This window comes from Talpa europaea, assembly GCF_964194135.1.
Source record: "Talpa europaea genome assembly, chromosome: 9".
In the NCBI taxonomy this organism is placed as follows: Eukaryota; Metazoa; Chordata; class Mammalia; order Eulipotyphla; family Talpidae; genus Talpa; species Talpa europaea.
Genome location: NC_140076.1, coordinates 117,317,212 through 117,387,350, shown reverse-complemented (window position 1 = coordinate 117,387,350; position 70,139 = coordinate 117,317,212). Strand labels below are relative to the sequence as shown.

At 56.3% G+C, this 70,139-nt stretch overlaps 5 protein-coding genes across 5 annotated transcripts; 4 read left to right on the top strand and 1 right to left on the bottom strand.

The window, feature by feature from the left end:
* Positions 1-243: 243 nt before the first annotated feature.
* LOC311176882 (olfactory receptor 14A16-like) lies at positions 244-1,191 on the top strand (the record flags this gene model as incomplete). Its single annotated transcript, XM_084242521.1, has 1 exon — positions 244-1,191. The coding sequence occupies one exon, from the start codon at positions 244-246 to the stop codon at positions 1,189-1,191; it is 948 nt and encodes a 315-aa protein (XP_084098647.1).
* Positions 1,192-8,183: 6,992 nt separating this feature from the next.
* On the top strand, positions 8,184-13,235 carry LOC311176881 (olfactory receptor 14A16-like; the record flags this gene model as incomplete). Its single annotated transcript, XM_084242520.1, has 2 exons — positions 8,184-8,933; positions 13,005-13,235. The coding sequence occupies 2 exons, from the start codon at positions 8,184-8,186 to the stop codon at positions 13,233-13,235; spliced, it is 981 nt and encodes a 326-aa protein (XP_084098646.1).
* Positions 13,236-42,535: 29,300 nt separating this feature from the next.
* On the bottom strand, positions 42,536-43,507 carry LOC311176880 (olfactory receptor 11L1-like; the record flags this gene model as incomplete). Its single annotated transcript, XM_084242519.1, has 1 exon — positions 42,536-43,507. One exon carries the CDS (start codon positions 43,505-43,507, stop codon positions 42,536-42,538), a length of 972 nt encoding a protein of 323 aa, XP_084098645.1.
* Positions 43,508-53,086: 9,579 nt separating this feature from the next.
* On the top strand, positions 53,087-59,559 carry TRIM58 (tripartite motif containing 58). Its single transcript, XM_084241646.1, has 6 exons — positions 53,087-53,663; positions 54,980-55,075; positions 55,281-55,511; positions 56,815-56,837; positions 56,930-57,030; positions 58,228-59,559. The coding sequence occupies exons 1-6, from the start codon at positions 53,235-53,237 to the stop codon at positions 58,815-58,817; spliced, it is 1,470 nt and encodes a 489-aa protein (XP_084097772.1). The 5' UTR covers positions 53,087-53,234; the 3' UTR covers positions 58,818-59,559.
* Positions 59,560-61,408: 1,849 nt separating this feature from the next.
* Positions 61,409-62,551, top strand: LOC311177724 (olfactory receptor 2W3-like; the record flags this gene model as incomplete). Its single annotated transcript, XM_084243984.1, has 1 exon — positions 61,409-62,551. The coding sequence occupies exon 1, from the start codon at positions 61,607-61,609 to the stop codon at positions 62,549-62,551; it is 945 nt and encodes a 314-aa protein (XP_084100110.1). The 5' UTR covers positions 61,409-61,606.
* Between the last annotated feature and the right edge of the window lie 7,588 nt (positions 62,552-70,139).

The window sequence follows — 70,139 nt, the reverse complement described above, 5'->3', positions numbered from 1 at the left end:
TAAAATTTTCAGTTTTCACCAATTTTCAGGACTTATGTGGAGAGTGTAATAAAGACATATTCACATGAGGTGGAAATAAATGGGTTGAATGAAACAGCAGACATAGATGATATTAGATTCCATAGAACTGGAAGGAATAATCATGTAGAAAATACATTCAGTTATTATCTTGTATTAATAACCCATTTTATTTTCAATATTGGAAGAATTAAGATTTTTGTTTCTCTTTCCTTTTTTATACAGATGACGGCTCCAGGGGTGACCAATCTCACGGCCGTGACAGAATTCATCCTCCTGGGGTTCCCCACCCAGGGGCCCATGGGCTTCCTGCACCAGCTGCTCTTCTCCCTGGTCTACCTGGGCGCCCTGCTGGGGAACGGGCTCATCGTCCTCATCACCACCCTGGACCGGCACCTCCACACCCCCATGTACTTCTTCCTGAGGGGTCTGTCATTCTTGGACCTCTGCCTCATCTCAGCCACGGTCCCCAAGTCCATTGTCAACTCTCTGAGGCACAGCAGCTCCATCTTGTTTCTGGGCTGTGTCCTCCAGGTCTTCATGATGATTTTTTCGGCAGGTGCAGAGATGACCCTGCTCACGGCAATGAGCCTTGACCGCTATGCTGCCATCTGCCACCCCCTGCAGTATGACGTCATCATGAGCAGGGACAGGTGTGTGCAGCTGACAGCTGTGTCCTGGCTGGGTGGGGGTCTCTATGCTGTGATGCTCACAGCTGGAACCTTCTCCTTGTCCTACTGTGGGTCCAACGTGGTCCACCAGTTCTTCTGTGACATCCCCCAGCTATTGGCTATTTCCTGCTCAGGAAATCTGATGAATGAACTTGTTCCCATTCTCATTAGTGTGGTTTTGGGTATGTGCTGTTTCATTTTCATTGTCATTTCCTATGTGCACATCTTCTCTGCTGTCAGGAAGATCCCATCCACAGAAGGGAAGGACAAAGTCTACTCCACCTGCCTTCCCCACCTGCTGGTTGTGGTGCTGTTTGTCTCCACTGGATGCTTTGCTTATCTGAAGCCAATCTCAGAGACCCCATCCGTGTCTGACTTGGTCATTTCTATGTTCTACACGGTGGTGCCCCCCACCTTTAATCCCCTCATATACAGTCTGAGGAACCAAGCCTTGAAGACGGCTGTGGGGAGACTGATGAAGGGCCAATACTCCAAGATGTGAGATATCACAATCTACAATTATCAACCTTCATTAATTCAGCTTTTCCCCCTAACTCTTACATGTCATCATTTATAAGCATCAATTTCTTGCATTAGGATTATCCCCTTGTCACAAATTCATATTCTCATAATCCTCACTACACTCCTGTTTCCTAAATTGCTGCATCCTTCCCCCAAGCCCTCCCTGTGTGATGTATATAAACTGAATCCAGCTCATGGTTAAAACTTGTATTTGGTGCAGAAAGAATGTTCTAGAACTCACATTCACCGACATTTACATAACGTGAGCAGTGGTAAAGGGGTCTGTCCTCAGGACCCCATGGCCACGGGACCCAGTCCTGGGGCTCGGGTCCCACAGCCTGTGTGTGTCTCCACCGAGCGCCTTGTCCTCGTTGATGGCAGGGGAGAGGTTGAGTGGGCCCCGTCCCTCACGATTCCTCACGGGGCGTCTTCCTCTAGGAGAAGTTCCTGTTGCTGCTCCAAGGACAAAAGGAAACCCCACCTGACTCTGCCAGAGGTGGAAGGATGGACGCTTCCTTGGTTAGTGGGAATCTGTGAGTGAAACCTGGAATGGGTGGAATGTTAATTTCTGTGATGCCTGTTTGGATGCCAGCGTGACTCACCCCTCGATGTGACCTTTTCAGAAGTAAAGTTGAATGAATTATCTTTGAAGACTGCGTTTCTACTTAAAAGTTTAAAATCTGTAACTTGTCATTGTGCTGATTTTCAGGTTCCCTTACTTTTCCAGATCGTATCTTGATCCTCGACCACCCTCTTCTAGATTACACTTAAATTCACTTTTCTTCCACTTGGGAACTGTGTTTTGTTTTTTTTTTTTTATGATGTAAAATATTATACAAACTCAAGCTCAGTGATATTTGCAATTTTTTAAAATAATTCCACACATCTGCACTGCAGTCACAGAGGTTCTCTTTCTTGTTTCCCTGACAGTGAGAACGTGAGTTGGGGGTGACGTTGCTCCACCCTGGGAGCAGGTCACTCTCCTGACCGATGAGCACATTTTGTCCATGAAACTATTTATGATAATAAAATGTAGTTAATCACCAGACATGACTCATCCATTCAAATTTCAGAATGAAACCTGTGCTAGAAAATCACTCACAGTAACGCTCATTGCAGTGACAGCCCGAGAGCAAAGAGCCATGACCTTGGGGTATGACATCATGCCGTGGTCAGATTCCTCGTGATGTATTTTCTGCTTCTCCTTGAACAAATGCAGTGAGTGTCTGTGAGAAGGGATCTTTACCATGAGTGTTTCATTGCAACGTCACATTAAATTTGTCATTTGTTCTTATCAAAGGAGTAGACTCATTTAGACTTTTTACTGTTTTCACCGTGGGTCAGTCTTCACCCCCCCCCCCACGAGCACCAGTATCCACTCGGAATCTACTAAATGCCCTGCAGTGTCCGGCCCCTCCGTCCACACTCCTATCTCCTCCCCTGTTCTGTCAGGTAAAGAGCAAATTTTTGCACTCAGTCCAACATTTCCTTGTGCTGTTTGCCGCTATAATTTTTTAACTGTTGGCTTTTATATCATAATCCACAGATGGGTGAGACCAGCCAACGTCTTTCACTTTTTGACTTCTCTCACTAGCATACGCTCTCCAACGTCCACTTTGGTCCCTAAGGACACTAGTTCGCCTCTTTAATAGCCGTGAGGTATTCCACAGAGTGTGGACGCACATCGTATATTCTCTCCTCTGTCCCTGGCACTTGGGTGGGGCCACGGCTGGCAACGGTGGACGGCGCTGCTGGGAACACAGGTGTGCGTGGTCTGCACGGTAGAGTCTGCGCATCGGGGACAAATACCCGGATGAGGTTGCTCCATCCTGTGCTTGTCCTGGTGTCAGTGTCTGAAGACGTCTCCACGCCACTCCCAGGACAGGGGAGAGGCCTTTTCTCCCCCTCCCTCACCTTTTTGCTGTGTCCAGTCTCTGGATTGGTCCCTGCTCACAGCTGACAACAGCTTGGATTTCTATTTTCCTTATTATTAGAACAGTTTGGAGGGGGTTAAAAATTTGCATTAGACAAACCCTTAACACACCAGCAGGAACACTCAGGGGCTGCCCTCTGCACACTCACCCCACAGGTGAACTTGGGGACACACGCCAAGGACCAGGGAAGAAGAGCCCGTGGGAACAAGTGCCCCCACACCGGAGAGCTTCTGTGCCTCTGAAGACGCCATCCCCAAAATGGGCCCCTGCGCCGGGAGAAGATTGTGACATCACACGCCTGACAAGGCGAGTGTCCCCCGTCCCGCGGGCCGCGCGGGGACAACGCGGAGGCCGTTTCTCCCGGGACGGGGGAGGCGCGGGGTGTCACCACACACCGGAGATGCCTCCACAGGCGGGACCCAGCCCAAGCTAGTCCCCTCCCGCCACGTGACACCAGCCCCCCCCCCCCCCCGCGGGCCGGCCGCTCTCCTGGGCACGGCTACTGGGGGGGCCGGGCTGAGGCGGCGGCGGGGCCGGGCGGGGCGAGGGCGCCGGGCAGGGGCGCGTCTGGCCATGTCAGGAGTCCGGGCGGGGCCGGGGCCGCGGGCCCAGGGCGGACTGGACAGGAGCCGGGGAGGGACCCGCGCTGACCATCCAGACCACCCTCGGCCGGCGGGAGACGGCGCCGCGCAGGCAGAAGGGCGGAAGACACTGCTGAGGGGAGCAGCGGGCGGCAGGAGAGGTCTGCGCGCCATGCGGGACCCTCCTCCGGTGGCCGGGGAGCAGCCGGGGATCGAACCGGCGCTGCAGAGGCCGCGGGCAGCTTCGCCTCCCAGCGCTCAGCCGCTGCGCCCCCGGGGAGGCCCCGATAAATTAATTTCTTATTATCAATTCTTGATACTGTTATAGTTCACTGGCGGGATATAATGAGAATTTAATATATGTATTAAGAACCTGAGTCAGAGCATTATACATAGTTATGAGACGGTTCATTGCCAACTTGGTATAACATTATTAAAATATTTAAGTATAAACATTGCACGTCTCGAGGTTGCATGAATATAAAAATGTAAGCAAATGAAAATTGTTGTGGACACCAAGGTAATGTACACTGAGAACTGTAAAGACGCCACTGAAAAAACAAATTAAATTAAATAAGCCACTTCAGTGTACTTCAAAAGTTCAAAATCAACTCATTAACATCAGTTGCCTTCTTATGTGCAAAGAGGAATCAGAAGAGAGGATTTGAGAAGGCAACCTTACATGTAATCCCAAAATTACCTAGGAGTCACCCTAAAAAGTAAGTGAAGACACCCAGAAAATTGTAATACATTCTTAGAATAAATAGGAAACACACAAAAAAGGAAGTGATAAGCCCTCCTCATGGACAGGAAGAATCAGGATTACAAAATAGCCATCGGACTCAACGCAATTACAGATTCATGGAATCCAAGTGAAAATTTCAAAGGCATTTTCGCACAAAGGAAGCGAACATTACAGAAAAGCATATGGAACTAAAAAGACCGCAAGCACGGGCCTCCCCAGTGGCGCAGCGGTTGAGCGCTGGGTTGCGAAGCTGCCCACGGCCTCTGCAGCGCCGGTTCGATCCCCGGCTGCTCCCCGGCCACCGGAGGAGGGTCCCCCATGGCGCGCAGACCTCTCCTGCCGCCCGCTGCTCCCCTCAGCAGTGTCCTTCGGTCCTTCTGCCTGCTCTGCTCCCCGCTCTGGCTCTGGTGAATTCTCGCACCCTCCCACACTTCTGACTGTCCCCAGTGCTTGTGTAAATAAATAAATAAATAAATAGACAAATAAATAAATAAATATAAATAAAAAAATAAAAAGACCCCAAACAGCCAAAACTGTCTTGACAAAAAAGTAAGAAAGGAGAAAGCACACCTTCAGACTCCAGTCCATGCAATAAAGCTCTAATAATCAAAACAGCATGGTGCTGGAGAAAAACAGACACACAGACCTGTGGAAAATAATGAGGCCGAGGAACCCACCCTCATCAGGAGGGACAGTGACCCTTCGGCAGAGGGGCCAGAGCAGGCCCTGGAGCAGGAAAGTGGGGAGACGGTGCTGGGAGAAGCAGACAGACACATGCAGCAGAGTGAGCAGGTCCTGCCCCACCCCCTGCAGAAGAGGAAACTCAAGCAGATAAACGCCTGTTTCCCTGGGTGACGGCACCACCGTCATGCAGCAAACCTAAGCAGATGACAACAGGAGCAGAAACCCTAATATTCTACTCCATTCTGTTAAGGTTAAAAGTAAAATTATTCAAACCTAATAACAGTCCTAATGTCAGTGCAGGGACAGGGGCTGGGGTGGAAAAGAACCGCAGGACACACAATTTCAGAGACGAGTAAAGTTTCTCTTCCCGCAGGGCTGGGGACCCCGGTGGTCACTCACTTCTGCTGGACGTCCATTGTCTTTCCACCCACTCTCCCTCCCTGGGCTCCCTCCTGCCTCTCTCCAAGTCCCTTCCCTCCCGCCTCAGGCCTTCCCGCATCCCCCTCACGCCCATCCCCAGGGCCTCTCCTTGAAGGGCACACGGTGGGTGATGGGCGACTGTCCAGCTGTCTAGACAGGGATTCAGGGCACTGTTATGACGGATGGTGCCCACCACGGCGGACGCGACAGGTGGGGAATGGAACCTGGACATGAGCATTTGTCTATTCATGTCCATAGAGGCGTGAGCCAGACACAACATCACATCTGCACACTGAGTGTGATAATTACTCGCTGAGACGCACTGCAGGACACGCCCATTAACACAGTCAAGTAAACACACACTTTCCCTCGGGAGGAAGGTCCCTGAGGGCTGGAATCCGGACAGTGTCCAACACGCAGACACCAGCTCCAGAGCTCAAATAGCCCAGCCCTGAGGCCCTGCTCTGTCCAGGAGGCGGCGCAGGACGGGGTGCAACATCCTGTGAGTGCTCAGAGGCTCCCCACGAGCCCCGACCATGGAGTGAGAGGCCGGGACTCCCTCTGTCCTGCCATGGGGACACCCTCAGGAGAGACAGGACAGGGCAGCGGGAACTTCCCCCCCAGACTGCAGGTATCTGCCCCCAGCCGTGTGCAGGGGAGAATCCACTCACACTTGAGGGTTTTCAGATGTCACGCCTCATGTTAGACTGGAGAACGCGCCGCAGTTAAACGATTCACTTTGTAAATCACGACAACTAATGCTGACGGGGCCCAAGTCGTCATGTCCCGCTGCCCTGTCAGCCTGGGTGAGACTCGGTGAGAGAAAACATCTTCTCTTGTAATTACAATGCTCAAAGATACTGACTTTTAAAACACTGAACATAGATTTTAATACATGGGAGCCGTGACGATTTCTGCCGCACACCCGGGATGAGCATCGGCACACTCGGTGGGTTCTGGGAGCTGAATAAAATCACAGCAGTTAATAGAATTGGATGCTGATGAAGACATTCCAGAGGGAATTAAAAATTACACTTATTATTCGATTCAGAATGTTGTGCCTTTTCTCCTGAACATGATGACAGATGTGAGTCAGGTAGAAATTCAATAACTTGTCAGCAACATGTTGACCAATTCATGCCTCTGACAGGAACGTGAGGCTGGCAGGGAAGTGTGACTATTTATGGACGTGAACTTCGGATTTTAGCCAGCTCCCTCACGCAGGGATTGTTAGTGATTTTTTAAAATAAAATCATGGTATTTAAACAGGGCCTGGAGAACATATACGACAAATGATATTTTATCCATTCTAAATATGTATTTAAAGTCACACATCAGATGTGACATTATTAATAACCAGATACACATACTTAACCTCCACGTACCCTGATTTATTTTCTTCTTTTTATTAAATATTGGAATTATTCTCCCCAATGCATTGCAATTATTATGTATACTATGTTCTCGAAAAAAATCCTGCCCTCCCCAGGGCCTGGCCTCACAGAAAGAGAAGAGGATAAGATTGGCAGGGAGGAGAGTGGGCTGAGCTGCGCTGTGTCCAGGCGTCCCCACTCACGCACGGGCCTGGGGGGAGGAACAAACCCGCACCCGGGGGACCCGGGGCCCTGGGACCGGCAGGGACAGCCACACGCACAGACCGTCCGGCTCAGCTCCGGAGCGGCCTCCTCCCTGCACAGACGTGCCTGAGCCTGAGGGGGACAGAGGGGCCGGGAGGGACCCGGGGTGGACGAGCCCGTCCTGCAGGAGGGACGTGTGGGGGTGACCCGGGAGGAGACTCTGCGGGAAACGTGGTCTCTGGGGCCTCAGATGTGGGGCGTCAGGGGCAGGGAGATGAGGAGACGAGGGGACGGACCAGGAGGCAGCCGTGAGGCCACAGGGGCAGGAATCTGACAGAGGAGGCGTCAGGACACGCCGCACGGGGACGCCAAGCCCAGATCATTCAGCTCCAGGATAGTGTCGGGTCCTGGGGAGCAGGAAAACGGGGACCCGCACACCCCATCTCCCTGCACACCCGTCCCTGTGGGGCCTCCCCAGACCAGGGCTGTGCTGGAGGAGCAGGGACAGGCTCTCCAGGGTGGGGAGGGGCTGGGCAGGGTCCCGTGTCCTCTGGGGCTGTGCCCTGGACAACCTCTGGGAGGTGTGCTGGGCGGAGACGCTGGGGCCTGGGCAGGAGGGGGAGCCGCGGGCCTGTGGGATTGTGGGGGAGCTTTGTCTATTGACTTTTTTGACAGGTATGAGATTCTAATTTTTTCAAGTTTTGCAGGGGACAGTTGAAATTTTCAGTTTTCACCCATTTTTAGGACTTATGTGGAGAGTGTATAATGACATATTCACATGAGGTGGAAATAAATGGGTTGAATGGAAGAGCAGACATAGATGATATTAGTGTCCATACAACTGGAAGGAAAAATCATGTAGAAAATACATTCAGTTATTATCTTGTGTTGATAACCCATTCTATTTTCAATATTGGAAGAATTAAGATTTTGCTGCTCTTTCCTCTTCTGTTAAGATGACGGCTCCAGGGGTGACCAATCTCACGGCCGTGACAGAATTCATCCTCCTGGGGTTCCCCACCCAGGGGGCCATGGGCTTCCTGCACCCGCTGCTCTTCTCCCTGGTCTACCTGTGCGCCCTGCTGGGGAACGGGCTCATCGTCCTCATCACCACCCTGGACCGGCACCTCCACACCCCCATGTACTTCTTCCTGAGGGGTCTGTCCTTCTCGGACCTCTGCCTCATCTCAGTCACGGTCCCCAAGTCCATCGTCAACTCTCTGAGGCACAGCAGCTCCATCTCCTTCCCGGGCTGTGTCGTCCAGCTCTTCATGATGGTTATGTCAGGTACTGCAGAGTTTCACCTGCTCACAGCAATGAGCCTTGACTGCTATGCTGCCATCTGCCACCCCCTGCACTATGAGGTCATCATGAGCAGGGACAGGTGTGTGCAGCTGACAGCTGTGTCCTGGCTGGGTGGGGGTCTCTATGCTGTGATGAACACAGCTGGAACCTTCTCCTTGTCCTACTGTGGGTCCAACGTGGTCCACCAGTTCTTCTGTGACATCCCCCAGTTATTGGCTATTTCATGCTCAGAAAATTTAATGAGTGAACTTGTCCCCATTCTCATCAGTGTGGTCTGGGGTATCTGCTATTTTATTTTCATCGTCATTTCCTACGTCCATATCTTCTCTGCGGTCAGGAAGATCCCATCCACAGAAGGGAAGGCCAAGGCCTACTCCACCTGCCTTCCCCACCTGCTGGTTGTGGTGCTGTTTCTCTCCGCTGGATGCTTTGCTCATCTGAAGCCGACCTCAGAGACCCCGTCCATGTCTGACCTGGTCATTTCTATGTTCTACACGGTGGTGCCCCCCACCTTTAATCCCGTCATCTACAGTCTGAGGAACCAAGCCATGAAGTCGGCTGTGAGGAGACTGATGAAGGGCCAATACTCCAAGATGTGAGATATCACAATCTATAATTATAACCCCTCATTAATTCAGCTTTTCCCCCCTAACTCTTAGATGTCATCATTTACAAGCATCAATTTCTTGCATTAGGATTATCCCCTTGTCACAAATTCATATTCTCATAATCCTCACTATACTCCTGTTTCCTAAATTGCTGCATCCTTCCCCCAAGCCCTCCCTGTGTGATGTTCATAAACTGAATCCAGCTCGTGGTTAAAACTTGTATTTGGTGCAGAGAGAATGTCCTAGAACTTACATTCACCAACATTTACATAACGTGAGCAGTGGTAAAGGGGTCTGTCCTCAGGACCCCATGGCCACGGGACCCAGTCCTGGGGCTCGGGTCCCACAGCCTATGTGTGTCTCCACCGAGGGCCTCGTCCTCGTTGATGGCAGGGGAGAGGTTGAGTGGGCCCCGTCCCTCACGATTCCTCACGGGGCGTCTTCCTCTAGGAGAAGTTCCTGTTGCTGCTCCAAGGACAAAGGGAAACCCCACCTGACTCTGCCAGAGGTGGAAGGATGGACACTTCCTTGGTTAGTGGGAATCTGTGAGTGAAACCTGGAATGGGTGGAATGCTAATTTCTGTGATGCCTGTTTGGATGCCAACGTGACTCACCCCTCGATGTGGTGTTTCCAAAAGTAAAGTTAGATGAATTATCTTTGAAGAGCAACATAACTATTAAAAGTTTATAAATTTTAATTGTTTAATTTGTTTTTAGTTTGCTTAGTTTTCCAGATAGGATCTTCATCCTCTACCGGGTCTTCTTCTCAATTTTTGTGTAGATTACACTTTAGTTCACTTTTCTTCCACTTGGGAACTATATTAATTTTTATTATGGAAAACATTATGCAAACTAAAGCTTGACAATATTTGCCATTTTTTTTAATAATCCTACATCTGCACTGCACGCCGGAGGAGCTCACATTGTTCCCTAACAGTGAGAACGTGAGCTGGGGTGACGTTTCTCCTCTCTGGAGCAGGTCACTGGGTCTCCAAGCTCTCCTGACCGATGGGCACATTTGGTTCATGAAACTATCTGTGATAATAAAATGTAGTAAATCACCAGACATGACTCGTCCATGCAAATTTCAGAATGAAACCTGCGCTAGAAAATCACTCACAGTAATATTCGTTTCAGTGAGAGCACGAGAGCACACGGCCTCCCTGGTGGCACAGCGGGTTGAGCGCCACGCTCTGAAGCTGTGCGCAGCCTCTGCAGTGCGGGTTTGATTCCCGGCCGGCCAGGGAGAAACCCACATGGCGCGGCAGACCTCTCCTGTCTCGCCCGCTGCTCCCCTCAGCAGTGTACTTCGGTCCTTCTGCCTGTTCTGCTCCCCGCTCTGTCTCTGGTGAATTCTCCCACCCTCCTGTGCTTCTGACTGTAGCCCAGCTCTTGTATAAATAAATCAATCTTAAAAAAATAAATATGAGATCACAGTCCCCATCCCCTTGGAATATGACGTCATTACGTGGTCAGATTCCTGTTGATGTATTTTCTGTTTTTTTCCTTGAACCAATCCAGCAAGCAGCCTCTCACGATTTTTATTCAGGCTGAAACCGTCCCTGCTCCTGAGCATCCACCTGACTCACACCTGCAGGGCCTGAACGTGCCGAGCAGTCACAGACGCCGGCTCGTGCTGCATAAAGTCTCCTGCGTTCCTGATGCTTCTTTTTGATTTTATTATTGGACAGAATCTGAGTCTCCTGACTTAATCCTGTCACGTCATTTCCTGCAGCATCTGACCGCTGCACACTGATCCTCTCCATCCCTCCCGCTCGCTGTCCCGCTGTCTCCCCCCAGGGTGTCCAGAGGAGACAGAGCACCTGAGTCTGTTTTCTGAGACTCACAGTGGACACCCGGGGCTGGACACTGCTCAGCCGGGACAGCGGGAAGGACGGACATTCCCTTGTTGGCCGAGACACGACCCAGTCTCTGCGACCACGCAGGTTCCCTGAGACCCCCGGGAGCAGCTCCCCAGCCCCCTGACCCTGCACCTTCTCCTTGAGCCCCTAAAGGACACCCCGCCCGAGCGCTGCCCCCCCTGCCCTGCCGCCCGGGGCCGCCTGCTGAGCAGGAGGGAAGGGGGTGTCCTCTCCCGGGGGGCTCGGCTCTGGGAGGCGTCCGGAGACACTGTCAGTCGGTGTGGACGGTCACTGGTCAGAGGTGACTTGAGAAACCGCTGACCATGCGGTGCCCAGAATCGCGATGCCCGGGGGAGACACGGGCGAGCCTTGGGGGCCGCAGGCTGCCCACCCGCGCTCCGAGCTCAGGGCGACGCCCCCGCCGGCCTCTGGGCGCCGGCCCCGGCTGCCAGCTCCCCGGTGCGCCCGCGGCCCCGACCCCTGACCCCGGGCCCCCCACCCCAAGCTCTGGGGCACCCACGGGTGTCAGGGAAGGGAGGGGCCCCACCCGCAGCCCCACAGCGCGGCCTGCACAGACCCGGGCGGCCTCGTCCCGGCCCCGTCTCCTCAGAGCAGCGGCGGGTCGTTCCTGTCACACGAACCACACAGGAGACAGATGGAGGACGTTTGCTTTGTGGTGGATGAAGAGAGGCCGCGGGGAGTATTTACAGACAGAGGAGATGACGTCAGAGGCAGCACTCGCGGGCCCCTAAACTGCATCTCCTCACACTCGCGACCAGCAGGGAGACGCCCGCCCACGCGCAGACACGCGGACATTCTCTCCACCCAGCGCGCTGGGCCCGGCCGCTCTCCCTGGACGGCTGCGGCGCGGGCCGGGCCCGGGGCCTTAGACGGCGGCTGGGCCGAGCCCGGGGCGAGGTCTGCGTCGCCTGAGCCCTGACCCGAGGCCGCTCGCCAGGGGAGGGCCACGTCCCGGCCCCGCGTCAGGGTCCACGTGCTTGTCCCCGGCGGGGCCGCTGACGCCCGGGCCTCAGAGCGCGCGGCGCGGGGGGAAAAGCGAAGACAGACGCGCCAGGGCCGGGACAGGAGCCGGCAGGAGGGAGGCCCGCAGGGACCATCCTCAGGCCCAAGCTCAGCTGGGAGGCGAGAGGGAGCCGCAGAGGGCGCCGTCCCCGATGGCCGGTGCGCCCCCACGGCGCCCACTCTCAGGGCCGGCCGCCCGGTCAAGGACGCAACAGAGGCGGTGGCGGGGTGTGTCCTCAGGAAACAGACTCAAAACGAGCGGCCTCTGCGGGGAGGCAGGAGAATGACGCGCCCGCGCCCACCGGGAGTGCCAGCGAGGGGACACCGCCCGTCCACACTGAGGGGCGGGGAAGAGAAAGCCACGACGCCTGGGCAGGGGCAGGTGGACTCCCGGACACGGGCAGGAGGACAGTGACCTGCACCTCAGGTCAGCCCCGTGGGCAGCAGCAGGAGGAAGCGGGTCTGGCAGAGACCACGGGCAAAGCTCGGGGCCTCCTGCTGCTGGAGGGCGGCCCCCAAGGTCACGCCACCCACTGACCTCAGTGCTGGCCTTGAGTGACTGGAGTCCCTCAGCCTCCATGAGTCATCAGTGTCCTTCTGCCTAAGGGCACGGCGGCTAGGCTGGGCACTAGCCCTGGGTTGACGGGCCAGGAGGACCCAGCCTGGCATGAGCCACAGGAGAGCAGGCCCAGGGCACTCCCTGTGATCATGGCGGCTCTGAGCCCAGACACAGCAGCTGGACCCACGTCTCTGGGCAGTGAGGTGCCTGCATCCCAGCCCAGATGCCCTGAAGTGCTCAGGGCACATGCAGGCGCCAGCTTGGATGTATAATTCAGCCTCAGAAGAGGACGCACGTGGCGGCCTCAGAAGAGAAGCATGAGCTGATGGCTGCACACCCTCCCCAGAGTCGTCACGGCTTCAGGACCTCCATAGACTTGGAGACCCCCGGAGACCTCCGCAGAGACCCCGCTGCTCACCTGCCTCAGGCCCTGCCTCTGGCATCTCCTGCGAAGAGCGCCTGGGCCTCAGCCCGGTCTCTGCCGGCTGTTTGCAGGTGGCGGGCGCCAGCACCCCAAGAGCTGGAACGCTGGTGTCGCTGGCACCGCCCGCGGGGCTGGTGCTCACCTGCCTGCTCCCTGGGGGCTGGCGCCTGTGTCTGGCCTCCTGGAGACCTCTCGGTGGCCCGGCCACGTCTGGCCCGGCATCTGGCGCTGACAGCCTGGTCTGCGGGCTGTTGCTGTGGGCTCTGCCCGCGCGGGCTGCGACCCGGGACGCGGGGATTTGATCTGGATCCCTGGGTCCCCCGTGCTGACCCCCCCTGTCCTCTGCCCATGCCCGTGGACCCCTGGGTGTTGCCAGCCACAGCACACGGGCCCACGTGGCGGGCGTCCCCTGAGTCCCTGAGGTGCAGGACACCAGGGGCCGAACGGGACCGGCCAGTGGACCGCACCCCTGGCGGGTCCTGCGCGGCGGGAACAGAGGGCCGGGGCCTCGCTTCACTGACAGGCCGGGGGCGAGGCCCGCGCCTCACTGTCCGCAAGAAACTCCGGAGTCTCCGCCAGACTCGGCCGTGGCCCCTGCACTACCCGGCAGGGCGGGTCCCTCACGCGGCTCCGGCTCCGGCTCCGCCTTCCCCCCCCACCCCCCTCCCCCCACCCCCACCCCCACCCCCACCCCCCCACCCCGCGCAGGGACGCCCCGCTCCCCCGCGCCCGCCTCAGCTCTTTGCCGTCTGCGACCCCGACCCGGGGCCGCGAGGACGCGGGGAGACCACAGCGGGCGAGGCCCCGCCCTGCGGGGTCAGAGCCAAGGCACCCCCCGCCCCCCCCCCCCCCGCGAGGACACGCGACGGCGCCGCCCGGGCCGGACCCCACGGCCAGGCCCCCCGCCGACCCCCGACCCCCGACCCCCCCGCCCCCCGCCCCCCGCGTCGCTCCGCCCGGCGCCGGCGTCGGAAGACCAGGCCCGCCGGCTCGTCCCCGGGGTCCTTGGTGGACCCCCGGCCCCGCCTCCACGCCCCGTCCCCGCAGGCCCAGGGTCCCCAGGGTGGCGACTTTCCCGCTCCCTGCGGACGGCCCGTCCTGGCAGGACGCCGGGGCCACCCCGTCCCCGCGGCGTCGGGGGCGATGGGCTGAGGGGGACCAGGTCCTGCCCGCGGGGTCTCCCGGGCCCTGACGCGCTGGCCCGGGGGCTCGTACCGGGGCTGCCGAGAAGCCCGTGGGGACAGGACAGCGGCCGGGGGGCCCCGAGCAGCGCGAGGACGCGCCGGGCCAGGGCGCGGGAGGGACGTGCAGACCCCGCGGCGGGTCCGTCTGTCGGGGTGTCGGCGGGGACCAGGCGAGAGTCCCGGGCTTGGGAGCCCCGAGCGTGTGGCTGTCGCCGTGGGGTGGACCGTCCCTCCCGCCCTGGCCGCGCCGCGCCTGGGCCCGGCGGACCAGCTGCAGGAGAAACACCTCAGCTCCTCGGGCGGGGCAGGGGCGGGACAGTGGCCGGGAGGGCAGGACGGGGGTCACCCCTCAGCGCGGACGAGCAGGGCCGAGGGCCAGACGGTCGTCACACGGCGACACGGGCGGGGACACCCCACCCGCTGCCGTGATGAGGGAGGGGGGCGCCGACCAGGAACAGACTCGGGCCTCAGGTCCACTGGTCCAAAGTGTGCCCGGACCGGCGACTGGCCAGTGTTTTGCAGTGACTGGGGGCTGAGACCCCACAGGCTAGATTTGGGGCGTCCTTCACAGTTCGTGTACCTGAGGGTTCTTGGGGTCCCGCACTTGAAAGGTGCATGGACTGGGGCTTGGAGACGGCAGAGGAGGGGCGGGGCTAGGGTTTCAGGGGTGCCCATGCACAGGACGCCGTGAGACGGGAGGAGACTGCTGTCCCGTCTGTGACCGCCAAAATTTGAAAATTTCACACCAAAATATTTCATGATGAAAATGTAGCTCCAGTTGGATGTCAGACACTTAAGTCATTCTCACAGAGTTCACCCTGCGAGGCCGCTAGTCAGGCCTACCTGGCCTCCAGCCCAGGGGAGACCCATGTGGGCACAAAGTAAATATGGAGGCAGCCAGGAACGGTTAGAAAACGGCAACATCTGCATCTTTGAAAGTCTGGGATGACAACTTCATACTCTCCTTTTAAGTGACAGGCAATTTTAATTTTTCTGCCAATAAATGACTTTCTTCATATTACTTCTTGGTACTGTTATAGCTTACAGGTATAAAGTTTTGGGATACAATAAGAATCCAATATATGTATTGAATAAAGAACCTGAATCAGAGCATCATAAACATTCACTCAGACTATTCATAGTCATTGTATAGCATAATTAAAATATATGAGTTAATAAAACATTAAACACTTCAAGTTTGCTTGAATTTAGACATTTAAAATTGTTGGACAACATGTTATTATACATTGAGAACTTTAGAGTCTCAAAAGAAAACAAATTAAATTAAAATATGAAGAAGAGAAATTGAGAAAGCAATCCTATATGTAATCACAAAATTAAGTATTAAGTACCCAGGAGTAAACCTAAAAGATGGAAAATTGTAAGACCTTCTTAAAATAAATAAGAAACGCCCCCAAAATGGAAAGATAACCCCTCCTCATGGATTCAAGAATCAGCATTACAAAAAATCCATCAGACCCAAAGCAATTTACACGTTCAATGCAATCCAAATGAACATTTCAATGGTAGTCTTCAAAGATATGAAACAAATACTATTTAAATATATATAGAACCACAAAAGAACAGAACGCAAAATAATCCTGACAAAAATGAGGAAGAATGGAGGCAGCACATTCCAGACTCCAGTCCATACACTAAATCTCTGATAGTTAAAGCAGCATGGCACGGGGACAAAAACAGACATGCCGGCCACTGGAACATAACGAGGGCCCAGGAACCCACCCTCATCAGGAGGGACAGTGACCCTACGGCAGAGGAGCCAGAGCAGGCCCTGGAGCAGGAAAGTGGGGAGACGGTGCTGGGAGAAGCAGACAGACACACGCAGCAGAGTGAGCAGGTCCTGCCCCACCCCCTGCAGAAGAGGAAACTCAAGCAGATAAACGCCCGTTTCCATGGGTGACGGCACCATCGTCATGCAGCAAACCTAAGGATATGACACCATGAGCAGAAACCCTAATATTCTACTCCATTCTGTTAAGGTTAAAAGTAAAATTATTCAAACCTAATAACAGTCCTAGTGTAAGTGCAGGGACAGGGGCTGGGGTGGAAAAGAACCGCAGGACACACAATTTCAGAGACGAGTAAAGTTTCTCTTCCCGCAGGGCTGGGGACCCCGGTGGTCACTCACTTCTGCTGGACGTCCATTGTCTTTCCACCCCACTCCCCTCCCTTGGCTCCCTCCTGCCTCTCTCCATGTCCCTTCCCTCCCGCCTCAGGCCTACCCGCATCCCCCTCACGCCCACCCCCAGGGCCTCTCCATGGAGGGCACATGGGGGGGTGACGGGCGACTGTCCAGCTGTCTAGACAGGGACTCAGGGCACTGTTATGACGGATGGTGCCCACCACGGTGGACGCGACAGGTGGGGAATGGAACCTGGACATGAGCATTTGTCTATTCAGGTCCACAGAGGCGTGAGCCAGACACAACATCACATCTGCACACCGAGTGTGATAATTACTCTCTGAGATGCACTGCAGGACGCGCCCATAAACACAGTCAAGTAAACACACACTTTCCCTCGGGAGGAGGGTCCCTGAGGGCTGGAATCCGGACAGTGTCCAACACGCAGACACCAGCTCCAGAGCTCAAATAGCCCAGCCCTGAGGCCCTGCTCTGTCCATGAGGCGGCACAGGACGGGGTGGGACATCCTGTGAGTGCTCAGAGGCTCCCCACGAGCCCCAACTATGGAGTGAGAGGCCGGGACGCCCTCTGTCCCGCCATGGGGACACCCTCAGGACAGAGACTCGACACGGCAGCAGGAACTTCCCCCCCAGACTGCAGGTATCTGCCCCCAGCCGTTTGCAGGGGAGAATCCACTCACACTTGAAAGTTTTCAAATTCAAGCTTAATTCTAGACTTGAGAAAGCACCCTAGTTAAACTATTCATTTTCTAAATCATGACAACTGATGCTGAAGGTGCCCACGGTGCTCAATGTCCCACGGCCGTGTCAGCCTGGGTGAGACTCAATGAGAGAAAACATTCTTTTTTAATTTAGGATGGTCAACGATGTTGACTTAATACATTGATCATATTAAAAGGTTTTCATTGACGGGAGATGTGACGATTAATGTTAATACCTAGGATTTTAGCATCAGCACAATCAGTGTGTTTTGGATACTAAACAAAAACACAACAATTAACGGAATTAGACCGTAATGAAGAAATGCTAAAGGAAATTAAAAAAATAATGCCTATTGTTAAATTCAGAATGTGAAGCATTTCTGTCCTAAACAACATGACAGACAAGCGTCAAGTAGGTACGCGGTAACATCTACAGCAACATGTTGACGGCTTCATGGCTCTGACACAAAAGTAAAGCTGGCAGGGACGTGTGACTATTTATGGACGTGAACTTGGGATTTTTCCCCAACTCCATACTCAGGGATTGTTGGTAATATTGTAAAATAAAGTCACAATATTTAAACAGGGCCTGGAGGAGATAGAAGTCAAATGTTATTTTATCATTTTAAATTTGCATATAAACCACTCAACAGATGTCAACATTATTAACAACTAAGTACCATAATTCATTTCCTTGTTTTTATTAAATTTCAGGAATTATTCGCACCAGTATGTTGCAATTATTTTATATTACCATATTCTCCTAAAAATCCTGCCTCCCCAGGGCCTGCCCCTCCGTCACCCCACAGAGGGGGGAGAGGGTGAGATTGGGGGGAGCAGAGAGGGCAGGGCAGTCCCGTGTCCAGGCGTCCCCACACACGCACGGGCCCGGGGGGAGGAACAAACCCGCACCTGGGGGACCCGGGGCCCTGGGACCCCCAGGGACAGCCACACGCACAGACCATCCGGCTCAGCCCCGGAGCGGCCTCCTCCCTGCACAGACGTGCCTGAGTCTGAGGGGACAGAGGGGCCGGGAGGGACCCGGGGTGGACGAGCCCATCCTGCAGGAGGGACGTGTGGGGGTGACCCGGGAGCAGGAAACGTGGTCTCTGGGGCCTCAGATGTGGGGCATCAGGGCCAGGGAGATGAGGAGACGAGGGGACAGACCAGGAGGCAGCAGGGAGGCCACAGGGGCAGGAATCTGACAGAGGAGGCGTCAGGACACGCCGCACGGGGACGCCGAACCCAGATCATTCAGCTCCAGGACAGTGTCGGATCACGGGGAGCAGGAAAAGGGGGACCCGCACACCCCATCTCCCTGCACACCCGTCCCTGTGGGGCCTCCCCAGACCAGGGCTGTGCTGGAGGTGCAGGGACAGGCTCTCCAGGGTGGGGAGGGGCTGGGCATGGTCCCGTGTCCTCTGGGGCTGTGCCCTGGACAACCTCTGGGAGGTGTGCTGGGCGGAGACGCTGGGGCCTGGGCAGGAGGGGGAGCAGCAAGACTGGGGCTTTCAGCAGGGACAGTCAGTCGGGTTGGTTGAGAGGTTTGAGACTGTAATTCTTAAAGTTCTAAGAATTGAGGGTCAACGGAGCTTCAAGCCTTCCCTAATTTTCGGGACACGTTTGCACAGTGTGATCATGTCCCCTCACAGGAGATGGAAATGAAAGTTTGAACACAGCAGCACACGCACATGAGGATACTACACTCCATGGGACGTAGGAGTAATTACTGGCTAAATAGATTGAATCATTATCCTGTGCTGATAACGTAATCATGTTCAATATTGGAGGATATGACAGTGTTCTCTTCCTCTTTATTTTTTTAACCAGATGACGGCTCCAGGGGTGACCAATCTCACAGCCGTGACAGAATTCGTGCTCCTGGGGTTCCCCACCCAGGGGCCCATGGGCTTCCTGCACCCGCTGCTCTTCGCCCTGGTCTACCTGTGCGCCCTGCTGGGGAACGGGCTCATCGTCCTCATCACCACCCTGGACCGGCACCTCCACACCCCCATGTACTTCTTCCTGAGGAGTCTGTCCCTCACGGACCTCTGCCTCCTCTCAGCCACGGTCCCCAAGTCCATTGCCAACTCTCTGAGGCACAGCAGCTCCATCTCCTTCCCGGGATGTGTCCTCCAGGTCTTCATGATGGTTGTGTCAGCAGGTACACAACTTCATCTCTCACGGTGATGAGCCTTGACCGCTATGCTGCCATCTGCCACCCCCTGCACTGTGACGTCATCATGAGCAGGGACAGGTGTGTGCAGCTGACAGCTGTGTCCTGGCTGGGTGGGGGTCTCTATGCTGTGATGAACACAGCTGGAACCTTCTCCTTGTCCTACTGCGGGTCCAACGTGGTCCACCAGTTCTTCTGTGACATCCCCCAGTTACTGGCTATTTCCTGCTCAGGAAATTTAATCCATGAACTTGTCCCCATTCTCATTTGTGTGGTCTGGAGTATCTGCTGTTTTATTTTCATCGTCATTTCCTATGTGCACATCTTCTCTGTTGTCAGGAAGATCCCATCCACAGAAGGGAAGGCCAAGGCCTACTCCACCTGCCTTCCCCACCTGCTGGTTGTGGTGCTGTTTCTCTCCACTGGATGCTTTGCATATCTGAAGCTGGCCTCAGGGACCCCGTCCACCTCTGACCTGGTCATTTCTATGTTCTACACGGTGGTGCCCCCCACCTTTAATCCTGTCATATGCAGTCTGAGGAATCAGGCCATGAAGTCAGCTATGTGGAGACTAATGTAGGGGAGACGCACCTAAATGTAATAGGGAAGATGACGTCATGACTCCATTATGAGACACATTTTAATTTATTGAATCATACTCCTCTTCATATTTTTCTTATTACGTATAATTCCATTGCACAATTTAAAAATATATGCTCATTTTTTAATTATATTTACGGTGACTTCATATGGTCTGCTGCTCGTAGACTCTATTGGCATTGATTGTTCCTCTTTGTTACACTTAGGTGCCTTTTTATATTCTCTGTACAATGGAGGTCACTGAACCTGCAGACACTCTTTGCTGGTCTCCATTTGTGTGCTCCCGGCCGAGAGGGGCAATGGTGGGTTTCATCTCAAGTGTCAGCAGAATTTCTCTCACTGGGACAGCATCTCCAGTTTCTAAGGCGGCTTCGCCTTTAATGTTTTCTTGGTCACAGGTGGGATCAGGGGCCACGGGCAGGACAGAGGCCCCTTTATTTAGTGAGGGAGGCCTTCACAGCATAAATTAGGCCTGTGGATCCGAAGTTAGAATCTGAGTAGTCAGGACCTTGGTTGATAAGGACCCACATGTGACATGTGGAGACCCTCCCGGAAACACTGGTGTGGTGCCGCCCGCATTTGCCATAATCACACTCACCGACGGTGGACACCAGAAACAATAAAGTTAGGTTCATGTGCAGTATAATTACAAAAAAAATTTCCAAAATGCACTGGATAGGAATTTTTGAGATACAATAAGAGAACTTAACAAGTTATGATGGTCAAAACAAAATGATAGCTGGTAGCCTGCCTCGTATCTACTATTTCCATAAATGTGTTAGGGATGCCATCCATGACCTCACACCACACTTTACAGGAGTGTTGTCCCCATTTATTTCATCCCCTAGAGTGGGCGGGATGGCAGGACAATGCCCTGACCGGGCAGGTCATCAAGAGGAATCGTACCTAGAACTCTGCATTTTTCACAAGCACGTTGAAATGAAACAACTCATCAGATTTACATACAATGAAATGATACTATCATTTACTATACTTGTAAAGACATAGGGAATTGAAGGAGATTTCAATTTGGGAAGTGAAATGCCCCATGATTGTCACTTGCTGTCTGGCCTCAGCGCCTCTCTGCTGACTGCATCCACCTTTGTTTTCCCGTCTGTGACGGCCAATATTTGAAAATTTCACACCAAAATGTATCATGATAAAAATGTGGTTCCAACTGGATATCAGATATTTACGTCGTTATCAAATAGTTCACCTTGCGAGGAGGCTATTCAGGCTGACCTTGCTCAGGTCAGAGCCATGCAGGCACAAAGGAAATATGGAGGCTGCCTGGAAAGGTTAGAAAATGTCAACATCTGCTCATGCTCAGCGAAATAAGCCAAAAAGAAAAAGAAAAATACCGGATGGTCTCACTCATAGCAGGAATCTAGAAAACGTAAATAAGGGACCAGGAAAATGAATAACTATAAGAAAGTGAAAATCAAAATCAACAAAAAACTATGAACCAGAGACACTTTTAGGGGGGCGGGGGCGGGAGGGGAGGGATTGGGGTCAGAATGGGGGGCTGCAATTGTATGGGGAATATAACAATAAAATTTATAAAAAAAAAATAAAAAAAAAAAAAGTCAACATCTGGACATTAGAAATCTGGGATGACAACTTGATGCTGTTCTTTTGAGTGATTGGTATTTTTAATTTTTCTGCCGATAAATTAATTTCTTAATATCAATTCTTGATACTGTTATAGTTCACTGGTGGGATATAATGAGAATTTAATATACGTATTAAGAACCTGAATCAGAGCATTATACACATTTATGAGACTATTCACTGCCAACTTTGTATAATAATATTAAAATATTTAAGTAATAAACATTAAGTCTCTCAAGGTTGTATGAATTTAAAAATGTAAGCACAATAAAAATTGTTGTGGACACCAAGGTAATATACATTGTGAACTCTAAAGACTCCACTGAAAAACAAATTAAATTAAATAAACCCCTTGAAAAATACAAAATCGAACATGGCGGCGAGGAAACGCTGCGAGTAAGACCTCCCATAAAAAATAAAGTTTGGGCCTCCCCAGTGGTACAGTGGTTGAGCGCTGGGTTGCGAAGCTGCCCATGGCCTCTGTGGTGCCAGTTCGATCCCCGGCCGGCAAGGGTCCCACATGGCGCGCAGACCTCTCCTGCCGCCCGCTGCTCCCCTCAGCAGTGTCCTTCGGTCCTTCTGCCTGTTCTGCTCCCCGCTCTGGCTCTGGTGAATTCTCTCACCCTCCCGCCCTTCTGACTGTACCCCGTGCTTGTATAAATATATAAATAAATCTTTTTAAAAAATAAAATAATATAAAGTTAATAGGGAGGAAAAGCGGCAGGTCCCTGTGAGAACTGGGACACAAAGATAAACGGGTGACTCTGGCAAACTGCCCGAAGAAGAAAGTAGCCATAAAAGAGGACTAGAAGGGAGGAAAGCTGCTACCCTCCCCCACACACAAAGTCACCACTCTCCCACCAACAGAAAGGAGGGAAAAAATTAAAAAAAAACTAAAACAACCAACAAGAACAAACTACGCATCAAGCAGGACTGTGAGTGGAAAGGAACTATTTCAGCCACCACACCCGGTGACCTGGAGCTGTGGAGAAGAACGGTGCAAGACAAGAATCGCTGCTGAGGTGAGCAAACAGCTCCAGGTGCCATTAGAGAAAACAAAGACTCCAAGGAGACCTACAAACAGCCCAAGGCCAGCTGGGAAGCTTGTGCGAAAAAGCGGGCGTGCTTGAAAAGCACACACAGATCACGGCTGCCTGGGACCTAGGCTTGCGGGGAGACGCACAGGAGCCCTCATTGAGGTGATTGTCCCTCACTAAGTAATCAGAAACCAGGTGCCTGGACACGGGAGCAGGGTGCAAAAAGCGCTATTTTGTGGGCATTGAACTGGGCTACAGCCCACGTCCTGGACCTGAGGGCTTCGGAACGGAGACCCAGGGCATGAAATTCAGGGCATGGGTTCGCCACGACGGTGTGGCACAGGGCAGACACAGCACCCCCATGCCACTGAGGCTCTCCATGCCACTCCCACTCCGTTCCCCAGGACCCATGGGTAAAAAAACTGTTACCAAAGGACACCAGGAAAGAGCTCTGGCACCCCCTAGTGACCAGAAAAAAATCACCAACACCCTATAGTTGGAAACCAGGGACCCCAAAAACACCCTCAGGCCCTGAGAGAGGGTAGGCCACGCAAACAGGGGTAAGGGGGGAAATAAGGCGTGGAGCAAGATCCTATCCTGGAACTGAGAACTAGGCACAGGATCTGGGGAAATGGAAGAACGGACCAGTACTACTGAAGATACAGAAATAAAAAGAGCCCAAAGAGAAAAGGAGAGGGAAGTGCAAATGAAGCAGTATGAGGAGACTCTTAGACAATTATCAGGCTCCATGAAGAGAGGAAATGTAAGAGTTAAAGGTATTCCAGAAGGTGAGGAGAGAGACAAAGAAACTGAGAAGTTATTCAAGGAGATAATTGAAGAAAACTTCCCAAGCATGAAAAAGGAGACGAATATAGACATGCAAGAAGTGAGAAGAACTCTCAGTTACCACGATGAAAAGAAAACTGCAGCAAGACACCTAATAGGAAAGCTTGCAAGAGTCCAAGACAAGGAAAAAATAATGAAATGGCAAGGGGGAAGAAAAAGATAACTTATAAGGGAAAACCGATCAGGTTAACTTCAGACTTCTCCGAAGAAACATTACGGGCAAGAAGAGAATGGAGTAACATCTTCAGCAAATTTCAAGACAGCAAATGTCAACCAAGAGTACTTCACCCTACAAAGCTCTCCTTCCTCTACGAAGAAAAAATATGGGCCTTCCCAGACAAACAGAAACTCCAGAAATTCATCACAACTAAACCCCCACTCCAAAAAATTCTACAATTAGTCCTAAAGCCAAAACCAACAGAGGAATAGAGCAAGGAATAAAATCACAAAAAAAGACAAACAAAATGGCAAACACAGATGCCAACATATCAATATTAACTCTAAATGTAAATGGATTAAACTCATCAATAAAAAGACAGAGTAGCAGGCTGGATTGAAAAACAAAATCCAACCTGCTGTCTCCAGGAAACACATTTAACCACAACAGATAAACACAGACTGAAAGTAGAAGGTTGGAAAACAATCCTACAAGCAAATGGACCAAAAAAGAAGGCAGGAACAGCCATACTTATATCTGATGAAATAGACTTCAAATTAAAAAAAGTAAAAAGAGACATAGATGGACACTACATTATGATCAAGGGAACAATACATCAGGAAGATATAACACTCATCAACATATACTCACCAAATGAAGGGGCACCAAAATATATTAGACAATTATTATCAGCTCTGAAAGCAGATATTAAAGAAAATACATATATAGTGGGAGACTTCAACACCCCACTCTCACCAATGGACAGATCAACGAGACAAAAATAAATAAAGACACTAGAGCCATAAATAAAGACATAGAACTCATGGACTTAACAGACATCTATAGGACACTGCACCCAAAAAAATGTGAGTACACATTTTTCTCAAGTGTGCATGGATCATTCTCCAGAATCAATCACATACTGGGCCACAAGATAAACATCAACAGATACATGAAAATTAAAATCATTCCAACTATCTTCTCCAATCATAAAGGCATCAAGCTAGAAATAAATCATGAAAAGACAACAAGGAAACCTCCCACTTCATGGAGAATGAAATCCACACTACTGGAAGACCACTGGACTAATGAGGAGATTAAAGAAGAAATTAAAAAATACTTTGAGTTGAATGACAAGGAGGACACCACTTTCCAGAATGTATGGGATGCATCAAAAGCAGTAATTAACAGGAAAATATATAGCAATACAGGCTCAAATCCACAAACAAGAAAGAACTCAAAGAAACAACCTAATCTCACATCTCAAAGAGGTAGAAAAAGAACAACCAAAAAAAAATCATAAAGCCAGTAGAAGAAAGGAAATAATAAAAACCAAAGCAGAAATAAATGAATTAGAAATTAAAAAAATAATCCAAAAGATCAATGAAACCAAAAGTTGGTTCTTTGAAAAAATAAACAAAATAGACAAACCTCTACCAAGGCTCACAAAGAAAAAACAGGAGAAAATACATATAAATAGGATTACAAGTGAAAGAGGAGAAATCACAACAGATTCAGTAGAAATCAAAAGAATAATCAGAGATTACTATGAACACTTATATGCAAATAAATTCGACAACCTAGAAGAGATGGACAATTCCTAGAACGATATAATCATCCAAAGCTGGACAAAGAAGAAATAGAACAACTAAACAGACCAATTACAAGCAGTGAAATTGAGGCAGTAATCAAAGCACTCCCCAAAAACAAAAGCCCAGGCCCAGACGGCTTCACAAATGAATTCTACCAAACGTTAGCAGTGAATTAGTGTCTATCCTACACAAACTCTTTCAAAATGTTGAAAAAGAAGGAATGCTACCAAATACATTCTACAAAGCCAACATTACACTAATACCAAAACCCAACAAAGACAGCACAAAAAAAGAAAATTACAGGCCAATCTCCTTAATGAACACTGATGCAAAAATCCTCAACAAAATCCTTGCCAACAGAATCCAACAATTCATCCATAAGATAATTCACCATGACCAAGTAGGATTTATTCCAGGGATACAAGGATGGTTCAACATCCAAAAATCAATCAGTGTAATCCAACACATCAACAAAAACAAATATAAAAACCATATGATAATATCCATAGATGCTGAGAATGTTTTCAACAAAGTACAACACCCATTTATGATAAAAAGCCCTTGAAATTCTCGGGATACAAGGAACATACCTCAACATCATAAAGGCCATATATGACAAGCCCACAGCCAATATCATTCTCAATGGTGAAAAGCTGAAAGCATTCCCATTAAGATCTGGAACAAGACAAGGATGTCCACTCTCACCTTTGCTTTTCAATATAATACTGGAAGTCCTAGCCAGAGCAATAAGACAAGAGAAAGACATACAAGGAATCCAAATAGGAAAAGAAGAAGTCAAACTATCACTATTTGCAGATGATATCATTATATATATAGAAAGCCCCAAAAACTCCACAGAAAATCTAATTCAAATAATCAATCAGTTCAGTAAAGTGGCAGAATACAAAATCAATGCACAAAAATCAGTAGCCTTCCTATACACAAACAATAAATCTGAAGTAGAAGAAATCAAGAAAACCATTCTTTTTGTTATTGAAACAAAAAAAAATAAAACACTTGGGAATAAACCTAACAAAAGAAGTAAAGGACCTATACAAAGAAAACTATAAAACACTGTTAAAAGAAATAGAAGAAGACAGAAAGAAATGGAAAGACATCCCCTGCTCATGGATTGGAATAATTAACATTATCAAAATGGCCATCCTACCAAAAGCAATCTACAGATTCAATGCTATTCCAATTAAAATTTCAATGTCATTCTTCAAAGAAATAGAAAAAAAATATTGATGAAATTCATATGGAGCCACCAAAAACCCCGAATAGCCAAAACCCTCCTGAAAAAAAAAAAAAAAAGAATGGAGGCATCACTCTCCCAGATTTCAAACTGTACTACAAAGCCATAATAATCAAAACTGCATGGTACTGGAACCAGAACAGACACACGGACCAATGGAATTGAATAGAAAATCCAGAAAAAAAAAACACAGATTTATGGTCAACTAATCTTTGACAAAGGAGCAAAGACTATGCACTGGAACAAAGAAAGTTTGTTCAATAAATGGTGCTGGGAAAACTGGGTCGCTACATGCAAAAGAATGAAGCTTGACCACTACCTCACACCATACACAAAAGTCAACTCAAAATGGATTAAAGAACTAGACATAAGACCTGAAACCATAAAATACATAGAAGGAAATATAGGCGAAACACTACGTGATTTGCACATCAAAGACATCTTTACAGACACATCACCCAAAGCAGTGACAGTGAAGGCAAAGATCAACAGCTGGGACTACATCAAATTAAAGAGCTTCTGCACAGCAAAAGAGACAATAACAAAAACAAAGAGAAACCCCACCAACTGGGAGAACATTTTTGCACCCAACACTAATGATAAAGGACTGATCATAAAAATCTGCAAAGAGCTGATGAGACTCAACAACAACAAAGAAAATAATCCAGTCAAAAAATGGTCGGAAGAGCTAAAAAGAAACTTCTCTGAAGAGGAAATGCAAATGGCCAACAGGCATATGAAAAAATGTTCAACATCACTTATCATCAGGGAAATGCAAATCAAAACTACCATGAGATACCATCTCACACCAGTGAGAATGGCACATATTAAAAAAACTAGCAACAACAAATGTTGGCGAGGGTGTGGAGAAAAAGGAACCCTCCTGCACTGGTGGTGGGAGTGTAAACTGGTCCAACCACTACGGAGAGCTGTGTGGAGATTTCTGGACCTACTAAACATAGAGCTTCCATAGGATCCAGCAATTCCACTCCTAGGTATTGACCCAAAGGACACAGAAACATCCATTCCAAAGAACACCTGCACCCCTATGTTTATAGCAGCACTGTTTACAATAGCTAAGCTCTGGAAACAACCCAAATGCCCAAAAATAGATGACTGGATCAAGAAGATGTGGTCCATATACACCATGGAATATTACTCAGCAATCAAAAAAGATAAACACATGCAATTTGCAGCAACATGTATGGCGCTGGAAGGGATCATGCTCAGCGAAATAAGCCAGAAAGAAAAAGAAAAATACCGGATGGTCGCAGTCATAGCAGGAATCTAGAAAGCTTAAATAAGGGACCAGGAAAATGAATAACTATAAGAAAGAAAATATCAAAATCAACAATCAACTATGAACCAGAGATACTCAATGGGGGGTGGAGGGCGGGGAAAGGAGGGAATGGGGTCAAAATAAGGGGGTTGTAATTGTATCAGGAATATAAAAATAAAATTTAAATTAAAAAAATAATAACTATAAGAAAGAAAAAATCAAAATCAACAGAGAACTATGAACCAGAGAAAAACTGTGGGGAGTCGGGGGCGGGGAAAGGAGGGATTGGGGCCGAAATAAGGGGTTTGCAATTGTATGGGGAATATAAAAATAAAATTAAAAAAAAAGAAAAGTACAAAATCAACACATGAACATCAATTGCCTTCCTATATGCAAAAAATGAGTCAGAAGACAAGAATTGAGAAGGCAATCCTATGTTTAATCACAAAATTACCTAGGAGTAACCCTAAAATAGGAAGTTAAGATACACAGAAAATTGTAAGACATTCTTAGAACAAACAGGAAACACACAAAAAAGGGAAAGATATGCCCTCCTCATGGACAGGAAGAATCAGGATTACAAAATAGCCATCAGACTCAAGCAATTTACAGATTCATGGAATCCAAATGAAAATTTCAATGGCATTTTCAAACATATGAAGCAAACATTACAGAAAAGCGTATGGAACTACAAAAGACCACAAACAGCCAAAACAGTCTTGACGAAAATGAGGAAGAAAGGAGGAAGCAGACCTTCAGACTTCAAACTGTATAATAAAGCTCTGATAGTTAAAGCAGCATGGCACTGGGACAAACAGACAGGCCGGCCACTGGAACATAACGAGGCCCAGGAACCCACCCTCATCAGGATGCACAGTGACTCTACAGCAGAGGGGACAGAGCAGGCCCTGGAGCAGGAAAGTGGGGAGACGGTGCTGGGAGAAGCAGACAGACACACGCAGCAGAGTGAGCAGGTCCTGCCCCACCCCCTGCAGAAGAGGAAACTCAAGCAGATAAACGCCTGTTTCCATGGGTGACGGCACCACCGTCATGCAGCAAACCTAAGCACATGACACCATGAGCAGAAACCCTAAAACACTATTTCCTAAGGATTAGAAGCAAATGATCATAAACAAAAGGACAATTCTAATGTCAGTGCAGGGACAGGGGCTCGGGTGGAAAAGAACCGCAGGATCCACAATTTCAGAGACGAGTAAAGTTTCTCTTCCCGCAGGGCTGGGGACCCCCGTGGTCACTCACTTCTGCTGGACGTCCACTGTCTTTCCGCCCCACTCCTCTCCCTTGGCTCCCTCCTGCCTCTCTCCATGTCCCTTCCCTCCCACCTCAGGCCTTCCCGCATCCCCCTCACACCCATCCCCAGGGTCTCTCTGTGAAGGGCACACGGGGGTGACGGGCGACTGTCCAGCTGTCTAGACAGGGACGCAGGGCACTGTTATGACGGATGGTGACCACCACGGCGGACGCGACAGGTGGGGAATGGAACCTGGACATGAGCATTTGTCTATTCACGTCCACAGAGGCGTGAGCCAGACACAACATCACATCTGTACACCGAGTGTGATAATTACTCGCTGAGACGCACTGCAGGACGCTCCAATTAACACAGTCAAGTAAACACACACTTTCCCTCGGGAGGAAGGTCCCTGAGGGCTGGAATCTGGACCGTGTCCAACCCGCGGACACCAGCTCCAGAGCTCAAATAGCCCAGCCCTGAGGCCCTGCTCTGTCCATGAGGCGGCGCAGGACGGGGTGCAACATCCTGTGAGTGCTCAGAGGCTCCCCACGAGCCCCGACCATGGAGTGAGAGGCCGGGACGCCCTCTGTCTTCCCATGGGGACAACCTCAGGAGAGAGACTCTACAAAGCAGCGGGAACTTCCCCCCAGACTGCAGGTATTCTGTTCTTAGGAAGTTTTCAGAATGAAAATCATTCAGACTTGACAGTGTTTAGATTTCAACTCATTTTAGATGTGAGAAAGCACAGTCATTAAAATGCTCATTTTATAAATCATGAAAACGAACAAATTCTGAAGGTGCACAAGTTTCTCAGCGCCCCGCTGCCTTATCATGCTGGATGTGTCTCAACCAGGGAAATATTCTCTCCTTGAGTTTAAAGTGTTCAAAAGATTGGCTTGTCGTACATTTATCTGTTAGAAAGTTTTGATGTACGTGACAACTAATGCTCCATAACTGCCATTGGAGCATCCAGCACCCTGAGTTGTTGTGGGCACTGAATAAACTACAACAACTCATGGAAATCCACTGTGATGAACAAATTCTGGGGGAAACTTAACAGAATACTTGTTATTAAAAATCAGAATGTTGTGCCTTTTGCCTACTTATTACGACAGACCTAAGAGTCAAATATAAATTCTGCAAATGTTACAGCAACATGGTTGATTATTTCATGGCTCTGGCACTAAAGAGAAGTTGGGTGTGGACTCAGGTCTCTTTGCGGATATGGACTTGGGTATTTCTCCCCAACTCCACCACCCAGGGGTCGTGACTGATACTGCACAGGAAGAGAAAATATCAGAGTTTCTGTCATCAATAAATGTATGTTTCATATCACTCGTAAGATGGCGACATCTTGGATCACCTCATATCCTGATTTATTTCCTTGTTTTTATTAAATTATTAGGAGGATTTCTAGCAACGTGTTGCAGTTGTTTTACATTACTATGTGACCTTAAAAGTCCTGCCTCCCCAGGGCCTGCCCCTCCGCCACCCCATGGAGGGGGGAGAGGGTGAGATTGGCGGGAGGGGAAGAGAGCGGGCAGGACTGCCCCGTGTCCAGGCGTCCCCACTCACGCACGGGCCCGGGGGGAGGAACAAACCTGCACCCAGGGGACCCGGGGCCCTAGGACCGGCAGGGACAGCCACACGCACAGACCGTCCGGCTCGGCCCCGGAGCAGCCTCCTCCCTGCACAGACGGGCCTGAGTCTGAGGGGACAGAGGGGCCGGGAGGGGCCCGGGGTGGACGAGCCCATCCTGCAGGAGGGACGTGTGGGGGTGACCCGGGAGGAGACTCTGTGGGAAACGTGGTCTCTGGGGCCTCAGATGTGGGGCGTCAGGGGCAGGGAGATGAGGAGACGAGGGGACGGACCAGGAGGCAGCAGGGAGGCAACAGGGGCAGGAATCTGACAGAGGAGGCGTCAGGACACGCCGCACGGGGACGCCGAGCCCAGATCATTCAGCTCCAGGACAGTGTCGGGTCCTGGGGAGCAGGAAAGCAGGGACCCTCACACCCCACCTCCCTGCACACCCGTCCCTGTGGGGCCTCCCCAGACCAGGGCTGTGCTGGAGGAGCAGGGACAGGCTCTCCAGGGTGGGGAGGGGCTGGGCAGGGTCCCGTGTCCTCTGGGCTGTGCCCTGGACAACCTCTGGGAGGTGTGCTGGGCGGAGACGCTGGGGCCTGGGCAGGAGGGGGAGCCGCGGGCCTGGGAATGACTGGGCACGGGTGGTCTGTCATTCAGTTCACTGAGAGACCTGATATTCAGGTTTTATCAAGGTCATTTATATTTTCATTTCTTCATGAATTTATGGACATGTGTTTGGACAATGCATCAATACCACATTCACATGAGATAAAATATGAATAGATTGTGTGATTGCATATGTTGATAACCCATTTTGTGTCCAATATTGGATGATATAACAATGTTTCCTTCCTCTTTATTTTTTAAATGCAGATGATGGCCCCAGGGGTGACCAATCTCACGGCTGTGACAGAATTCGTGCTCCTGGGGTTCCCCACCCAGGGGACCATGGGCTTCCTGCACCCGCTGCTCTTCTCCCTGGCCTACCTGTGCGCCCTGCTGGGGAACGGGCTCATCGTCCTCATCACCACCCTGGACCGGCACCTCCACACCCCCATGTACTTCTTCCTGAGGAGTCTGTCCTTCTCGGACCTCTGCCTCCTCTCAGTCACGGTCCCCAAGTCCATCGCCAACTCTCTGAGGCACAGCAGCTCCATCTCCTTCCCGGGATGTGTCCTCCAGGTCTTTATGCTGGATTTGTCAGCAGGGGCAGAGATGAGCCTTCTCACGGTGATGAGCCTTGACCGCTATGCTGCCATCTGCCACCCCCTGCACTATGAGGTCCTCATGAGCAGGGACAGGTGTGTGGAGCTGACAGCTGTGTCCTGGCTGGCTGGGGGTATATTGGCTGTGATGAACACAGCTGGAACCTTCTCCTTGTCCTACTGTGGGTCCAACGTGGTCCACCAGTTCTTCTGTGACATCCCCCAACTATTGGCTATTTCCTGCTCTGGAAATTTAATGAACGAACTTGTCCCTATTCTCATTAGTGCGGTGATGGATTCCTCTTTTTTCATTTTCATCATCATTTCCTACGTCCACATCTTCTCTGCTGTCAGGAAGATCCCATCCACAGAAGGGAAGGCCAAAGTCTACTCCACCTGCCTTCCCCACCTGCTGGTTGTGGTGGTGTTTGTCTCCACTGGGCTCTTTGCTTATCTGAAGCCGACCTCAGGGACCCCGTCCATGTCTGACCTGGTCATTTCTGTGTTCTACACGGTGGTGCCCCCCACCTTTAATCCCGTCATCTACAGTCTGAGGAACCAAGCCATGAAGTCGGCTGTGGGGAGACTGATCAAGGGGAGACTCACCTAAATGTAATAGAGAAGATGAATTCATGACTCCATTACGTGACACTTATTTAAAAATTTCACATAATACTGGCCTTTATGTTTTTCTAAGTTCATATAATTCCATTGTAAAATTTAAAAATATATGCTCTTTGTTAAAATACATTTACGATGACTTCATATACTGTGCTGCTCATATAGTCTTACTAGCATTGATTGTTCCTCTTTTTAGTTTAGTTGCACTTTGATATTCTCTGTACAATGGAGGTCACTGAGCTTCAGCCACTGCCTGCTGTTCTCCATTCTGTGCTCCAGGCCGGGAGAGACGATGGTTGGGTTTCATCTCAGGGGTCAGCAGAAGTTATCTCACTCGGGCTGCATTTCCAGTCTCTAAGGCGGTTTCTCCTCTCATGTCACTGACCCTTGTGGTCAGGGGTGGGATCAGGGATGACAGGTAGGACAGAGGCCCCTGTACTTAGAGGCCTTCACAGCATAAATAAGGCCTTTGGTCCAAGTTGGGATCTGAGTAGTCACGACCTTCTGTGGACAAAGACCCACACACATGACGGGGTAGAGACCCCCCTGGAAGCTCTGGTGTGGGCACCGCTGGCATTTACCATAAACTCACTCCGTGCGTGGTGGACACCAGAAATAAGACAGTGGCTGTGAAAGCTGTTACTTTCATGTGCAGTAAAATTACTAAAAATTTACTAAGATCCAGTGGGTAGGGTTTCTCACGGAATAATAAAGGAACTTAGGAAGCTATAATGGTAAAAAAATAATTGGCCTTGACCTGGCCTTCTGTGGATGACACACAAGTAATTGCTAGTGGACTACACAATGTTCTACTATTTCCAGAGAGAGTTGAGGCAGGGCACCCACAACGGCACGCCACACTTTCCCCGTGTGATTATCCCCATATATTTAATTACCTAGAATTTCTGGGAATTTGAGGACAATGTCCTTTTGGCCACATTATTATGGGATCTCAGAGTGTTTGTGATTCCATGGGGAGTAGTTCAAACGAGAAAACTCATCAGATTCATGTATCATAAATACAACTATCATTTAGTGTAGATGTAAAGACAAAGAATTTGAAGGAGATTTAAATTGGGGAAGTGAAGTGGCCCCATGATTGTCACTTGCTGTCTGGGCTCAGCTCCTCTCCGCTGACTGCATCTACCTTTGCTGTCCTGTCTGTGACGTCCAATGTTTGAAAATTTCACACCAGAATATTTCATGGTAAAATGTAGCTCCCATTGGATATCAGGCATTTAACTCATTGTCAGACATTCACGCCCTGAGGGGGCTAATGAGGCTGACCCTGCCTTCAGCCCAGGCGAGGCCCATGTGGGCACAATGTCAGTTTGGAGGCAGCCAGGAATGGTTACAACTGGCAACATCTCCATCTTTGAACATGTGGATTAACAACGTGCTGCTGTTCTTTTAAATCATTGGCACTGTAGTTTTTTCTGATGATAAATAGCTTTCTTGATATTAATTCTTGTTACTTTCATAGTTTACTGTCAAAAGTTATGGGATGGGCCTCCCCGGTGGCGCAGCGGTTGAGCACTGGGTTGCCGTGCTGCCCGCAGCCTCTGCTGCGCCGGTTCGATCCCCAGCTGCTCCCCGCCCCCGCCCCAAGAGGGTCCCACATGGCGCGCAGACCTCTCCTGCCGCCCGCGGCTCCCCTCAGCAGTGTCCTTCGGTCCTTCTGCCTGCTCTGCTCCCCGCGCTGGCTCTGGTGAATCCTCTCACCCTCCCGCGCTTCTGACTATACCCAGTGCTTGTATAAATAAATAAATCTTAAAAAACAAAAAAGTTATGGGCTATCAAGATAGACGGTAATGGGATATAATGAGAATTCAATGCACGTATTGAATGAAGAAGCTGAATGAGACTATTATGAACGTATCCTGAGACTATTCATTGCCTCCTTTTGTCAGTTTTGTGTAACATAATTAAAATTTTAAAATAATAAAACATTAACTGTCTCTCGGTTGTATGGATTTAAACATTTAAGCACAATTAAAACTGTCATAGACAACATAATATACACTAAGAAAACAAGAGATTCCACTGGAAAAATAAAACAATAAGCCACTGCAGTGTGGTTGGAAGTTTAAAAAATCAACATACAAAAATTAATTCCCTTGTAATACACAAAAACTGAACCAAAAGAGAAGTTAAGAAAACAATCCCATTTATAATCACAACACTAAGTACCATGGAGTAGACATAACTAAGGAGGTGAAGATAGAAGAAAAGAGTGAGGCACTGTCAAAAGAAATAGAAAGTACAGAGAAAGGGAAATAAATTCCCCGCCCTTGGCTTGGAAGAATCAACATGACCAAATGCCCATCTGACCCAAAGCAGTTTACAGATTCAATGCAATCCCAATAAGGACGTCAGGGGCATTCTCCACGGACATAAAAAACATTACTGAAATGTAAAAGACCCCGAACTCCCAAAACAACCCTGACAAAAAGAGGAAGAATGGAGGCAGCTCACTCCAGACGCCAGTCCATACGATAAAGCTCTGATAGTTAAAGCAGCATGGCACGGGGACAAAAACAGACAGGCCGGCCACGGGAATATAACAAGGGCCAGGAACCCACCCTCATCAGGAGGGACAGTGACCCTACGGCAGAGGCGCCAGAGCAGGCCCTGGAGCAGGAAAGTGGGGAGACGGTGCTGGGAGAAGCAGACAGACACACGCAGCAGAGGGAGCAGGTCCCGCCCCACCCCCTGCAGAAGAGGAAACTCAAGCAGATAAACGCCTGTTTCCCTGGGTGACGTCACCATCGTCATGCAGCAAACCTAAGCACATGACACCAGGAGCAGAAACCCTAATATTCTACTCCGTTCTGTTAAGGTTAAAAGTAAAATTATTCAAACCTAATAACAGTCCTAATGTCAGTGCAGGGACAGGGGCTGGGGTGGAAAAGAACCGCAGGACACACAATTTCAGAGACGAGTAAAGTTTCTCTTCCCGCAGGGCTGGGGACCCCCGTGGTCACTCACTTCTGCTGGACATCCATTGTCTTTCCGCCCCACTCCTCTCCCTGGGCTCCCTCCTGCCTCTCTCCGTGTCCCTCCCTCCCGCCTCAGGCCTTCCTGCATCCCCCTCACGCCCATCCCCAGGGCCTCTCCCTGAAGGGCACACGGCGGGGGGGGGGGGTGACTGGCGACTGTCCAGCTGTCTAGACAGGGACTCAGGGCACTGTTATGACGGATGGTGACCACCACGGCGGACGCGACAGGTGGGGAATGGAACCTGGACATGAGGATTTGCCTGTTCACGTCCATAGAGGCGTGAGCCAGACACAACATCACATCTGCACACCGAGTGTGATAATTACTCTCTGAGACGTACTGCAGGACGCGCCCATTAACACAGTCAAGTAAACACACACTTTCCCTCAGGAGGAAGGTCCCTGAGGGCTGGAATCTGGACCGTGTCCAACCCGTGGACGCCAGCTCCAGAGCTCAAATAGCCCAGCCCTGAGGCCCTGCTCGGTCCATGAGGCGGCACAGGACGGTGTGGAACATCCTGTGAGTGCTCAGAGGCTCCCCACGAGCCCCGACCATGGAGTGAGAGGCCGGGACGCCCTCTGTCCCGCCATGGGGACAACCTCAGGACAGAGACTCCACATGGCAGCGGGAACTTCCCCCCAGACTGCAGGTATTCTGTTCTTAGACAGTTTTCAGAATGGCAATCATTCAGAATTGACTGTTTTTAGATTTCAAGCTTCATTTTAGATTTGAGAAAACACAGTAATTAAATTATTCATTTTATAAATCACGAAAACCAATAAATTCTGAAGGTGCACAAGTTTCTCAGTGCCCCACTGCCTTATCATGCTGGATGAGTCTCAGCGAGAGGAAATATTCACTCCCGGAATTTAAAGTGTTCAAAGGATTGAACAGAACATTGTGGTGCATCGTGTATGTGACGATTCATGCTTCATAACTGGGATTTGAGCAGTCAGCACCCTGAGTTGTTCTGGGCACTGTATAAAAGCACAACAATTCACGGAATTACATTGTGATGAAGAATGTCTCTTCACAGACATGAACTTGGGTTTTTTTTCCCAACTCCACCACTCACGGGTCGTTAGTGATATTGCACAGGAAGAGAATATGCCAGAGCTTCTGTCATCATCACCGATATCAGTCTAAAGATGTCTGCATCTTGGACCACGTCATTACATGACTTATTTTCCTGTTTTTATTACATTATTAGGAAGATTCCACCCATGTGTTGTAATTATGTTACTATGTGACCTTAAAAATCCTGCCTCCCCAGGGCCTGTCCCTCCACCACCCCAGAGAGTGCGGAGAGGGTGAGATTGGGGAGGAGGGGAGCTGGCAGGGCTGCCCCGTGTCCAGGCGTCTCCTCCCACGCACGGGTCTGGGGGGAAGAACAAACACGCACCCGGGGGACCCGGGGCCCTGGGACCGGCAGGGACAGCCACACGCACAGACCGTCCGGCTCGGCCCCGGAGCGGCCTCCTCCCTGCACAGACGGGCATGAGTCTGAGGGGGACAGAGGGGCCGGGAGGGACCTGGGGTGGACGAGCCCATCCTGCAGGAGGGACGTGTGGGGGTGACCCAGGAGGAGACTCTGTGGGAAACGGGGTCTCTGGGTCCTCAGATGTGGGGCGTCAGGGGCAGGGAGATGAGGAGACGAGGGGACGGACCAGGAGGCAGCAGGGAGGCCACAGGGGCAGGAATCTGACAGAGGAGGCGTCAGGACACGCCGCACGGGGACGCCGAGCCCAGATCATTCAGTTCCAGGACAGTGTCGGGTCCCGGGGAGCAGGAAAACGGGACCCGCACACCCCACCTCCCTGCACACCCGTCCCTGTGGGGCCTCCCCAGACCAGGGCTGTGCTGGAGGAGCAGGGACAGGCTCTCCAGGGTGGGGAGGGGCTGGGCGTGGTCACGTGTCCTCTGGGGCTGTGCCCTGGACAACCTCTGGGAGGTGTGCTGGGCGGAGACGCTGGGGTCTGGGCCGGGGGGGGGGGGGGGGGAGCAGTAGGACTGGGGCAGTCGGGAGGGACAGTCAGTTGGGTTTGTTGAGAGGGTTGAGATTGTAATTCTTAAAGTTCTGTAGGGTCAGTGGAATCTTCAAGTCTTCACCAATTTTCAGGACATGTTTGGACAGTGTGATCACGTCACCGCACAGGACATGGAAATGAAAGGTTGAACACAGCAGCACATGCACATGAGGATACTAGATGCCGTGGGACCTAGAAGGGGTAATTACCTGGTAGATAGACTGAATCATTATCCTATGCTGACAACCTACTTATGTTCAATTTAGAATATTTGACAATGTTTCCTTCCTCTTTATTTTTTAAATGCAGATGATGGCCCCAGGGGTGACCAATCTCACGGCTGTGACAGAATTCGTGCTCCTGGGGTTCCCCACCCAGGGGACCATGGGCTTCCTGCACCCGCTGCTCTTCTCCCTGGCCTACCTGGGCGCCCTGCTGGGGAACGGGCTCATCGTCCTCATCACCACCCTGGACCGGCACCTCCACACCCCCATGTACTTCTTCCTGAGGAGTCTGTCCTTCTCTGACCTCTGCCTCCTCTCAGCCACGGTCCCCAAGTCCATCGCCAACTCTCTGAGGCACAGCAGCTCCATCTCCTTCCCAGGCTGTGTCTTCCAGGTCTTCATGGTGATTCTTTCAGCAGGTGCAGAGCTGACCCTGCTCACGGTGATGAGCCTTGACCGCTATGCTGCCATCTGCCACCCCCTGCACTATGAGGTCCTCATGAGCAGGGACAGGTGTGTGCAGCTGACAGCTGTGTCCTGGCTGGGTGGGGGTCTCTATGCTGTGATGAACACAGCTGGAACCTTCTCTTTGTCCTACTGTGGGTCCAACGTGGTCCACCAGTTCTTCTGTGACATCCCCCAGTTATTGGCTATTTCCTGCTCAGGAAATTTAATGAATGAACTTGTCCCCATGCTCATTTCTTCAGTGTTGGGTATCTGCTGTTTTTTTTTTGTCATCATTTCCTACGTGCACATCTTCTCTGCTGTCAGGAAGATCCCATCCACAGAAGGGAAGGCCAAGGCCTACTCCACCTGCCTTCCCCACCTGCTGATTGTGGTGCTGTTTGTCTCCACTGCATTCTTTGCTTATTTGAAGCTGACTTTAGAGACTTCATCCATGTCTGACCTGGTCATTTCTATGTTCTACACGGTGGTGCCCCCCACCTTCAATCCCGTCATCTACAGTCTGAGGAACCAAGCCATGAAGTCGGCTGTGGGGAGACTGATGAAGGGGAGACTCACCAAAATGTAATAGGGAAGATGATTTCATGACTCTTTACAAGACAATTATTTTAAATTTTCACATTATACTACTCTATATTCTTATAATTATAACATATATATTAATAATATAATAAATAACAAAATAAATATTAAATAAAATAAATGATAAAATATATATTAAGATAACTTCATATACCCTTAGTTTTAGTTGTTGCTCTTTTTATCTCTTAGGTGCCGTGTGATATTCCGTGTATACTGGGGTAACTGAACTTCCAGCCACTCTCTGCTGGTCTCCATTGCTGTAGCTCCCGGCCAAGAGAGGAGATGGCTGGGTTTCTTCTCAGTTGTCAGCAGTTGTCAGCAGCAGTTTCATCTGTTGTCATCTCAGTTGTCCCTGGGGCAGCATCTCCAGTCTCTAAGGCGGCTTCCCCTCTCATGTCACTGACCCCCGTGGTCACGTGTGGGATCAGGGGTCATGGTAGGACAGAGGCCCCTGTACTTAGTGAGTGAGGCCTTCACGGCATCAACAAGGCCGTAGGGTCCAAGTTAGAATCTGAGCCATCTCGATCCACTGTAGAGAAGGACCCACACACCTGACATGGCAGAGACCCTTCTGGAAGCTCTGGTGTGGGTGCCGCCGCATTTACCATAAACACAATCAGCGCTTGGTGGACAGCAGAAATAAGAAAGTCAAGTTCCTGTGCTGTATAATTACTAAAAGTTTACAAAAATTATTGGGTGGGAATTTTTGAGAAACAATCTGTTCAAAAAAAAATGACAGCTAGTAGCCTGCCTTGCATCTAATATTTCCAGAAGTGTGTTAGGGATGCCATCCATGACCTCACCCCACGCTTCACAGGAGTGTTGTCCCCATTTATTTCATCCCCTAGAGTGGGCGGGCGGGATGGCAGGACAACGCCCTGGCCGGGCAGGTCATCAAGAGGAATCTCACAAGGAGTGTCTGCATTTTTATGAACAGGTTGAATTGAAAAAAGTCGTCGGATTTATGTGCAAAAAGGTAACACATTCATTTGGTGTGTTCGTAGACGTGCAAAGGATTTGAAGAAGATCTCGTTTGGGAAGTGAAGCGCCCATGGGTGAGGCTGCTGTCTGGCCTCAGCTCCTCTCGGCTGACTGCATCGTCCTTTGCGTTCCCGCCTGTGACGTTCCATATTTGAAAATTTCACACCAAATATTTCATGATGAAATGGTTCCAATCGGATGTCCGCCATTCGGTCACTCTCAGACACCCACCTGGGAGGGGCTGAGTCAGGCTGACCTGGCGTCCAGCCGGGGAGCTCCAGGTGGAACCAGGCGAATCCCGAGGCCAGCCGGGGCGGCAGAAGCGGTGGCGGAGTCCTGACCCGGGAACTTCTGGGCTGACAACGGCCTCCTGCGATCGGCCTTTTTATTTTTAGTGCCGATAAGTGAGTGTTAATATTAAGTCATGATGCTGTTCCACTCGCCAATAAACGTTAGGGAATATGACGAGACTCCAGGGTGTGCCTTGAACAAGAAGCTGGATCTGACCGTCCAAACGCGTGCGCTCCGCTGCCGGCATGTTGGCCAGCCTTGCGCGACGTGAGCAGAACATGTCAGTTCCTGACACAGCAACTGCTCTAACCTGTAGGAATCCACGCATTTCATCACAATGAAACCGCTGATGCCTGATTTTTTCTTACTCGGGTTGCTGAATGATTGTGTCGCTGTTTCTCCTCGCCACGGTCACCGCAGCTGGGCAGCGGCGGGGCGTCCACGGCAGCAGCGTCTAAATCCTCCTCGCGCCAGCGGCCGCGCGTTCCAGCGGCTGCTCCGGGAGGGCGAGAAACGCGCGAGGAGCTTCAGTTCACGGGAAAGCGTCACAGGCCCGCGGGGAAGGAAGAGAATGACCGACCCCGGGAAGCCGGGACGCGGGGAGCAGCGCGCGCCTCGGGTGTCCTCGCGCGCAGGGCCGGGTCACCGCGGGGACCGAGGCCGGATCCCCCGGAACGCCAGGCCACCCGCCCCCACCAGGGCTCCGCGCCGGCAGCTCCTGCCACCGCCACCAGCTCCGCCCCGCCCCGCCGGCCTCCTGGGCTGACCCGCCGCACCCGGTTCAGGAACGGCCGCACCCCGCGCCCTCCGCGCGCCCCAACCCCGGCCCAGGCCCCAGAGCGCCCAGCCGGGCGTCCAGCAGATGCGGCGCCCGCGGGCCGGACCGGCCATCCCTGGGCGCTGGGCCCGCCGCGCTCTCGGCCCCTCCAGGGCTCCCCGGGCCCCCACCCGCCCTCTCGGGGAGCCAACGGCCGGGGCTCGGGTGCCGACCCCCCGCCGTCTGGGGGCCGCGGTGGGGGCCCGGGGCCACACTCGAGGCGGGGGAGGAGCCTCAGGCCGCCGCGCCTGCCAGGCCGGGTCCCCGGGAGAGTCGGGTCCGCGTAGACACCGCCTCCCCGGGTCAGGCAGGGGCTGGGTTGGGGGGCAGCGGTGGACGCGAGCGATTCCCCGGGCGGGGAGGTGACTACGGTCTTGGGGGGACGGAGTGACCGCGGCCGGGGAGCTCGGCGCTGACCGCGAGGCGGGGCCCGAACCAGGGCAGCAGCGGGAGCCCCCCCGGACCGTCCCCCAGGGGCCGCGGCCGGGCGCCCCCGGCTTGCTCCCCCGCCCGGGTCCCCGCGCCGGGTCAGGCGGCCTCGCCCGTCCCCTGCGCCGGTGGGGGCTGAGGGCCGGGGGGGGGGGGCGCTGCCGCCCACTGGCCCGGGTCCGGGCTGGGGACCCCGCGCCCTGCCGGCGCCCCCAGGGGCCCGGGACAGCAGCTCGAGCGGGGGACGCGCAGGTGGCCTTCCAGGCGCGCCCGGAACCCTCCCGGTGTCTGTGGGCGCCCCTGGGGTCCTCGGGGTCGCCCCCCATCCGGGGGCACAGCCACCCCGGGAGCGCAGGGGAGGCGCGCTGGGCACAGCGGGGCGCGGAGCCCCGCCGTTCCAAACCGCCCTGTGAGGCCCGGGGCTCGACAGGCGAACAGGGCGCCTCCTCAGCGCCCGCGGTGTGCCCCGGGTCTTCCTGGGCTCCTCGGGGCGCCTAGGGGCACCCGTGACGCTGGGGGGCCCTGGGAGGCTGAGACCCATCGTGGGGCCACCCTCAACTGCGAAACCACGGCCGCGCCCCGCAGGGGAGCCCCAGAGCAGGGCGCGCTGGGAGGGGGTGATGGGGCGGGCGGGGGTGCGCGCTCGTGGCTCACCCCGCGGGGCGCCCGGGTGAGGAGCCGCGCAGGAGGTGCTGGCGCGCGCTGCGGACACCAGAGGGGCCCCCGGCTCCGGCAGCCTCTGTCTGTCCCCGTGGGGACGCGACGGTCCCGCCAGGAGCAGGGTGGGCGGTGAGGGGAGCCAGCGAGCAGAAGGGGGTGTGTCGGGTGAGGACCCGACATGAGGGGTGAACGGGACCCCGAGACGCTTGTCCTCCGCCTGCCGCTTCAGTTCCCAGGCCCAGGCCCCCCTCCGAGGGGCTCTGGGGCTCCCCGCGCACCCCCGCCCCGCGGGCCACGCGCCCGGGGCACTGGACACAGGCGGGGTGGGCGGGCGGGGTCCCCTCCGCGCAGGGGGTGGGGCTGCAGGGAAAACCAGCAGAAGCGGCGCCCGACTTGGGACGCGCCCGAGTCCCCAAGTCCGGCTCCGCGGCGGGCAGAGCCCGGAGCCGGGCGGGGGCGGGGCCGGGGCGCGCCGCGGGCTGTTGGCCTCCGCCGCGGGCCGGACACTCCTCCTTGGCTCTCTCCGCCCCCCTCGTCCGTCTCTTGCCCCCGCCCCTCCCCCGCCCGCCCCGCCCTCCCGCCGCGACTCTTTTCCTAAAATGTCATTCGACAAACGCCCGATCTCCGGCTCTGCTGACCAGTCCGGCGTTCGGAAGCCCCGGCCGGGACGCGCCTCCTCCCGCCGCCGCCGGACGCCCCCGCGGGCTGAAGGCGGCCTCTGCCCACCGGCCGCGCGCAGGGACGGGGCGCGCGGGGCCCCTCGAGGGCGGGCGGAGGCGCAGCGGGCGGCGGGGCGGGAGGGCGGGCAGCAGCCCCCCCTGCGGGCAGCCCGGGCCGCGCCCGGCCCCACGGGACGGCCTCACCGTGGCGAGAAGCCGCCCCTCGCTCTGAGGCCGCGCACGCGGCCCCTCCTCGCCATCGCTGTCCTGACGGCCTCCTTGAAGTCTTTGTTCCTCAGGCTGTAGATGACGGGGTTCAGCAGCGGGGTGACCACGGTGTAGAAGACGGACATGATCTTGTTGATCTCGGGGGACAGGCGGGCATTGGGGCGCGCGTACATGGAGATCATGGTCCCGTAGTAGATGGTGACCACGGCCAGGTGGGAGCCGCACGTGGAGAAGGTCCTGGCGCGGCCGGAGGCGGAGGGCATCCTGAGGACGGCGGCCACGATGAGGACGTAGGACACGAGGGTGAGCAGGAAGCACACGCACAGCACGGCCACGGACAGGACGAAGATGACCATGCCGGTGAGGTAGACGCTGGAGCAGGAGAGCCGCATCAGGGGGGGCAGGTCGCAGAAGAAGTGGTCGATCTGGTTGGGGCCACAGAAGTCCAGCCTGGAGATCATCAGGCAGGGCAGGGCCCCGGTGCCCACCCCGGCCACCCAGGAGACGGCCACCAGCTTGGCGCAGGTCTCGGGGCGCATCAGGAGGGGGTAGTGCAGGGGGCTGCAGACGGCCAGGTAGCGGTCATAGGCCATCGTGGCCAGGAGGAAGCACTCGGTGGCCCCGAAGAACACAAAGAAGTAGAGCTGGGCCATGCAGGCGGGGAAGGAGATGGCGCGGCCCCGGGCCAGCAGGCCGGCCAGCAGCGGCGGCACGACGGTGGAGGTGTACCAGACCTCCAGGAAGGACAGGTGCTTGAGGAACGTGTACATGGGCGTGTGCAGCCGCCGGTCATGGCTCGCCACGGCGATGATGACGACGTTCCCCGCCACCGTGAGCACGTACATGAACAGAAAGACGGCAAACAGCAGGGACTGCCACTCGAGAAGGTTCTGGAACCCCAGCAGCTGAAACTCAGTGACAGCAGACACATTTGGGGGCTCCATCGCCTGCGGAGGGGAAGAGACCGTGGAAAGCACTGCGGACAAGGCATGAAATTCCTCAGTGCTGTCTGGAACGTGAGGGACTGTCTTCGAGCACTCCCGTCTCCACGACAGCTTTCTGGAAGGACGTGCGCGGCTCCACCTGGCTCTTAGACCCCTGTGGTTTCCACCCGCTAGGCGAGGGGGGGCAAGAGTTGGGGGCGGGCCTCAGCAAGCGCCACTCACCAGGCTCTCTGAGATCTAGAAGTTCCCGGTTCAACACCACGGGTAAGAAGGGGCTCACTGAGCCGAACTCAGGAAATACAATGAATAGCTGGGCCTCCCTGGTGGCGCAAGGGTTCAGTCTCAGCACTGAGAAGCTGTCGCCAGCCACTAAGGCATGAGTTCAATCCCCGGCCAGGGAGCGACCCACAGGGCGTGGCAGACCTCTCCTGTCTCCCCGCTGCTCCCCTCAGCAGTGTGTTTCAGCAGATCCGCCTGTTCTGCTCCCCGCTCTGTCTCTGGTCTCCGGTAAATCCTCTCACCCACCCCCCAACCTTTGGCTTGTACCCCAGTTCTTGTATGCATAAATAAATAAACCTTTAAAAAAAATTAATCGCTATGTTTTCCTGGAAAGGGCCTGAGCCCAGGCCCTTTCCTCCCACAGGTGACCCTCGTCTGGAAACAGGGCACACCTGGCCCGTCTCCCAGCCCCGGGAGACTGTGTTCTGCCCTCCGTGTTTACGGACACCTCCTCCGGGCACCTGAGCATCTGAGAGTGTCTGTGTGTGTCTGTGTGGCCAGGGCTGAGCCAGCCTGCATCTCCACCGGTACCTTCTCACCCAGGTGGACGCCAGCTTAGTCATCGGACTTGGTGTCCAGTCAGCACGTCACCCCTCCTTTTTCTCGAGGTCTAGCCTAGTTCTGGACGAAGCCAGCATCCGCCCGCCATCAGGGGCTTCCCTCATCAAGGACTGAGCGGGACGTCACCTCTGTAATGCCCAGGCCCAGGGCTCCAGCCGCAGGCCCTTCCGCCTCCCTCCCTCTCCCCTAGTGACTATTTCAGGCGCGTCTCCAAAACCTTCCAAGACTTTTTGTGTAGGAAAGTGATGAAGCTGAAGCGCCCGGAGGCCCTCCTTCACCGGCCCCCGCCTCCCCAGGAGCCCGATGGGCGGTGCATCACCCCGTGTCCGCCCCCCTCTCCCGCAGAGGCTGCCCCTGAGCCGGCTGTGGCTTCCCTTGGACCCAATATTTGGTCTCTTGCCCAAATTAACCAACACCCCCTTGGAAATGCCGCATCCCCCGAGGAGCGCCGCCCCTCCCACCCGACTGCTCCAGTCTCCCTGCGCCCCAGGCACGCCCGTCCTTCCTCCTGGGAAAGTGGACAGAGCAGCTGCCACAGCAGAGGCCTCTGCTAGGCTGGAAACCAGGGCGCAAAGCAGACGCCTTGGCAAGGGGCTTGGGCGTGAGGCTGCAGGGAGCGGCCAGCTCAGGGCTGGGGGCCATGGTCCCTGGAGCTCTGCAGTGGAAAAGGCCCCTGGCGCCACCTGCTGGCTGCGCCCCGGAGCTGGCCCTGCTGTGTGGTGTCCGCCCTCTGTGCCCAGGGCCCGCCTGCCCTGCTCCCTCCCAGCCGCTCCCCCTCCTCCTCAGAGGCACCAGACCTCTGGGTCTCTGTTCTGACCCCATCTCAGCTCCTGCGCACAGCACCGACCGCAGCCTCTGGCCTTCTCTGCTCACTGCTGTTCCTGGGCCCTGCCCCGGGGCCCGCTGACCCCAGGCCAGTCCAGGAGCCCAGGCTGAGGGGAAGCGTGACCCCACGGGGCAGCGAGTGATGCGATTCACTTTGGAACATGGTCCTTTCCTGCCATTGCCCCCACTTCCGCGACATGAGCAGTGACCGGAAAAAGGCAGAATTTAAATGCCGAGACCACCGGGGCCTGGTTGACGGGGTCAGCGTGGGCAACGTGGTTGGGTCACAGGGCATTTGGCCCCATTTCCGGTCACCTAAAGTCCCTACAAACGCAGTCAAGGACACAAGGGAAAAAGGACCTGCTGGGCCTAGCCCTTCGCGGCAGGACGGGGTGCCGGGGTGACAGGGTGGGGGGTTGGCGGGGGTGGGGGGTGGCAGGGGTGGGGGTGCGAGCAGGTGGCGGGGTGACGGGGGGGGGGCGGGTGCAGACCTTCTCGGGGCTGACATCAAGTCAAGTCCTGACTATTCCAGGGACGGGATCACCTGATTTACAAGGAGCTCAGTCAACAAGACCCGCCCCGAGGCAGAACCTCCCAGGTGCCGGCCCCACATCTGATTTCACAGCTTCCCTGGAGCCTTTATGGAAATAAACATGCCCCAGGGCCACAGCCCTCCCGGCCATCCAGGGCCACCAGGCGCCTCTGGGCTAGGGCCTCCCTGCTGCTCTCCAGGCGGGCGATCCCACCTGGACAAGCGACTGCAGGGCCTGCAGCCTCACGCTCGCAGCCCCTCGCCCACAGGCATGGCCTCTGGCTCCAAACTCACCTCTCCTGGTGGCCTTCTGAGCCCTGGGCCTACCAGCCCGCCTCCCCGGCACGCGGCGCCCACGGTCCTCCCTGCTGCCGGCTCGGCCCTGCTGCCCTCCGCCCCGCACGCCGGCCCTGGCTCCCTCCTGCGAGCTGCGACGGGCCATCTTCTGCGGGTGACGCGGCTGGAACACGTGCCACCTTTCAACAACCCGGGTCTCCTGGGGCCTGGCCTTCGGGGAGTCCTCCTCCCAGGTGTTCTTCCACGATTTGCCAACCGAGTTAATAAGCAACAAAAGCAAACTTTTGAGACTCCCCCCTGCCCAGGGGGCTCAGGCACGGGCGGCACCCCTGGGACCCAAGCAGTTCTTTGGAAAACTTTTTTAAAATGTAGCTTAGGGTGGCCCCGGAGATGCTGAGCTGGACTGACTCCAACAAATGGGTGTTTCTCGAAAATGTAGCGAGCAGGGGCCCATCCTGAGGGCAGACAGGTGCCAGCGGCCTTCCGCTTCGCACTGCGGTTTCAGGTGCACCCACGAGAGCACATCCACGCACCCACGCGGGGAGACCCCCACCCAGGCCGACTTCCGGCGACCAGAGCACCTGCGCCGAGGGCGTCTCCCAACTCCACAAGGACAACGCAGCATCTGAGCCGGGAGAGGCACGTGCCCCCGCCCCCTCTTACCAGCAGGACCAGAGGCCGCTGCCTGGCGGGGCACTGTCCCGCGACGCGCTTGTGCTTGACTTCATTCATAACTTATTTTCCAAACTACTGCGATCCGTGTGCATATTTTTCAGAAAACTTGCAGACAGAACCGACATCGGCACCCACGGCCAGGGCACGGCGCGTGCACGAGCGCCCGCTGTGACCACGCTCAGGGGCACGGGCAGCTGCACATGCACAGGTGCATTTTGGGGCACTGGGTGAGGAGCCGCTGCAAGCTCTAGCTGGCACCACCGGGTCCTGGGGTGCCCGCGGCGCCAGGAAGCCTGAGTTCGTGGGGGCGAGGCTGCGGGGAAGAGCGTCCAGGCTCCCAGACGGGGTCCCGGGCAGGGTCCTGGGCAGGGCGGGGTCCACTACGCTCCACCCGAGTTGGCCCCCTGATAGCCCACCCCCCAGCTCTCCTGTTCCCCGCGGGCAGCGCGCGCCCTGCGGCTGTGGCCTTGGCTGGCCTTCGCCCCCTCCATCACGGTCTTTCTCGCTGCTAGACGTGGGGAAGAAAACAAGCCGCTCCCCGGCCTGTGGGCAGGCTTCTTCCGGGCGGTCTTCACACTGGGAACCCACCCTTCGCCTGGCACGCCGCGGCCAGGGGAGGAGAACGGTGCAGGCACCCAGGGAGCGGGCGGGCAGGCGGGCGGGCGGGCTCCAGCAGGTGCGAGCACAGGGCACACACCCCCATCAGCGCTGCCACGTGAGGGTGGCCAGCAAAGGGCGCTGGCACCCAAGCCCCACAAGGTCACCCCAGCACTCACATGCCAGCAGGTGACCAGCCTGAGGCTTGGCCTGAGGAGCCTGGGGGGGCGCCGGGCTCAGGTGTGCTGACATCCGCGGGGCCCCTCGCCCCGGCAGACGCGCGACGGGGGAGAGGCGGGAAAACGTCACCTCCAAGAGGCAGCAGGGCCATGACAGACGCGCGCCCCGGCTGCGTCCCGAGCCGGCTTCCCCAGGCTTCCAGGCCCGGCCCCGGGAGCACACGCAGGCCCAGGACTGGCCTCAAGACCTTTCTGCGCCCCAGGCCGTCCTCCCCGCTCCCCAGGCCCCAGCCTCCACTGCTGACCAGCGCCGGCCCCAGGCGCCCGTGCCATCCCCGCAGCACCACCCCGGCCCGCGTCCTCCCCCTGGCACGCGCCCTCGTCCCCGGCACAGCGGCCTGTTCTCCCTCGGGCGGGCGCCCCTGGGTGCAGGTGCACCGTCGGCGACGAGTCGGCATCTGTGTATCCGTCTCCACCAAGACAAGCTCCCAGATACTGTGAGATGTTCAAATCCTCACCCAGAAGTACCTTCCCGAATCCCTCCTTCCCCTTCCCCACGCAGTCGCCGGGACACTCCCTCACGCCCACGTGGGCAGCCCCTCCATGCCGCCCAGGGCTCGGGCAGGGGCGCCGGAAACTGCCAGCGGTGGTCACCCTCACGCTGGCCAGATGCGCTGAAGTCACCTCAGTCGAGGCGAAGTGACCTGCCCCCTCGGCGCGGCGGTGCGGGGTCCCGGCCGGCCGTTTCCTGGGGCGGCTGACTTGGGGCTTTGCTCATCCCATGGCGGGCCCCAGCGCAACGTGGCCGGAGCCCAGGGATTGGGGCGTGTGGGGTGCACCAGGCCCAGGGGTGGGAGGGCCGCCCAGGCAGGGGCAGGTCTGCGAGGCAGGGCCGGGGAAGCAGGAGTCCAGGGGGAGCCCTGGCGAGCTGGGGGGCAGCCACCCCGCGGGCCCAGGCCGGGGTCTGGGGGCCGGGGCGTGCTGTGCTCGCTGGGGACGGGGCAGTCTGCGGAGGAAGCCGGGACAGCGCTTTCTCGTGGGGGGACCCCAGGGACTCGGCAGTTACAGGAGGGGTGGAACCTCTGCCCCCCGTAAGGGTAGAGGCGCCGCTCGCGACGGGCCTTCAGGAGGAGGTCTTCCGGGCCCACGGAAGGAAAGTCAGGCTCACACTTGAAGCCCCGCACGGGGCATCGCTGGGTTCGTATGGAAAAGGGAACGATTATAAAACACCCGCGTTTCTTCAGAAGTTTCACAGATGACAGTTACTCATCCCAGCACAGTGTGGACAAAGGCTGGGTCCAGCTCCAGCAGTGCAAACCCCGCCTCCGAACAGGGTGAGGGGGTGCCCCGATGCTCTGTCCAGACCTGCTCTCAGAACCACTCCCACACCCACGGGCCCTGGGCCTGGGCGCCGGGGAGGGTCCAGCACCCCAGGCCTGCTGGTTACTTCAGATATGGCTTCCCCAGAGCGCTGAGGGCCCTGGGGGTGGGCCTCAGGGGAGCCGAGGCCTCTCTGCTCCCTCTCCCCGGGGCATTCTGCAGTTTGGGCCTTTCGAGGCCCAGCGAGAGAGGCTTCTTTTATCATTCAAACCCCTCTGGAATCAAGCGACTGACGCGCGTGGGCACGACTTCCAAGGCTGCCACGGGGGTAGCATCTTCACCAGCCCCCTGCCAAGTTATTGAGAGGAGAACCTCCCTCCTCCCCAGGCTGGGGCCTTCCTCCTCCCCAGGCTGAGCACCCAGCGGGAGGAGCCAGCTCAGAACAATTAGCCCTGGCAGGCAAGTCCCAGGGGAGCGCCTTCCTTCCTTCCTTCCTTCCTCTGGGGCACGTGTGTGCGGGGGTGACGGGTTTGCGTTTATTCAATGCAGGTCAGATGCCAGCCCCCGCCATACCACCCAGGCCAGCCCAAGGCCCAGGCCCCACCAGCTGCAGGCGGAGAGAGTGGAGGCTCCCAGGGCAGAGGGGGCGCCAGGGCGCGGAGGGGGTACGCCAGGGCACAGAGGGGGGTGTGCCTGGGCACAGAGGGGGGTGTGCCAGGGCACAGAGGGGATGTGCCTGGGCACAGAGGGAGCGCTAGGGCCCAGAGGGGGTGCCAGGGAGCAGAGGGGGCGCAAGACCAGGGTCAGAAGGGAGGTCTTGCCTCCAGGTCCTTCACCATCATGCAGGCTTTTGGGGCAACCCCAGGGCGATGGCAGGGTCCCGCGCACAGGGCCACCAAGGAATCGCGCACATAAATGTCCCTGCACACGGGTGGGGCAGGTCAGAGCCTGTCAGCTGAGCTGCGGGCCCAGCAGCCTGCTCAGCTCACGGGTGGGGTGCACCCCACGTCCACCTGGGGGAGCTGCTTTCCATACACCAGGGTCTCCCCAGGAAAAGCGTAAAACTGCCAGGACGTTTGATTCCCACGGCAGGGAAGCCGGGAGCCCCCCAGCAGCCCAACGAGCCACGTCCCCAGCCCCCAGAGAGGGCCTGCCAGCCCGGGGCTGCCCGGTGACCGCCCGTGGGCGCCTCCCCGCCCAACAGCCCCTGGCGGCGGCCACGGCCCTGGCCTCGCCTGGAAAGAGTCAGAGCAGCCGTGCGCCCCGCGCCTGTCCTGGTTGGGATTTCACCTTCAATTTCCAAAAAAGTACTTTTTGATTTTGCTTTTTAAGGGTCCAGCTCCGATCACATTCCTTCTTACACACTTTGAAAAAGTCCTTATTTCTAAGCAAAACAACTGACGATAAACTTGCTCATCTCTGAGTGCTTTGCCTCGAGCTGATCTCCCTCTTGGAAAACCCTCTTCACAGGCCGCCGCCCCCGCACCAGCCGGCCGCCCGCTCTCCCTTTGCGTCCTGCAGCGGGGAGGGCTTCCCTCTGCACCCCCATCTCGCCTGCTGGGTCCGGGAGGACCCGGGGTTCCCATTCTCGGCGCTCACTGAGGTGAGCAGGGGCTGTGCCCCGACGGCCAGGCCGTGGTCCCCACGGGGAGAAGGCGGGGCGCAGGGCAGGGCCTGCGGGCAGCGCTGGCTGGTGTCCAATACCCAGGTGGGGCTGGCCCCGCAGTCCGCGGGGACACGGCCTGCACTGCTGTCCCCTGAAGCCCTGCCGGCCCTGGCAGCACGGCGGCCGGAGAGGCCTCTGAATAAAATGTGCACAGGGGACATTCTCGAATCATCGGATCACTTAAAAGATCAAGGGAGCTGCTCTTGAGGCCAGACAGGTGTCACCTCACTGCTGGGGTGAGGGACAGGCACCGGACAGCAGAGTGGGGGCGGCCAGAGGGGCGGGCGGTGCATGGCTCCAGGCGGGAGCCGGGCTCTGGGACACGCAGAGCACACCAGGCACGCGCTACGGAGTGAACACACCTGACAGGTGCGCGTACCTGGGGCTCCTGGGTGCCCCTGGGGGCAGTGGGCAGGGGCGGGCTGAGGACCAGCTCAGGGTCGCCGGGGTCGGGGCCCCCTCCCACTCCCCAGGAGCGGCTTGCTCCCCTCGGAATCCTGCGGAGGTCAGCAGGGAGGTGCCCCGGACCGGAACTAGGCGCCCCTGACCAGCCAGGGGGCCGTGCCCCCAGGGAGGCAGAGCACCCACCTCGGCCCGCAGCTGCAGGGGAAGGGGGGGAGGCTGGGGGCCCAGGCCTCCTGCCCTCAGGGAGGAAGTGCTGAGTCAGTGGCTGTTGGTCTCGAGGTTTGTGCCCCGAGTTCTCAAAGCGGAGCTGGCAGAGCCTGGGGCCTGGGGCCGGGGCCGGGGGAAGGAACCCCAGGGAGCCGAGCGGCTGGTGGGGGCTGGGGCTGGGGCAGAGCGGGCGGATGCTCTGCAGGAACAGGGTCGAGAGCCAGAGCCTGAAGCCAAAGCAGGCAGGAAGGCAGGGCGGCCCCGTGACACCCACAGCCCTCCACAGCCTCCACCGCCCTCCACAGCCTCCACCGCCCTCCACAGCCTCCACCGCCCTCCACAGCCTCCACCGCCCTCCACAGCCTCCACCGCCCTCCACACCCTCCACAGCCCTCCACAGCCTCCACAGCCCTCCACACCCTCCACAGCCCTCCACAGCCTCCACCGCCCTCCACACCCTCCACCGCCCTCCACAGCCTCCACCGCCCTCCACAGCCTCCACCGCCCTCCACCGCCCTCCACAGCCTCCACCGCCCTCCACAGCCTCCACCGCCCTCCACCGCCCTCCCGCCTCCCGGACCTGTTTTTCTAAGGACACCAGGCCGGCTCGGCCCGCCCCTGCCCGAGAGGGAGACGAGCGCGCCCCGGGCGCCCCTCGCCCTGCGGACTGGGTGCCCCAAGCGCTGCTGTCGCCAGTGAAGCAGAAACCGCCGCAGCCTGTCCCAGAGCCCGCCCCAGCAGGCAGGGCCGTAGCGCGCCATGTGGGCGACACGGGCCTCGCGGCTCCAACCATCGCCTGCGCCTTCTCTCCCGCCTGCGCCTGGGGGAGCCGCGGCGACTGCCCATTTCCTCGGTCCCTTATGTACCCAACTGGCATTTACTGGGTGTCCTTGTGCCGGGCCCCTTCCAGGAAGGGGGACACGGCCCTGAACGGGACAGAAAGGCGCCTCCCCGCCACGGCCGCCTGCTCTCCCTCTCCCGAGCAGCTCCTGCGGCCAGGGCTCCGCGGCTGCCTGACCTCCTTCCGCCCCTCCGTCCGGAGCGGCCCTCCGAGGGGCACCGGCAGCGGGGGGGGGGGGGGGGGGGTGCCCTCAGCCGCGAGGGGCGGGTGCCAGCCAGGCTGCCGTCCTGTCGGGAGCCCCGGCCCTGCCACTGTCTTCCAGCTTGTCCTCAAAACCCCTGCGGGTCTGAGTTGCCCACCGGCCTCCAGCGCCCCAGACCCAGACCCCGCAGGCTCCCGGCCTGAGCCACCGCCCCGCCCGCCGCGGGCCTTATCTGCCGCTCTCAGCACCATCTGGCCCCACAGGCTGGCAGGGCGGCTCCGCCTCGCCGCGCCCCAGCTCATCTGGTGGCCGCAGTGCAGGCCGCTCTGCTTGCCAGAGCCCCTCCCCGGGCGCCACCCCGCCCGATGAGAGCGCAGAGGTGGGGCCTGCAGGCTTCGCCAGCGCCCGGCTGGGTCGAGGCTGCCAGTAAACAGCTTGCCCACGTGTGCTGCTGCCTGAGGCTGGTGAGGGCGCCTCGGGCCCCAGCGGGCCCCTCCCTGGCACAGACTCCGCCAGCCTGGGCCGAGGGCCTGGGCCGGTGACGCGCCCGGGCCGGGCCCCTCGAGCAAAGCCGCAGGCCATCGGGCTCCGGGGACAGCCGCTCTGGCACTCGTCGGGCTCTGGTGACCTGGGAGCTGCCAGGCGCCGACCCCCGGGCTGGGCCTCGGTCTCCCCTCGCAGCCCGAGCACCGCCGCGCCTGAGCCCCCGCCCCCAGGAGGCCTTCCCCAGCTCCCACCTGCAGGAGCGGGGGGCGAGGTAGTGCGGTCAGCGCAGACCCTCCCTCCCCGCCTCAGTCACCGCGGCCCGGGCCGCCGGGCGGACCCCTCCCCACGCCGCCCGGCCCCGCCCGCCCCAGCATCTCCAGCGCCGGGTCTGCCTCAGCTCCTTATCTGAGGAGCTGACGCGCAGAGAAGCCCACGTTTGCCAAGGATGTGAGGAGCCCGAAGGCCACAGAGCTGCCGGGAAATGATGGCAGGAAGGAGCCGGGCAGCTCCCCCACGGCGCGACGCCCGGCCCGAGAGCGCGCGGAGGCCCCGCCGGGGCGCCCCGGGGGCGCTGGGGTGACGGTGCCGCGGCGAGGCCGGGCCCTTCCTCTCCCGGAGCGGCTGGGCGGGCGCCGAACCCCGGCCGCGGGGCGGCATGGCCTCGGGGGCGCCCGGGGAGCGGCTGCGCGAGGAGGCGCGCTGCCCCGTGTGCCTGGACTTCCTGCAGGAGCCGGTCAGCGTGGACTGCGGCCACAGCTTCTGCCTGCGCTGCATCTCCGAGTTCTGCGACCGCGCCGAGGGCGCGCCGGGCGGGCTCTTCTCCTGCCCGCAGTGCCGCGGCCCCTTCGCGCGCGGCGGCTTCCGGCCCAACCGGCAGCTGGCGGGGCTGGTGGACGGCGTGCGGCGCCTGGCGCTGGGCGCGGGCGCGGGCGCGGCGGGGGCGCAGCGCTGCGCGCGGCACGGCGAGGAGCTCAGCCGCTTCTGCGAGGACGACCAGGCGGCGCTGTGCTGGGTCTGCGACGCCGGCCCCGAGCACCGCGGCCACCGCACCGCGCCGCTGCAGGAGGCCGCCCGGCGCCACCAGGTGGGGCGCGCGCCGAGGGGCCGCGGGGGGGCGGCGGCGAGGCCCTCGGGTGCCCGCGAGCTGGGGACGCCCCTCAGGCTGGGGCGCGGGGCGGGCTGGCCCGGGCCGGGCTGGCGAGGGTCCTGCCCTCTCAGCTCACCTTTCGGGGGAGGCCTCCTCGCCTGTCCCGCAGGGTCACCTGCCTGCGCCCCCGTCCTGGGGGCCAACAGCTCTCACTACCTGCACCGCACCCCCTGGGGGAGGCCGCCCTGGCCCCTCACTTGAGGCTGGTCAATTCCTGGGGGCTGAAGCGCCTCTCCTGGGGGGCGGGGTCCCCAAGGGCCCACACCCCTTCACCTCCCTGCCTCTGCCTGGCCCCTTCGGGGAGCCCTCCTCTGCCTCCTGCAGCTGCGTGTGCCCCAGGCGCCTAAGGGGACGCCCCGCACTGACAGGCGGAGAGGCTGGTCCAGGGGGGCTGCCCAAAGGCCGCCGGCGGCCACACGCTGCCAAGTGTGGGTCATGTATTTTGGCTCAACCCCCACCCCCCAAACTGAGGAGGAAGACTCCGGGGAGTCTTGGGAAAGCCTGGGGGTACCCGCAGTCAGCGTAATGGCTTGAAGCTGCTGGGTGGTCACTGCCCCCTGGCCTCGCCCCACCAGGGTCGGGGCACTGCTCCGCACCCCGAGGCACCCACAGAGGTGCTGGCTGGGGACCAGCACCCCCTGCCCTGCACTGCGGCCTCCCCGAGGAGAGCCAGAGCCGCCGCTGCGCGCGCCTGTGGGGGCATCCCGAGCTGGCCAGGGAGGAGCAGTCACGGCTGCAGCCTCCGGGTGGGCGCGGCGGCCGGCGGAGGCCGAGGGGAGACCCCAGTTCAGGGCCGGGCCTCCCTTCACCTCACAAAGGCCGCAGCACCGCGCCGGGCGGAGGCGACACGACACGCGACAGACGAGCCCCGCGAGCCGGCCTGCACCCCGGGCGTCCCGCGGGGTTGGGGTTCGGCCCGGCCGCCACCCGCAGGTGCCCACACCCCGGCACCGCCCCGGAGGAAGCGACAGGGGGCTGCCCGCGCCGCCCGCGGGCGCCCCGCCCTCTCCTCGCTGGCCCGTCCGCTCCAGCTGCGCCCCGCGCAGGGGACAGTCGCGGCCAGGCCTCTCGGCTAAAGGATCTCGGCGCGCACTGGGCCTCCGGCCGGCGCCGCCCGCGCGGGACGCTCTTCCCGGCGAAGCTTCGCTCCACGGCTGTCCAGGGGCGGCCCCTGCGCCCGCGCCCTCGCGCTCCCTCCCTGCCCAGTGCCCGGCCTCGGCCCGAGGTCTGGCGCTGACCGCGTGTCCCCGCAGGCGAAGCTGCGCGCGGCGCTGGACCTGGTGCGCAGGGAGGAGCAGGAGGCCCTGGCGCAGGAGGCCAGCGTGGCCAAGAAGACCGTCCTCTGGAAGGTGCGCCGGCCCGGGGCGCCTTCGGGCCCCGCGCCCCGCCCGCGGGGTGTCCAGCCTCGGTCGGACGCCGCCTGTCCGCTCGCCCTGCCTCGCGCCCCCAGAGCGTCGGGAGCCCGCGGGCAGGGAGACCCGTGGGCAGGGAGACCCGCGGGGGGGCAGCGGGCAGCGCGTCCCGCCCGCCGCCGACCTCGGCCCGTCCCCCCAGGAGAAGGTGGAGGCGCAGCGGCAGCGCGTGCGCCGCGAGTTCGACAAGTTCCGCGGGCTGTTGGCGCTCGAGGAGCACCGGCAGCTGCGGCGCCTGGAGGACGAGGAGCGCGCCACGCTGCGGCGCCTGCGGGACAGCCGCGGCCAGCTGGGCGGGCAGGCGAGGGCGCTGCGCGAGCTGGCGGAGGAGCTGGAGGAGCGCGGCCGGCGCCCGGCCCTGGGCCTGCTGGAGGTGAGCCGCGGGGGGCGGGGGGCCCTGAGGCTTCCGCGGGCTGGAGAGGGCGCCCCGCGGGCCGGACGGACGCGCCGGCCTCGGGCCTCGAGCCGCAGGGGCCGCGGAGCGGAGGGACCCCGCGCCGGGCCGGCCTCTGAGACGGCCGCAGCGCTGAAATGAACTTGGGGCTCGGCGCAGGGTCGGTGGGAAAACGAAGACGCCCACGACGCTGGGGCCCCAGGCCCCCCCCCCCCCCCGCCGGGCTGCGCTGCTGTTCAGGGGCGGCCGGCCCAGAACGCCCGGGCCCGCGCGGCGCCCACAGCCCACGGTCCGGCGCTGCCCACGGGCCCCCTGAGTGTCCAGCCCCCCGCCCCGCCCTGCACCCCGGCAGCGCCCACGGTGGCTGCGTCTGAGGCGCAGGGGACAGAGCCAGGGGCGCGAGCGGCTGCTCCGTGGACTCCCCTGGGGGCCGGAGCCGCCGGCCACTGCCCTCGCGCTGGCCTGGCCCCGCCTTCCCACAGGCCATTTGGGAGCCGCCAGGCAGCGCAGAGCCAGTGGGGGGGGGGACACCGGGCTTGGGGGGCGGCTCGTCCCACATGGCCCAGAACAGGCGGGTAAGGGCCACTCCCAGGGCACGTTCCCGACAAAACGATTCCCAGGCGAGCCTCGGGCACAGGGGCCCTTGAATAACCAGTGTTCATTGCTGCACCCACATTCCTTTGCCCCCCGCATCAATAAGCTACTTTGTGGCCCCCGCTGCCTGCCCTGGCGGGGAAGGAGCTCCCCTCCCTCGCCGCGCTCCTGTCCCGTCAGGACGGGCCTGCCGGTGGCGTCCAGAGCCAGGGGCCGGCGGCTGACCACTGCTGGCCGCAGGCCTTGTTGAGCGGCGCTGCCGGGCGCCGGGGCCTCCCGTTCTGATCCCCCCGGGGATCTCCTTGCACTTGGATGGTGGGGGCACAGATCACCATCCCAGGTTCTCCTACGGACACGCAGGCAGTAACTTCTAGGCCTCCACTGTCCACAACCACTTCTGCAGAGAGTGACTCTGCCCCGGCCGGCGCCACCCACGCCCGGTGCGGAGGCCACCCCCCCCCCCCCAGCGCAGGCCCAGGCTCCAGCGCAGCAAGGAGGCGCAGACAGCGCTGGCCGCGGCCCCCCTCGGGCAGGGAGCTGAGTCGTCCTTTGACATTCCCAGGGAGGGTGGGCAGCAGCCGTCCAGGCCGTGTGGGGAGGCCGCCTCCGCGTCCTTGGTGCCCAGCACCGCCGGCTGCCCGCGGCCACCGCGGCTCGGCCTCACGGTTCTTTTCCCTCCCACTTGCAGGGGGTGAGAGGCGCCCTGAACCGGTAGGTCTGCTCTCCCGTGGGGCTCGGCGGGGCGGGGGCAGGGCTGGGGTGGGGACCTACCGCTGAGAGCCGCGGGTTCTGGGCCTTCCCAGGAGCAAGGCCATCGCGCGGCCGGAGCCCGAGCCCATCCCCATGGAGCTGAAGACGCTGTGTCGCATCCCGGGCATGCGGCAGATGCTGCGCAGGTTCCAAGGTGGGTCTCCAGGGCGGGCGCGGCCTCCCGGACCCTCCTCCCTGCCCGCGCCGAGCCCGCGCTGCCAGCTCCGGTAGGACTCGTGGAGTCGTGTCTGGCTCGTCCCTGGCCGTGGCGCTTTCACCTCAATCCGGCCTCCCCTGGGGGCCCTGCAGGCCGCACTCCTCTGCGCCAGGCCCAGACCCGCACCCCTCGGGGCCGTCGGGGCACGTGTGAGCACCGTGGTCCCCCGGACGCCCGGGAGGTCCGGCCGGGGCTGCCCTGGTCTCGGGCCGGCCTCCCCTCAGCGGCCGTGACCACCTCTCCCCGCGCTAGGAGGAGGCGCCGGAGGCCTCGCCGTCCCGGCCCAGTCCTTCCCGCGTGTCCCTTCCCAGCCGTCTGGGTGTCCTCCGGGACACACCCCCTCTTCCTCCCCGGCCCCAGGCCCGGGAGTCGGTGGTCGCGCCCGCAGGAGCCGCCGCCCCAGCCAGGCCCCTTCTCCGCACACCCGAGAGAGGGAGGCAGCTTGTGGGAGCCGCGCTTCTCTGGCCCAGCGCGACACGGCCACCACCCGGCCACCGGCTGGCTCCCCGGCGGGGTCGCAGGTCGGCCTGAGGGTCGAGGCCCAGACGCACCTTCCCGCCCTGATGCCAGGAGGTTCCTCCCGCGGCCGCGGCGCCTTCACAGGCCCGTGACCGCCAAGCCTGACTTCTGGGTCCACCCCCCGCCGCCCCCACGGAGGCCACGCGGGGTTCCCCGCAGGCGACCGGGTCTGCTCAGACAACCTGGTCCGGTGGTGGGACGCGGTCATCAGCGGATCGGGGTTATAGCGCCCCACGGCAGCGCCCGCACCTCGGTGGGGAGCTCAGGCCTGTGGGGACCGTCTGCAGGTTTGGAGGAAGCAGAGAAATCCACCCCCCAAGGCAGGAGCCATTTTCATTTTCAATCATAAGCCCCTCCTGAGTGCCCACCGCGGGGTGTGGACGCGGCCCGCGGGTCCCGTCCTCACCGTGGCGCTTCACAGGAGCAGGCGGAGACCAGGCGGGGGCGGAAGTGACAGTGGAAGGGTGACCGAAAGAGATGGGGGGTGCCTGGCAAGACCAAACGCCTGTGCTGTGCCCCAGGAGTTTCTAGGGGGCAGGGGAGGCGCAGTGGGCAGAGCCCTGAACACAGCCGCCCCCTAACTGCTGTCCCCTGTCCCCGCCCTTCGCCCCGCAGAGGACATCAAGCTGGACCCCGCCACGGCGCACCCGAGCCTCCTGCTGACCGCCGACCTGCGCAGCGTCCAGGATGGGGAGCTCTGGGGGGACGTCCCCAACAACCCTGAGCGCTTCGACACGTGGCCCTGCGTCCTGGGCCTACAGAGCTTCTCCTCCGGGCGGCACTACTGGGAGGTGGTGGTGGGCGAGAAGGCGGAGTGGGGCTTGGGGGTCTGCGAGGACGCCTTGCCGAGAAAGGGGGAGACCACGCCATCTCCTGAGAACGGGGTCTGGGCCATGTGGCTGCTGAAGGGCAACGAGTACATGGTCCTGGCCACCCCGTCAGTGCCCCTCCTGCACATGCAGCGGCCGCGCCGCGTGGGCATCTTCCTGGACTACGAGGCGGGCGAGGTCTCCTTCTACAATGTCTCCGACGGCTCCTACATCTACACCTTCAGCCAGCTGTTCTCTGGCCTCCTGCGCCCCTACTTCTTCATCTGCGACACCTGTCCTCTCGTGCTGCCCCCGATGACGGCCGCGGACTCAGAAAGCTGGGCATCGGGGGGCCCTCTGGACCCTGCCGGTCGTCTTGGAGACCAGCTTTCCTGAAACTCCAAGTCGGAGAGTTCTAAACCCGGCCAAGGGCCCGAATGCATTGGGGCCACACACAGGCACCCCAGAATGCCCCCTTCAAGGGGCACACAGCGGCAGAACGTTCCAGAACACACACGGGTCTATGTTGGGAGGTGCCGGGAACTGTTCTAGAAAGGGAGCCCCCTCGTCGCCTGCCTCACGAGGTTCCCGCTTTCTGCAAGTCTTTCTTCAGAGGGAGAAGCTCGCGCCAGCGTTCCTGGAAGTCTCGGCTCCTCCCCACAACCTGCAGCCCAGCCTTCCCGCAGGAGGGTGCTCGGGCGGCCAGGACCAGGCTCCTGCCTGTCTCGGCCTCGAGTTCCTTCTCTGCGCTCCTGTCCTCTGCCCCGCCTCCTCCTCTGGCCCCCCTCCACTGTCTCCCCACACTGCCCCCCTTCTCTGTACCCCCATATGTACCCCTCTCCGTCCCCTCCTCCTGTCCCCCCCTCTGTCCTAGCCCCCGCCTCCGTCCCCCGCCTCCGTCCGCCTCTGCCCAGGTCCCGCTGTGGCCCTGCCCCGTGAGTGCGCGGGGAGGCGCGGCCCCTGGAGGCTCCAGCACCCCTCCACCGCACGCGTGCACGCATCAAGAGCGCAACGAGGCTTGACCCCGCCGCCTCCTAAATGAACAAAACCCGTCTGTGAATCACTGCACCCGTGGCGTCGCCTGCCTCCTCGGGGAAGGGTGCTTCTCCTTCGAGCACTAAACCTTTAGTAGCATTACTTTACTGCTCCAGATCTCCCTGCAGCCTCAGCGCCCTGAGGTGCGCGCTCCATCCGCACAGCCCCTCCCCGCCGCAGACACGAGGGGGACCCGGGAGGGGGACCGCAGCCCGCAGGCCGCCCCTGCCTCCGGCTCGGGGCACGCGCCAGCGGGGCGGGGAGGAGCCGGCAGCCGCGGGGACGGGGTCACTGAGCCACGGAAGATTCTCGATTCACACACGTGAGCGAAACTGTGTTCTACCAAGGGACGAATTCTCATGGTCCTCATTTTCTGCTGGACGCGGCGGCCCCTGGGGAGCTCATGGGACGCCGCCTCCCCACGCGGCATCTGCAGTAATGACCCTGAGGGATCAGAAGGTCCCTCCCACCCGGGTCTGCTGACGAGCCCGGACCGCCCAGGGTCCGCTGCTGCTGGCTCCCCACGCGAGCCTCCCCGGCCGCCACTGCCAGGGAGCCCTGGGCACAAATACCAACGTCCACCTGCTTCTAGAGGGAGGCCCGCCCGGGAGAGGCGCCGTCACACCCCCGCACCTGCACGCCTGGGGTGCTCCCAGGAGAAGACGGTGACCAGCCCGGGCCCCGCCCGACCTGCCCCGGACCTTGATGGTGACCGCGGGCAGCAGCGGGAGGAGGTGAGCGGGGTGCCGGGTGCAGGCAGCTCCCGGGCGGTGACAGCAGCAGCCCCCGGGGAGCCCCCAGGACAGGAACAGGGAGGACACGTCTGCACCCGACGGACACCCCCGCCGAGGCTGCACCCCTCAGGCGTCGCGGCCCCGCTACTCCGCCCTGAACGGCACCCGGTGCCCACGCAGGCTCCTCTGCAGGGAGGCGCCCGAGGGAAGCCGGGCTCGGTGCAGCGAGCACGGCCGTGGGTCAGCGCTGGCCGGGCGAGCCAGGAGACAGCGGCTCCCCGCGGAGGGCCCGGAGGGCAGACTCGGGACACGCAGCCAGGGCCTGCTCCTGCGGGCGGCCTGGGAGCCGGGGTGTGCAGGGGAGCCGGGCCGCGCCCCCGGGGCGCCCGGGCAGTGTGGCCCCGACTGTCTCAGCCCGAGGGGCCTGCGCTGCGGCGGCTCCTCCTCACCACACGGGTCAACGCAGAATTTCTCTGCCTGGCTCGACCAGACGCTTTGCCCAGCCCCTCCCCGGATGGAGGCCAGACTTCATGACACATTCCCAGAGATTTCCACATCCACAAACTTTCTCTCACATTTAAAACTCTCCAAACGCATCTGGGAAACGAGGTGCTCTGATGTGCCCCGTTTTCAGAGAGAAAAGCAGGGAAAGGCAGGCGAGCTGCGCGGTCTGCTGGGCGCAGGGCTGGGCTGGGCGGGGGGCTGGGCGGGCGGTGCCCAGGGCCCCACGTCACTGCCCGCCCGGGAGGCTGCAGCCGGCCCCAGCAGGGCTGCTCTGAGCGCCCCTCGCGGTGGGAGGTGACGAGGTTTCTGTGCACAGGGGTGAAGTCAGACCATGTTTTTATACAAAGTTTAGAGATGGATCCCCCTCAAGCGGGAGGGAGCATGTGGGGACGCTTTGCTTCTCCAATAGGACGCCCGCTGGAGAGATGACTTTAGTGTGTGTGTCGCATGTGAACACTGTGTCTCCTCTGGAATGGGACGGTCACCCCAGGGATGAGGAGGGCATGGACGGACAGGGCCCGGGGGGAGGGTGAGCCGACAGCGTGTCCTGCACCAGGGACACTGCCCGCACCTGTGCAGGGAGGGCCGGGCTCAGGGGTCGGGGCTCAGAGAAGCTCAGGGCACAGAGTCTCGGGAGGGTGGACATCTGGTGGCCGCAGGGGCCTCTCCTGTCACTGGGGCCAGGGCGGTGACGTGTTCCTGGGTTCATGTCAGCTCTGCACCCACCCCCCATTCAACACACTCCTGCCTCGGTTTCCCTTGCTGTAGGGGTGGAGCAGGGCAGCGCCTGTCCCAGCAGCCCAGGAGACATGGCCGACGTCCAGGAGCAGAGAAGCACGTCTGACTCGCAGTGAGTGTCCCTCTCCTGCGCCACCAGCACCGCGGCCACAGGCCTCGGCCGCCACCGAGGGGATGGAGGCAGCCAATGACAGCGCCCAGGGCAGCTTCATCCTCTTGGGCTTTTCCGACCGACCCCGTCTGGAGAGGGTCCTCTTCGTGGTCATCCTGATTGCCTATCTGCTGACCCTGCTGGGCAACGCCACCATCATCCTGGTGTCCCGGCTGGACCCCCAGCTCCACACGCCCATGTACTTCTTCCTCACCCACCTCTCCTTCCTGGACCTCTGCTTCACCACCACCTCCATCCCGCAGCTGCTGTACAACCTCAGGGGGCGGGACAAGACCATCAGCTACGCGGGCTGTGCCGTCCAGCTCTGCCTCTTCCTGGGGCTGGGTACTGTGGAGTGCCTGCTGCTGGCCGTCATGGCGTATGACAGGTTTATTGCGGTCTGCAAGCCCCTGCACTACATGGTGATCATGAACCCCCGGCTCTGCCTGGCCTTGGTGTCCGTGGCCTGGGGTTGTGGGGCAGCCAACTCCGTGGTCATGCCCTCTATCACCCTGCACTTACCCCGCTGTGGACACAACAGAGTGAACCACTTCCTGTGTGAGGTGCCCGCCCTCATCAGGATCGCCTGTGTCGATACAACTGGCCTGGAGGCCACGGTCTTTGTCCTGGGTGTCATCATCGTGCTGACGCCCCTGATCTTGATCCTGATCTCCTATGGCTGCATCGCGAGGGCTGCGTTACACGTTCGATCAGCGTCACGGATTAAAAAGGTCTTCAACACCTGTGGCTCCCACCTCACTGTGGTCTCTCTTTTCTACGGAAACATCATCTACATGTACATGCAGCCCAGAAACAGCTCTTCCCAGGACCAGGGCAAGTTCCTCACCCTCTTCTACAGCTCTGTCTCCCCGCTCCTGAACCCCCTGATCTACACGCTCAGAAACAAAGATGTGAAGGGGGCACTGAGGAGGCTGCTGCTGCGTGACAGAGAGGTGGGGAAGGGCTGAGGTGGGGCCGCGGCATCCCCGCCTGGGTGTGCTCCCAGGAATACCCGGATGGCGCCTGGCTGGGCCGTGTGAGGACCTGTGCTCCAGCGCGGCGTCCACTCCCCCACACACACCGGACCTCACAGATAGCGTCGGTTCCAACATGCTGACTGTTGTTGAGTGACTGCATGAACCAGACCCCCCAGCCACCTAGATTTTCTGTAGATCTGGTCACGGACAACGCAGGTAACACCAGAGCGCTCCCTCGGTGGAGGGGGCCCTGCAGGAAGCTGCTTTTCTTAGGGTGACCTCCTGTTGCTGCTTGTTGTCAAGCACTCACCTCCTCTGGGCCCTTCACACAGGATATCTAGGATATTTAGTTTCCGCAGTAGGTAAAGTTCACAAAGAAATAACCCCCCCCCCCCAGCACCCAATGGGAGCGACACAAGAACATCCCTGTCTGGGGAAGGCAGCTCTCCGCATGCCTGGTCTATGCAGACACCACCTTTCCCTCTCCCTAAATAAACGCGTCATTTTAAAGTGCAGACTTTGCCTGTTTGTGTCTATGCAAACATCTTTTTCCTTCATACACTCTGCATGAGCCGCCGAATGGTAAATTCTGCCAAAACATTCCTCAGAGGGACCCCAAGAACCCTCACTTGAACCCCATCCTGAACGGCTTTAAACACTCAAGATCCAGAGCACAGATATCTTATGATGCCCTTCTCAGCGGGCGTGGACGTCCGGGGCATACGGCAGAGAAAGTGGGCGGATGGGACATTAGCCCATCTGATAGCATAGGATGCGGCTCCCGTCTTTGAGGAGTGAAGCAGGTGTCTGTCTCATACACAAAACCACAAATGTAGCTCTACAAACAGTGCAAATTCCACCCACCTCGGGCCGTATCCAACCACGTTCATTCCTTTCAAAACTTGTAGATACGGAGAAAGATCAGGAGACTGGAAACAGACTTGGCCCACCTTTAAGACAAAGAAAGAGAAATAAATAGCAGTTACCCCAGACCTTTGCCAATAGTCAAATACACACTAAACTTCATCTTGGGGGAGGAGGGAAATGATGATTTCTTATGCCTTTGAGATGTGAATTTTCTGTCCCCATATCTCTAGGACTTAAGAACTAGTCTTCAAAATGCAAATCTTGTGGCAATAATCCTCATCATGAGGGGAAATAGAAGCAACTGTTAGGATATTTTGAAAAGTGGAAATCTTAAGTATCTTCACAAATCATAGTAAAAAGCTTCAGCTATCTAAGCCGGTAAAAAAAATGTTTCCCACTATCAGAAACAAAAATTTGGATCAGTCATTCTTTTATAGACTTATCGCTTTTATTCTGTACTTTTTCATGGCAAACTTTTAGCTCACGTGCTCTGTGTGTCTGTGTGTTTAATATAAGTTTGCTATTTTCTACCCTGGGAAGGTGCTGCTAAAATTAATTTGTAAAATGGTTTCAAATTAAGAACTTACATATATTCGGTATCTGACTCTCAGAAATAGAAAACCTAACTCAAATTACTTTCTGTGATCTGTGACACTCTCTCATAAATAAAAACCAGTTTGTCAATTTAACTAAAATAGGCATATCTTCATTAAACATGCAGCCACTTTACCTAAGTTATTAGTCAAAGTTCACATCCCCTCTGTTACAAGATCGGTCATGATAAAAATATTTTAGGAGCCTCGTGGAATTCGTCTAATGTCTCGTGAAGTTTTGTGATTAGTCTAAACGTAATTATTTGGAGCAAGTGATATACAGCACTGTAAGCGGAATGCAAGTTGTTTCCGGTGGACTTTATCAACACTAGTTGCATTTCATGGCATATGTCCTAAAGCAAATTCCAAAACTTTGGTAACTTGGAACTGTGAAGTTTTGTTAAGTCAAAAGGTGGAAAGTCGTTTAATATCTAGCTCATTTCCAAGTAAGATAAAATATTGAAACATTAGCTACCGTACACAACTCAGTCTACTCTTGGCTGCTTAAAACAGACCAGCTAAAGATATTTCAGTCTTTTAGTAGATGGGCCACATTGAAAATTTTATATTATGAAGGAGTATGTATTTCCAGAAAATGTAATATACTCATGAATTAGCCAATCTAAAGAATGCTGCTGTAATTTCAGAGTTTTCACTAGTAATAAAATTTTCTAAAGCACAACACTAATTAATATATGTAACTGACACTACTAGAAAAATGAGGGGGTGCTCTTCCTATAGGGAACAGACTGAATTGTTGACCATAAAAGGAGGGGGGCGGGTGATATCTGGAGACAGTTTTATTAAAGAAAGGGTAATAAAATTTTCCTAAAAGTCAAACTGGTTATTTCAGATGGTGAAGGGAGAGCTGGAAGCATAAACAGGGTGACAGAGATAGAGAGGAATAGAAACAGAGAGATAAAATATGATAAAATATGATCTGTTTAGTTAAATTCTTTAAAATTATTAGGATTTTCTAAATAAACATTAAAATCAATAGTGTACTCTTGTGAAACTGGACCTTAATGTCCTTTTAAATGGTAAGTGAACAAAGTTTTTATGGACTCAAGATCCAGAGCACAGATATCTTATGATGCCCTTCTTAGCCGCTGATATGAGATTGTGAAACATTCTTCTTTACCTTTTGATGGTCTGTCTAGAAAGTGGAGAATATTTTGTTTTAGTACAATAATTTCCTTACTTAAGTGAACTTGTTTTTCTTGATAGTAAAGTAGGTAAGTTTATACTGAAAATGGAGCTACCATATGACCTAGCAATTCTACTCCTAGGAATCTACCCAAAGGACACAAAAACATTAATTCAAAAGGAAACCTGCACTCCTATGTTTACTGCAGCACTATTTAAACAGATAAGTTATGAAACAACCCAAATGCCCAAAAATAGATGACTGGATCAAGATGTGGCCTACATACACAATGGAATACTACTCAGCAATCAAAAAGATAAACTCATGCCATTCGCAGCAACATGATGGTGCTGGAAGGGATCATGCTCAAGAAATAAGCCAGAAGGGAAAAGAAAAATATCAGCTGGTTTCACTTATAGGAGGAATATAGGGGAACCAAATAAGGGATCAGGAAAAATAATAATAATAATAATAAATTAATAAAAAATTAGTGGGCGACTACAAATCAGAGACATTCTGCAGGGGAGGGGAAAGGAGAGGGATCAAAACAGGGGCACTGGTGGTGGAAATTTTATGGAGACTACACCTAAGAGGAGAAAGCATACATTGTACAAAAATGAACAATGGTGTAAAATATATATTAATTAATTAATTTTTAAAAATTTTTAAAAAGAGGTAAGTTTACACAGAAATGTGTTTATCTGTATTTGCTTCATAGTGATCTGTGATACTATTTTGTCTTGCCCTAAAGTTTTTAATACTTTTGCCAATATACTGTAAAATCAAATTCTAAATGAACTATTTCTGATGTAGAACTGATTTTTTTTTAAGTTTTCCAAGGAGCCCTGGAAATTCTCAAAATGCTTGTTCTTGCTCCTCATTAAAGAGAGATATATAATTAAATAAGGAGTTACCTTGTATGTTAAATTACATGGAAATTACATTGTCAAATAAGAGGTAATAATTGGAAACAGGCCCAGAGCCACTGCTCCCATGTTGGGTTGTGTTCCAGACACTTGGCCCCTTACCCAGGTTGCCTCCTGCTCTCCCAGGCACCAGAAACAGGCCTAGAGCCACTGCTCCGGGGTGGGGTAGGGTCCCAGGATCTTGGCCCTTCATCCAGGGCATTCAAAGCTCTCCCAGCCACCAGAAACACCACTTCTCCTGGATGGGGTGATGTCCCAGCAACTCAGCTGCTCAACCCAGTGCAATCCCAGCTCTTGCAGCCACTGCAACAGGCCTGGAAGTGCTACAAGAGGCCCTAGCACCACCCTAGATCTCACAAAGTCACAATGCCCAGCATGAGGGAAACACCCAGAACAGTGGGAGAGAATGAACCACGCACAACAAAAGCCCCAACTACAGCAGATGAAACCCAAAGCAAGCAACGGGAGAAAGAAAAATACAAGTGGCCAACAAAGCCCACAGGAGAAAACACATCACAGAAAGAACTCAAAACCTTGGGACAAAAGCACAAACACATGGAAGGTCTTTTTTTTTTTTTTTTTAACCTATTGGACATAGTATTCGAAATGCCATGATTAAGAAAATAAGGAATCAGAACAATAAAAATAAAACTCAGAAAAGAAGATCAGAGAGATATGAGAAAACTGCCATGAGAAACAATCAACAAACAGAAGTCAAAATTGACACTTTAAATAAGAAAATGACAGAATTGCAGGATATAGAAAGATCGATGGAAGAGAATAAATTTCAGGAGAAAGCCATGGAAGCAGGATAAACCTAATGAAACAGTAATTTCAAAGGTGAAAATGAGGGAAAGTGAGAAAAAGGAGAAATACAAAGGAAAAAGAATGAAGAAACACTTTGAGAATTATCTGACACCATGAGGAAAGGAAATTCAAGAATCATAGGAATCCCATATGGAGAAGAGAGAAAGGGAGCTGAAAAACCTTTTAAAGAAAAAGAGGTTTGACATTTTGAAAAAACTTTTAAAATACCCAAACTTGAAGAAAGAAATGAACATATAGAAATCCACGAAACCAAAAGAACACCAGACTACTGGATAACAGGAGAACTACAGCAAGACACAGAGTAAGTAAAACTTCCAGAGCCCCAGATAAAGGAAAAACAATAATGCCAACGAGGGGAAAGAAACAGATAACCATAAGGAACCCTGATTAGGCTGATGTTGGATTTCTCGGCAGAAACACTCCAGGCAAGAAGAGAATGGAATGACACCAAGTGCCAGCCAAGAACAGCTTGTCCTGCAAAGCTCTTCTTCCTGCATGAGAGAGAAATAAGGCCGTTCTGAAAGCAAATCTTAGGGAGTTTGTATCTGCTAAACCCCCGCAAGAAACATTAAAGAGAACTTTGGGACTTAAACCAAAGAGGGGAATAAATACAAAGAACTGAACAAGGATGAAATAGCACCAGAGCTAAGTGGCAGTGCCAGGCTTTTACACACCAATAATCACTCTGAACATCAATGACTGAACTCACCAATGAAAGACACAGACTCTCTAGTTGGGTTAGGAAACGGAAGCCAACCTTCTGCCACCTCCAGCAAACGCACCTAACTTCCAAGGATATACACTGACTGAAGGTAAAGGGATGGAAAACAACTGCAAGCAAATGGGAGCCAAAGAAAGGCAGGAACAGCCACAATCATGGCTGTAAGATAAAATTCTCTGAAATTCCTAACAAATTCATTAAAGTGGTAGTATGGTTGTAGCCGACGCTGGCACTTTACTTACAGGGACCCAATTTCTATAATTACTCATCTATTTTCACTTAACATTTCCAGACTAGTGATGTCATATTGCCCTCAACAGATACTAGATACAGTCACCACACACACACACACACACACACACACACACACACACACAGTTGCCTCTTTAATTACTAAAATTATTATATTCATCTATGCACCTCTGGAAGAGCTCTACATTCTAGATAATGGATTCTTTCTTTTTCATGCACAAAATCCTTAGAAAAAATATGTCAGTGTAGTCGTTCCACCTTCAGTAGATATAAGGAGAATAAACAGCAGGATCTGAGCCAGCGGGGGGCTGTCTCTGCCTCAGTTACTTGAGCCCATCGGGAGCCTGGGGACCTAGGAGGAGCCGACAGCCCCTCAGTGATTGGGTTCATTGAACAACATCGATGAGTTCTCGATTTTTCAAACATGAAATAAGACTTTGTTCTACCAAAGGACAAATTCTCATGGTCCTCATTTTCTGCAGGACGTGGTGGCCACTGGGGAGCTTGATGGGATCCTGCCTGTGACACACCTCAGCGCCTGCAGTAATGACCCCAAGGGATCAGAAGGTCCCTCACGCCTGGGTCTGCTCACGAGCCCTGACCGCCCAGGGTCCGCTGCTGCTGCGCTCCCCACGCGAGCCTCCCCGACCGCCACTGCCAGGGTGCCCTGGGCACAAATACCAACATCCACCTGCTTCTAGAGGGAGGCCCGCCTGGGAGAGGCACCGTCACGCCCCCACACCTGCACACCTGTCCGGACCCCGGGGTGCTCCCAAGAGAAGACGCCGACCAGACTGGAGGCCCCGCCCAACCTGCACCCAGACCGTGACAGTGACCGCGGGCAGCAGCGGGAGGAGGTGAGCGGGGTGGCGGGTGCAGTCAACTCTCGGGCTGCACTGTGGGCGGCAGTGACAGCAGCAGCCCCCGGGGAGCCCCCAGGACAGGAACAGGGAGGACACGTCTGCACCCCGACGGACACCCCAGCCAAGCGTGCACCCCTCACGCGTCGCGGGTCCACTACTCCACCCTGAACGGCATCCAGTGCCCACGCAGGCTCCTCTGCAGGGGACACGGACAGCACCAGAGAGAAAACAGGCACAGGTAAAATTAAAGTTTTCTTTGTTAAGTTACTAACATTTAGGAGGAACCACGCTTCCTCCGGTGACGACAGGAAGGTGCTTCTGGATGTGGGAGATTCAGAATCTCGTGGAAGGGAGTGTTCTCAGCCCCTGGTCATGGGCAGGGCCCCCTGAGGCGCAGGGTCTGGCCACCCCCATTTTGAAAACATGGATCCCAGTAGGAGCTTCTAGAAAACACATGGCAACCCTTCCCAGCCCCTCTGGCAGGATGGAGGGCTATGCCTTCTGCAGACAGGGAGGACAGCCCTCCTCCTGCCTGGGCCAGGCCCTGCAGCCCGAGCCAGGGAGCCGCTGCCCGCAGAGCCAGCCAGGAGCCAGGAGCCATTCACAGTGGGCTGGAACTTTGTGTCGCTACAGTTTTTCCATCATAATGGGGTGGGGGGCCGAGGGGGCGTGTGATAAACTGCAGCTCCCCGACCTCCCTGCTGGACAGCACCAGCATCTTTGCGTCCTCACAACACACGGCTTCTGCCTTATGGAAGATGTGAACGCACCTTATAAAATAAACCCCCTTATCAAATGAACTGAAACTTGAATTTGCGGGAACAATTCCGGTAAATTCTGTCCTACTTCTTCCAAATCCAAATCCTCACTCCTGATGCTTGAATCAACCCACTCAATTCTGCTGGTCCCCAGTCTATGCCAGCCCAGCCGCCCGCCAGGCAGCCAGTCCGCTGTGTTTGTACCTGAGCCAAACGAATGAAAGTGTGAGAGGAGCCAGGGCGGCGAGGGGCCTTAGAGGGCGTCTGCCCTCGCCCGGCCACCCGGTGGCCGCGGACCCCGCGCCATCAGGGGGTCCTTCCAAAGCGGTCCCGAGTCCCCCAGATCAGGCCACGAGGCTGCCTTCCAGCCCCAGCCCCCTGGGGCGCGACTCGGCCAGCAGGGACCGCGCCGCCTCGGGCCTGCCTGGGCTGTGTCCACGCCAGTGTCCCCCACGAGGGCGAACCCCGGGTGCGGGCTCCGTGCGGGGGACCCGCCTCTGGCCGCGCCTCTGGCCGCGCTCTCTGTTGGGGTCAGGCAGCACGGCGCCAGCACACCTGTGCATTTCTAATTCTCTTCTTTCCAGATTCCCGCAGACATCCCTCGATTGAAATTCATGATTTCAC

Excerpts from the sequence above, each read along its gene's own strand:
- TRIM58 (XM_084241646.1), top strand. The coding sequence starts at position 53,235 with ATGGCCTCGGGGGCGCCCGGGGAGCGGCTGCGCGAGGAGGCGCGCTGC. Across the intron at positions 55,512-56,814 it reads CGGCCCTGGGCCTGCTGGAG|GGGGTGAGAGGCGCCCTGAA; the intron begins GTGAGCCGCGGG and ends TCCCACTTGCAG. Across the intron at positions 57,031-58,227 it reads GATGCTGCGCAGGTTCCAAG|AGGACATCAAGCTGGACCCC; the intron begins GTGGGTCTCCAG and ends TTCGCCCCGCAG.